At 40.4% G+C, this 72,089-nt stretch overlaps 6 protein-coding genes across 7 annotated transcripts in view; 2 read left to right on the top strand and 4 right to left on the bottom strand.

Annotated features, from left to right (window-relative positions):
* The window catches only part of LOC119736109 (ornithine decarboxylase-like), an 18,525-nt gene extending 18,499 nt beyond the window's left edge, over positions 1 to 26 (bottom strand). For both annotated transcript variants that reach the window (XM_038210121.1, XM_038210122.1), the window contains exon 1: positions 1 to 26. This exon is cut by the window's left edge and continues 94 nt beyond it. In XM_038210121.1, coding sequence (XP_038066049.1) covers positions 1 to 18 — 18 coding nt within the window. In that variant the 5' untranslated portion in view covers positions 19 to 26.
* Positions 27 to 21,846: 21,820 nt separating this feature from the next.
* Positions 21,847 to 32,787, bottom strand: LOC119735512 (ornithine decarboxylase-like). The gene is made up of 11 exons (XM_038209225.1): positions 32,670 to 32,787; positions 32,250 to 32,346; positions 31,603 to 31,679; positions 30,056 to 30,228; positions 29,141 to 29,275; positions 28,125 to 28,290; positions 26,884 to 27,061; positions 25,456 to 25,577; positions 23,620 to 23,746; positions 23,130 to 23,217; positions 21,847 to 22,364 (listed from the first exon to the last, which is right to left on the bottom strand). The coding sequence occupies exons 1-11, from the start codon at positions 32,778 to 32,780 to the stop codon at positions 22,334 to 22,336; spliced, it is 1,305 nt and encodes a 434-aa protein (XP_038065153.1). The 5' UTR covers positions 32,781 to 32,787; the 3' UTR covers positions 21,847 to 22,333.
* Positions 32,788 to 34,849: 2,062 nt separating this feature from the next.
* On the top strand, positions 34,850 to 38,768 carry LOC119735901 (acidic leucine-rich nuclear phosphoprotein 32-related protein 2-like). Its single transcript, XM_038209847.1, has 2 exons — positions 34,850 to 34,862; positions 38,413 to 38,768. Exons 1-2 carry the CDS (start codon positions 34,850 to 34,852, stop codon positions 38,766 to 38,768), a joined length of 369 nt encoding a protein of 122 aa, XP_038065775.1.
* A 6,999-nt stretch (positions 38,769 to 45,767) lies between these two features.
* Positions 45,768 to 49,020, top strand: LOC119736073. Its single transcript, XM_038210084.1, has 4 exons — positions 45,768 to 45,988; positions 46,835 to 47,170; positions 47,451 to 47,606; positions 48,002 to 49,020. Exons 2-4 carry the CDS (start codon positions 46,859 to 46,861, stop codon positions 48,146 to 48,148), a joined length of 615 nt encoding a protein of 204 aa, XP_038066012.1. The 5' UTR covers positions 45,768 to 45,988; positions 46,835 to 46,858; the 3' UTR covers positions 48,149 to 49,020.
* A 906-nt stretch (positions 49,021 to 49,926) lies between these two features.
* Positions 49,927 to 53,915, bottom strand: LOC119736067. The gene is made up of 2 exons (XM_038210077.1): positions 53,495 to 53,915; positions 49,927 to 52,326 (listed from the first exon to the last, which is right to left on the bottom strand). The coding sequence occupies exons 1-2, from the start codon at positions 53,706 to 53,708 to the stop codon at positions 51,224 to 51,226; spliced, it is 1,317 nt and encodes a 438-aa protein (XP_038066005.1). The 5' UTR covers positions 53,709 to 53,915; the 3' UTR covers positions 49,927 to 51,223.
* Positions 53,916 to 68,253: 14,338 nt separating this feature from the next.
* The window catches only part of LOC119735900 (ornithine decarboxylase-like), a 13,380-nt gene continuing 9,544 nt past the window's right edge, over positions 68,254 to 72,089 (bottom strand). The window contains exons 9-10 of the mRNA XM_038209846.1: positions 70,811 to 70,937; positions 68,254 to 68,360 (exon numbers count right to left, since the gene is read on the bottom strand). Of these exons, the coding sequence (XP_038065774.1) occupies positions 68,254 to 68,360; positions 70,811 to 70,937 (234 nt within the window). The remainder of the gene's footprint in view (positions 68,361 to 70,810; positions 70,938 to 72,089) is intronic.

Here is a 72,089-nt window from a genome sequence, read left to right as displayed (position 1 = left end):
AGTTGTGAAAAGGTACATGGAAAATGCGCTTGTTATTCTAAAGCGCGCGAAACAATCCCGCCAAGTGAGGGCGCCCTTGTATCCACTACAATTTCCCAACTTTAAGGCACTTGGCCCCCAAGTGGTCCAAAATCAGTATAAAGACCAAAAACAAAAAGTCATTTCAAATACCATAGCACTTTTAACCATTGTTTGTTTAAGGCTTACAACATAACAGTGTCAATAAGTAATCAACATACATGCAAACAGGGTAATATGGGCTTAATCCATTCCCAAACTTTACATAATGTTACACATCCCCATGCCAACGTAGGTTCAAGGTCAATACCAACCTTATACAATGTATTAACTATCATTTGATACAATGTAACTACACACACATTCTCTGTATTTAGTCTGGAATGTCACTTAAAGTGCATTATACAATGCACACATTACAGTGTAGTTTCCACTGTAGTTATAAAGTTGAATGGAACCCAAGTGTGTAAAATTCCATCGACTTTCTCTACAAACCCTGAATGTCAAGTGTGAGACTTCCTGTACTAGAAGTTCAGAAACCCAAACATGTAAATGTAGCTTCAACATGCTTCATTACACTTTACAGATAGATCCAAAATATACGGCAAAAACCAGTGCTTCTAGGTTATATGCCAGTAAATAAAACACAATATCAATGCCTAAAATACTTCTACTAGGCATATGTGATGAAAACAGATGCAGTCACTTTCTGGCAAAAGTAAACAAGAGGCTGTATAGGTTTAATTATAATGTAATTGGCTAATCATCCAAATTTTACTTTCAGGTGGTACTAAATGTAGCTCTTCTGGCAACCATTAAACACGCACCATAACCATGCTGCATTAACACAATACATACAAAAGCTATAGTTTGCATTTATACACTGCTTCTTTAATTCCCTGGAAGTACTTGACCTTACCACCTGGGTTCAAGTGACAACCATATCCCAGATATTTTGGATAATCAATCCTCCTCTGTACATATATCCCCATTCCAGAATACTCATTTAATTTACTAGTAGGCAACCGATTGAATTTCTCGGCTCTGTGATTGAATGATGTGCCAGAAACCTGCCCAGGGCGGGAAATAACCGTCCTGCGAATTACAGAGAGGAACACAATTTCCTGTGGAGTGACCCCATGTGATTTTAGATGATCTAGAAATTGATCAACATTCTGAAGAACAACTTCTGGCGGGGAATTGGTATCGCACAAATCGTTGGATCCCCAATCCACTACTAAAATATCAATCGTCTTTGACTTAAGCAGTGACAGGCAATGGTATAAGTTGCAAAAAATCCTTGGATAAGTCAATCCAGGATGCCCCTCTACAAAGAGAGTTAACCTCTTGCTCAGCCCAACCAGCGCCCTTGGTTCTACATGTCGTTCCCCGGACTGCCTCAGTAGCCTGGCAGGAAACTATGACGTAGACGTGGGACATAGGAAAGTGAAGTTTTGAAGAACAATTGTTAAAGGTTATTGACTCTCAAAGGTCACCGGAAGTCAAATATGAAATGCCTCTTATAAATAAAAATGTTGTTCAAGGCATGAAGAACCAACATGCGAAGTTTAATTCATAATTTTATCACAGATTGCACAATATTTGGTATTATTGGGGCTATGCTGCTCCACTACAAGTACGTGTGTATGCTGTCAATAGTTAGCAATTAGAAAGTCCAATTCAGGTTGTTGATATGCCTGAGTTTCTTTTTGTTCGTAAGTGGCTCTCCGCATCAACTGCATCACATGGCCAGACAACCCTGGTCCTGTCGTGGGTAGGCTAGATCTATAAATTTAAAGCAGAGTCACAACTTTTGGTGACTCGACTCGACTCAAGTCCCTAAGGGTAAATGACTCGACTCGAGTCACGGCGAGCAAACGACTCGAGTCCTCATCATGATAATTAGGCTCGAGTTCCAAAGATAAAAGCAAAACTTTGCGAAAAAATAATTGCATTAAGGTGAAACATTTATGTTCATGCCGTTTTGCGAATACAGTTACAGCGGCCGCTTGTAGTGTCCACGTGTCACAGACTCCCATAACACATCATCATTCTGGAACGCCCAAAATACTATCCACTGAGGAACCGGCTTTTTAACCGGAACATTGTAATAACTTCCGCCTTATTTCACCTGTATCCGAGTGTACTGTTCCTCAGTTCCAGTACGTCATCTTATTCTCAAATGTACATTGCTTTTCTTTTCATTTATCACTCAGAATTCATCAGGACGAACCAAATACTAAGTTCGACAAAAGCAGCTATACAGCAAGAACTGGAGCACATTTGTTGACTGTTTATAGTCCAACTGCTCAGGACCCCATGGGGACGATTTGTGCACTTTTTGGTATTGTTAACTCTTTAACATTTGAATCAACTTCATACCGTTGTTGCTTTGAGGCAATTTATTTTTAAGTTTCTCTAAAATTACCTTTTTTTTGTCAGAGGGAGAGGTCGTATATTTTTTGGTACAAAACCCATCTCAAAAGGAAGATCTCAATTAATAAGTCGCTGAAATTATTTCTGCTATATGTAAATACTATTGGTGTACAAAGGAAACACATATAGCCTAGTGCATTGAATTGACTCTGAATACCCAAAACATTAATTGTATGGCAAAACTGTTCCTTGTATCCAAAAGATCCCTTATATGCCAGTTGCATATCTTAACTATTTACTTTGATTCAAAATAAGCATTGGCTATGATGCTTTAACATAATTATGCCGTTGTTTCTATGTGATCTTGCGACGTTCGAGTTTGCAGCATGCTATACTGTGATGTTTGTGTCTAATATCAAAAATATCCTAACCTCAGACATTGTTATCAGGTGTGTTTTAGTGAAACAAAATGTTGCATGTTCACGAGTTGTCTTGCCCTGAAAATGTAAGTACATGTATTTGTATTAACTGCACTATGATTTTGTAATTATTTTTTTTATTATGCAACTATGGATTTTGTCAGTGTTATAGTTTCACATAATATTTTCGTTTATATGTTTAAAGTCATTATATTCGTCTTGCCCAACTCAATAAATGTTTCTTAGTATTACACAAGTTAAATAATCGGTGTGTCTTCAGTTTTTATAAGTAAATACAATTAGTAATATATGAATACATGCAAACCGCGCGCTGGCCCGACGTCGGCCCCAGCCGATGGTTGGTTCTCGTCTGGCAATGCTGATCCAACCGTCTGCGAGCCTATGTCTGATATTATTATCCCCTTGACGGCTCTCAGTCGCTCTACCAGTGGTTCTTAAGTTGCAGTCCGCCCGCTCGTTGGTGGTCCGCCGTCGGCAACCTACGGAGGGCCGCTAGAGGGACGCTGGTGGTCCACTGTTGGTCCACCGTCTGAAGTCCATCAGCGGACCGCCAGAGGTCTGCCATCGGCGGACCACTGGTGCAAATGTCCGCCCGCTCGCCAGTGGTCCGCCGTCGGCAACGTACGGAGGGCCGCTGGAGGGACGCTGGCGGTAGGCTGTTGGTCCACTGTCTGTAGTCCAACAGTGGACCGCCAGAGGTCTGCCATCGGCGGACTACTGGTGCAAATGTCCGCCCATCCGCCGGTGGTCCGCCGTCGGCAGCCTACGGAGGGCCGCTGGCGGAACGCTGGCGGTTCACCGTCGGAAGTCTACCAGTGGACCGCCAGAGGCTCTCCGTCGGCTGCGCCGACGGACCGCCGGCGACCGAGCGGACAATTGCACCGGCAGTAGTCGGTGGCTGCCACCGGCGGCCCGCCAGCGGTGCCACCGGCGGGCCGCCGGCGGACCAACCACGGCTTGCGGACTGGGATGCGCCCATCCTTTCAACACTCTGTATTAGCTTGAACGTTTAAGCTAAAGCTATCGTTGCCATGCTGGGATACATAATAGGCCTATTCAACCCAGAGTTGTAATGACTCAAGTCAATGACTCGACTCGAGTCCGACTCGAGTCACATTTTTTGGCGACTCGACTCGACTCGAGTCCCGACGGGTAAATGACTCGACTCGACTCGAGTCACTGCGAGCAAATGACTCGACTCGACTCGAGTCCCTCATCAGAATGACTCGACTCGACTCGAGGAAGGCTAATAAGACTCGAGTCCCAAAATAAAAGCAAAACTTAATTGCCACAAATATTTGCAATGACTTACGCTGCGCCGTTCGCGTTGCCAGTTTTTGTTCACGTCACGTTAATGTTCGTGAATAATGTACGTTTATATACAGCGGCAGTCTGTTTCCTTCCTCCATAATGAAACAACAAACATACACCGTGTCGCGGACTCCCACCTTTTGGTCTATAGCATGTAATGCTAAACCCGGAACCAGACTTAAAACGCATTTCTCAATCCGTGGTTTCATCATTGGTTTCGGGCGATTTTGAAGTTCTTGGTGGAACGCTGGCTAAATTCATGTCCCGATTTTACACAAAAAAATGGATACGAACGGGCCCACCTTTAAATAATCAGAAACAGTTTTGTATAATGCAATTAGGTTTTAACATTGTCAGCGATCAGCGAACAACAAAATCTAGACCCGAAGCCAAACCAGTTATAAGACCGAAGTTTCACATCTTCTTATCTGTGACGTGAGCTAGCAATGGAAACTGTTGGTTGGGTACCATACAGCATACTTTATGTCTTTGGATTTCCGTAATAGACTGGTGCCTTGTATTCTTTCTCTCTTGTGTTTGTTGCTTTTTATTGTAATTTAGTGTTCAAATATTTGTGACTCGAATTGACTCGAGCTAAATATTTGACTCGACTCGACTCGACTCGACCACACTCTGTGACTCGACTCGACTCGACTCGACCTTGTTGACCTAATGACTCGACTCGACTCGAGTCACTTCTTTAAAATGACTCGACTCGACTCGAGTCACAAAAATCAGTGACTCGTTACAACTCTGATTCAACCGCACCCAATACACATGAATTCGCAGTGTACACGTAAACAAGTGGATAAAAGTACTGAATTCTGTATTCAACACATTGGAAATCAAAAAATGCTCTAGTTACAGGACTCTGTCTGCAAAACAGCCATTTTATGATAGTCCTCAGCCCTTAACAGTAAACTGTTTATGACTTTGAATTCGCGGCGTAACACTTGGATTGCGACATGGCATTAGATATTTCACTGGCTCATCCGTAAATTAAGTCGCCTTCCACCACTGTGTCCCGGGCTCGATTCCTGCCCCGTTATGTGGATTGGGTTTTCAGTCCCTACCTGATACCCTAGAATATTCCTCTGGGGTTTTCCTCCCATGCACCTATAAGACTGTCATTTCTTCTCACTGTCTCCTCAGCTCTACATGTTTCTTCAGGCTTTCGCCGAGATACAGTGCCTATGGCTCCTGGGGAATCCTTTTCTTCATTATCTGAAATGAATACTAATAATATAACCGGAAAGTATACCATTTTGGAGACATTCCCAAAGACTTCCGCACAATTTTCCCCGACTTTCCTGGCCCCTTACCCTATGTTACCTGATCCTACCACCACGTATTCTTGTATTTTTGTTAATCGGACTAGGAACAATCGATCTTGCCTATTTGCGGCAATAAAATATATTACATGTAAATATAGGAGCTGAGGTATTAGGAAGACATAGAAATTATGATCTGTTTTACAAATCCAAGTCGGGAAACAATGTCTCATTGGATTTAAAATCAAAATATATCGAGGACCCAGCAATCAACTTAGGAAATCTGGAAATACATAAGGCCTACTATATTGTATGTATAAATCAACGATTTATTTGGCAAATATTATAGAATGGAGCGAGATAAATACCGACGTTTGGGAAATATTTTTTATTTGGACTTTCCGCGTCAAATTGGGATGAGGCCTGTTACTATGCGTCATATTAAAGTCTGCAAATGCCTGCAAAGGACACGTACATGTATACACGTATAAAATACCCATTTAAGCTATAGACACAGTTTCATGCGGTAATTCGCATGCGTCAAGGCTGTTCCATTCAACACTCGCTTTCGACTTGAACCTTTCACCTTGAGCTATTGTATTCATGTAGGGTTAGCCTTTTCACGTGTACAAATACGTCTGGATTCAGTGGTCGTGTTCGTGTGAGTAAAAACCTGCTTTATATCCGTGCGCCATTTTGGAAATCACTTCCTTAATGGTGCTTGGTATGCAGCAACAGTTGACATACTCTTGCACTATTTCGTGTTTGCTACATCTGTACGTCAGTTTATCAGCAAAACATGGGGAATATACCACGTGAGTCAATACTGACATATCTGTTAAAAGAAAAAGATTTGTAAGCAACACTTCTTTCTAGAATGTAGGATTTCAATGGCTGTTTTATATAAGGGAGCGTCTCAAAAGTTGGAACTGCCAGAACGTTCCGCTGGGCACACTTGCCTTTCCGCCGGGTACAACTGCCGTTCCGTTGGACCGTTCCGTTGGACCTTTCCATACTTTTCCTGGCGTATGTGCCCGGCGGAACGTTTCCATCGGTCGCTGCAGTCGCGCGCGAATCTTGCGGTTACTGAAGATGTGTCACAGAAGCAAACTTTTTTCCCTGTTTGGGTCTCATGTTTTATTGAATCGAACCCTACATTACTGTAAACCTTTTTTTCATTGCAAATCCATAACATTAGGCCTAACTTATCTAATTCAACAACTTACCTCATCTTCATCACAAACGAAGGAAAACAGTTTAAGATGGGCGCATGATACCCAATCACGGATATCCCAACTGGACCGTTCGCGTTCCCAGCGGGACGTTCCGCATGGCACATGTGCCCAGCGGAACGGGACGGGCACACAGACCGTTCCAACGGAACGCTGGAACGGTCCGATGGAAGGTCCAGTGGAACGTTCCCGTTCCGACTTTTAAGACGCTCCCTAACGACCATAAGTATGTCATGATAATTCAAAAAATACCACCCTATTTCTTATCGATGGATAATCATTATGCCGGATTTTGCATTTTTTTTTTTTACTAATACCGAAAGTTACTGGTAAATGGTTACCGATATTAAAGTTCCCAAAATGGCCAAAGGTGTCCTCACATAAACCAAACTGATAACATCAGCAGCTTAATATAGAATTTTACCGTTACATCCGCAAAGTGTTCGCCTTTTGCGGACGTATTTTGTGCATTGGTGATCGATTAGTCACCGCTTTTCGCGAGCACGGTGCTGTATTCGTACGTTATAATAGACACACTCACACACAAGTAGGCCTACATGTACACTGACTAAGAACAACAAGAAAAACGTATTCGTACTCCGTCGTGTCCGATGTAAACAACCGGTATTTTCGTCTTTCTCGTGAACGGTAAGACATTAGATCGGTTTCCATTCAACCAGATGTTTGATAAGTATGATAAGTAAACAATCCAAAACATGACATTTTGGGGGATTTCAGGACCTAGTACCCATTTAACACAGTCCAAGAATTCCTCATTATTACTTAAAAGACTTTGTACATCTTCATTGTTGGATTTTTTAGAATGGGAAAATACTTTTACGTTATTATGAGTCAAGAACAATGCCGTCACATTTTTGTTATTATTTAGTGAATGAGTTACATGACAAGCATTTAAAAGAACGGCAGCTGTCGAGCTGTCACAGTAGCCTATGGTGGTTAACAAGATGAACTATAGGTTGAAAGGTCCCTGATTCGAATCCTGCCAAGTCCTTTTTTCCAACGACCATTTATTTTTTGTTGAAGGGGAAAAAATGAGAACGAAAATGTAAGTGTCTCGCTGTGATTCTGTGAATTTCATGAATTATATTTAAGATGTTTCACCCACCTACAGGACAAAAAAAAAAAATGTGCGCGCAGCACGCCATTCGTGAGATGCTGAATGGCGCGCTGTGCTTCATTCGTGCAAAATATTGTCGAGAAAAAAAAAATAGTGTGACGTCACAGTAGGGTGTTTGTCGCAACAAGCCTACTATGTCACATGACTTAACACAACGCCACCTCATTTTGTTTACCCTAGAATTTAAAAAAAACAATACGTTTTTTTACAGGTCTTTGCGCCAAGGCCATTGACAGCATGGGTCAATGCGTTACCGACGCTTCGAGTGGGTCTCCTATCTTCGCTGTCCCAGATGACTTAATACAGACGATTTTGCAATATCTGAGTGTGACTGACCTGTGTCACGTGGCATCAGGCAGCCGTTGGCTTCGCGATTTAGCCAATCAGGATTCATTATGGCACCGTCTTTGTCAAAGCAGAGGATGGGAGCACTACGGCACCACCACGGACTTGGCCAAGATAGCCTCCTACGGACATTCCAAGCTTGCAGCCGGTGCTAGTGGAGCAGGGGACGACATCGTTACCTTCCAGGAAGATAGGATCGTGACTGATGACAACACACGGGGCTTAACCAGCACTTGCAGGTGGAAAGGCGTCTACATGAGAGCTTACCATCTGGAAAAAAACTGGGCTACAAAACTGTCTTGTTTCAAAGGGCTTTCCCTTCGACTGCAACGTCCCGAACTTGTTCTTGTCGATGGGGATCTCCTAGCAATTAATTCATTTTGTGAAGCAATCCGTGTCTATGACATTCGGAAGATGACCATTCAGTGTGTTATTCCTTTTATCGAATCGGCGCGCAGATTGCCTTGGGGCGGAATCAAGTTCAGAGATGGCGTCATTGTGGTGACTTGTTATGGTGGGAGGGTCTATGCGTTTGATGCAATGACAGGGAAGCTGCTACAAACGATAGACGGAAACTGGGGCCGTAGCGTTGTGTCACTGTTCTTTGATGGTGAACTGATCATCACCTATGTGCATACTGATGAGAGGGAAGACAGTGAGAAGTTCCGTGACATTTTCGTGTGGTGTGTCACAGACGGCAAACTTCGACGTATCCTAACAGTGGACCCTACAGACGGTGTCTACGTTTGTTATAACGTAGACTATCGGGACAAGATGGTAGCGGCTGTCTACAATGATGACTACATTCGCCTGTGGGATGCTAGGAGCGGAGAGTGTTTGCATAAACTAGAATGTCCAGGGGAGAAGTCAAACGTTAAACTTGGCGATAATATTGTCGTCGGCTTCAGCAAGACAGGCGTTATGTGCGATATTATTATCTGGAGCCAGGGCACGGGAGAGTGTCAAAAGGTGATACGTGAAGTACCATCTGGTTATTGGATGTACCCTAAACCACATGTTGTGAATAATTTAATACTGTTTCATGATATGAGGGATTCTGAATTTGGCGATCCGATTCGTTCCCTGAACGTTTTCAATCTACGTAGAGAATTGTTAACGGAGATGGAGAATCATTACGAAAGTAGGGCGGGAGGAAACGGAAGCAAGCGCGTCTACCTTGTATTAGATGAGCCGGTGCCACTGACAACGAGAACAGGCAAAATGGTCGTCTTCAACGCCACTCCAAATGGCTTGGTACGACTCTTCGATGTAGGTAGTGCCCAAGTCATGTGGCTTGACGACATCAGAATGATCATCTATGACTATAAAGTACAAAGACTTCTTTTCTATCATTTCTGGTTAACCAGTGGTGACACCTAAGATTTCTCATCACCACCCAAGTGTCAATACTAGGCGTCGTCTCAATAACCAGCTTTTATTTGAGCATATCGTGTAGTTGAACCTGTGCCTATAAAGCCTGTTTTGCTACCACACAAACAAAGTAGCCCACGAATGTTATTCTCTTGCACATGATGAAGAAGAACAAACTCAATTGAATAGCTGAATTTGTAAACCTGCGCCTGTACATTAACGAGTTTTAGTATTTCAAATACAAATGGATATTGTAGACCATGTGACTTTTGTTTACAACATTGCCTGTTGTGGTCACGTGATATAAATAGATTTCTTCTGCACTAAATATATGGTTTGAAAGTGTTGACATATACTGTTAACATAATTTTGGCCAACTAGCATGTAAAAGATGCTTAACCGTTTAAATTGCCCATTAAAGGGCACATGGTCTTAACATCGACACGTTCTAAGCATGTATATGCTGTAAATATTGAGTATAATTAAATGAGGATTTTCGCTGTACAGTAATTTTTCTCTGTAACATGCAATAAATCAAATACGTGCACATGAAACCACACACGAATATTAAATAAATTAAATAATAAGTAAGGCAAATTGCATATTTTTTGTCATTAGGGCATAGTTGGTTTTGCTTATTTATCGACAATGGTAGTCTTGGAAATGTTACATAAATTAATAGTGTAACGTTACGGATTTGTAAACTATTATGAAAGGGTGTGGAGTTTAGGCCAGTTCAACAGGCCAGTTCTTTTTTGCAGGCGATATCATGACATTTATATTTTATACCATTTTACTTTGGTGCGAGACCTGCTAACGTAATCTCCAAATCAATTAACGGCATTCAAAACAGACTATTATCTCAAGAGGCACAGAAATCTGGTGAAAGTGGAGCTGTGATTGATTTTGTTTTCAAAATACACAATAGGAAAACTAAAGGACACACGACTTTATTGTAGTCTTTCAAGGCAAGAGCTTTACTGTCGAAAGTTCTGAAGCGGACGGCACTCTGGCGAGCAAAAAAAAAGTAAATGAACTTGACTTTAGTTACTTAATAACAAAAACAAGAACACAGTTGTTGAAATAAAAGTGAAGCATGGAATAAGGTATGGTATGTCTGTAGTGTGCATTTCTTTTTATCAAACTTGGAATGGGCCGGAAAGCGCTGCTACATACAAGCCTGTGTATTCAAAACCAATGAAGCGAGACCTTTGAAATATTCACAGGAACTACAAAATTAAGTGGGCTTTCTAAATATGTAAACTTAATGGATTATAAAACTTGATTTTGGTAATTACTCTGTGGTCTATGAGAGGGACATATTTTTTGGGGACACGCTGTATATCCATTCACGGCGTGAAATCTTCTCGTCAGACAAATATACAGAGTGAGTAAAAAAAAAAGGAAACCCAAATAACACGACCAATTATTTAGTGAAGTTCTGCATGTAGCACTTTCAAAATCTAGGATATGAAAGCCCAATCTATAAGCTTTATTTTAGTACAAGAATCATCTAAATCACTAGTGTACTTTTTAAGTTACGGGATTTAAACACAAACACCAATAACATAGGGCCCTATAGGATGTATGGGAATTGTTTTCGTTTTGCTGAAAGAACACTTAAAGCCGGCCGCAGGTCGACCTTGCGACGACACAGATCAGTCGGTGACTGACTTCGCAGGATCAAGCTGCGCTTGAGCTACGACCGTCGCCGACTCAGTCGCCGATTTTTTTGCGTCCTGAGTGTAACTGCGACCTTAAAAACAAACGATCGGCATCAGCCGGAGATCAAAAAAAAAATCAACAGCCGCAAGAGTAGAACAGTTTCAATTTCTGCGACGTGTTCCACGACCATCACACGAGTTCTCAGTTGTGTGACCTGAGCATTATTTTTGTGCTTGATTCCGACGGTTCCGTCGTGGCGCAAGCAAAGCGCGGGTCGACCTGAGGCCGGCTTAACTTTGTTTGTGATCCGTGGACGTGTTTTTTTAATAATCCGTAACTTGAAAACTATACATGAGTGATTGTAATGATTCTGGTACTAAAATAAAGGGTTTTTTAATTGGGCTTTCATATCCTACATGTTCAAGATGCTAAATGCAGAACTTCATTGAAAGAAACATGGTCATGACATTTGGGTTTCTTTTTTTTTTTACTCTCCCTGTAAAGGTGCTGGAAACCAGTGCAAGCATTCGATTATGAAACTGCCAAAATACTATGAAATCCTGCCTGGTTGTAAGGTAACCATAGGATGAAGCAAGTCTAGTTTGAAATCATTGCACCTGATACGCCGTCATTTCAAAAGAATAATGCCATCATTTTCGTAACAAACCATCGCGAGCAATTGGGTTTTTTTCGGGGGGGGGGGAATACTGCCCGAAATTGACCAAATTCAGTAGCAGTTTTCAATCGGTCACATATCAGTGAACAATATTTTCCCCTGCGGGTAAAAAACTGGGGGTCATAGCACTAGAGGGTGCAAGGCAAAACGAGTAATGAACATTTCGGAAGGGAAGGTTTCCGACGGAACATAAATTTGTGGCCGGGTTTCAAGAAAACAAAGGATGTCTACCAAGCTGAAATTTCTACAAATTAGTTTTTATAATAACCTTCAAATTTATTGTATTGTTGATCCTTGGATCGGTTTTTTTTTTAATAGTGGCAATTACCTTTAAACGGGCCCACAGTGCACTTCCTGTCAAAGTCTGAAATCAGTAACATTTGTCTCCTGACTCTAAATGGGTCATTAAACTCAGAATGGGTCAGTAAACTCAGAATGGGCCCGCCCGCCTACGACGTACTGGCACGTATCAATATCTGAGATTTGAAAACAATTATGATAAAATAATAAAATAATGAAAATAACACGAATAAAGGTTGTAGGTTTTGTAAATAAAGACTTAATTGTACTCTTGCACAAGACATTTTGTTGAACCGTCTTTCCAAAGTCGTTCATATCTGTAATAGAATCGTCCTTCTCATGTTGACAATCGGCTATTGATGTAATTACCGTACCAGCTAATCACGAATCGATCATAGGGTAATTATAAGTTAATCACTGAACATGGCTCGAGTAAAAGGAGGTGAATAGTTTAGGACTAAAGGAACACCTACAAGTACACCATAGGTTCAACCAACTTGTCAAGAGATAGCACAACCCTTGGTTATAAACATTTCTCCATACTCTTTGTAATTGTTAACTTAAGCTGCAGTCGGTCATAGAATTAAAAATTATTTCGTGTAAATTGTTATTTATTTATTTATTTATTTGCAGTCTTATTTAAACAGGGTGGCCTCATCAGTTAAAAAAACTGATTTCCTTGAGGGCCCTGTACAACAATGAAAAAAAACAACCTATAAACAAATTAAGTAATATCTAAAATAAAAAAAATAAAACAATACAGTTATTAAAATATAAACATAAATTTAAGTAAATTGTTTAAGCAAATATATAAAGTAATACAAAGCAATACAAAAGATAACAGCATGTTAAATTAATAACTAATATGCATTAAAACATTTTTAAAAATCCTACAAAATATTACGACAACATGAACATAATTTACATGTAAATGAATAAAATGATAAAACACATTCACTGGAAACAAACTGTCCCACAATTCAAAGAAGTAAATTAAAATTAAAATTGGTTATAGTATTGTAGTGATTAGAAATTATTTATTTGCTTTGCCCATAAGGTCAAATGAGGGCGCTGTTTAAGTTAACTGGTCAAACTTCCGCGAATTTGTTGAGGGGTTATGAGGATATAGAAATAGTACGTTCATCAGCTAAGTAAGGGGATATTTTGACGATAATAGATAACTAAGGTGTTCTATCTCTCATGAAGTGCTGTATTCTCAAAAGAAAATTTCTGTTATTGTAAAATATGTGAATGTAGGATAGAGCAGATGATGTTTTTATCGTGTGCGCCTTAATACTAAACAACTGTTTACGTAAGCGGGTTTGGCGGGCACTGTCTCCGAGGTCTGCGTTTCTGACAGCTGCAGAAAGTTTGCTTTAGCAATATCAGACTAATTTAGCCCGACAGCCGATGGCTGGGATGTACATTTAGACACCAGAGGAAGGAGAGACAGCCCTGGAGCCCGTGCACTGGCTGGTATGGGACAAATTGAATTATTTTCATGTTATTTTTGGGGTTTTACTATCAACGAAAGTGTAACTTCCAAGACGCCGACCGGGTCAGAGGTCACATGTCATACATGTACGTTAATGTGGGAAGGCTGTTGTATTTGCAATGGAGTTCTTTGTATCTGGGTTGGACTAAGTAATTTTCTAGGGTTAATTTATTACTTGTACACACATTTATTGTGATTAATGGGATACGTGCACATGTATGTGAAGTTATGTGAGTTTATATTGATTTATTTTTAATGTATTTGATTACTAGGTTTTTTGTGTGATGAATGGGAGATAGACGACTAATAAATTTGATGTGATTGAATCATCACCCCTGAACCTCGGCTCCACACCGAGTTTCACTACAGTATATAATATAGAAAAAAATGATAATGTATTCATTCACTTCTATTGGTCACTCACATTGTTAATCAAGTTTTTGTTAGTCATCAGTTCAAAATAGTACAGTGTTTGATATATATGCAAATGGACAGCATTGCAATGTATAAGTATCTGTATGTACTATCTCTATGTTTTAAATTTGTAGTGCTGGTGGAAAGGAAATTCCCGCATGCTTATTGTGGACAATAAATTAGCATATCATATCATATCATGTATTATCCAGTAGCAAATGGATGATTCAAAATACATCTTACCATTATGGTATATATTCTGTAATTGCTCACCAAACACATGCTGGTCATTGACGACTCAGTTAAATACATTTATGTATAACTTCCACACCGACGCACTTCGAAAAGATAGGTTTAATAGGCCAAAAAAAAAAGTCTCTGGTTTCTGGTATGCGCGCGCGTCGCCGTAGCCATGCGCGTCGGCAAAATGAAAAAGTTTTTTTTTCAATACAAGATGATGTTTCAAAACCGCCAAACTCACTGGTTTGACTGGAATTCTGCTGCTGCACAATTTTAACGTGTTTTTAGAAGGGGTTTTGATCGAGAATAAGATTTATGTGGCCTCTCTGGACTCCCATATATTTGCACTAAGTTTAGTCGGGCACCATTTGCAGTCATCAGCCGACATTTGAAGCCAAAAAAAAAAGAAAACAAGCCGCGTCGCCGCACCACTTTTGGGGCAACCTCCATACCAGAAACCGGAGACTTTTTTTTTTGGCCTAAGCAAAATGATGACAAACTGACTTCCGGTTGTATCGTTGGAACAGATAGGCTTATTATGACTGAAGAGCACACTAAAAATTCATGGTGCATTGATGTTTGTCAATTGTCAATAAATCATGATTATTCAGCTAGTTCGATGTTTATGCATAAGCTGCCACAAGTGGCCTACATTGGATAATGGAGTGAACTATGGATCGGAAGATCTGTGGTTTGAACCCATGCCCATTTTCATCAAATATTTTGTTGGTTGGGATCGGTTTAATTGAAGGGAAAACACTACAAGAACCTAAGTGTCTTCCATCCACACAGCTTGAGAAGTATTCATATTATCACTGTTGTACGGTGTAAATGTGATTGGTTATAAAAAAAAAAAATGTATGGCGCAACAAAAAAAAATACGCATGCGGGCTATCACTTTCTTTTTACCGTTGAGCCGTAGGTCATTGCAGACGAGACAACATACACATGCAGTTTTGAAAGGAAATATGAGCCCAGAACATAGACTGAATAAGAAAAAAACAATTCCAAATGTTATCTTCTTCTTAAAAAAACACCCTATTTTTTACTTCGCGAAATGAATGATTAGGCTTGAAAATTGAGACGGTGGACCTGTTTTAAACCATGCCAGTCATAATTCAAGATAACACTCTTTATGAGTAAAACTGAAACATAATTATGTATTTAGTCAATTGGGTAGGATACTCATAACTGTGTTCATTTTAATTCTCTTTAAATCGAAGAACGTATTTCCAAAACGCGTTTACATGTACATGTGAATCCATTAGAAAGAAAAAAAAACTTAAAAAACTGCACGGTTATGAAACAATAATTATAAAATTGGTATAGCGGCTGTTTGTTTTTTAACTACAATTTTCACTTTATTGTAACAGCCGTCGGAACTGACTTATGTCAACCAGGATCGGGCCGGATTCAACTAGGTTTCAAATTGGCGTTTGTCGCTTGAATCTGAAGGACATTTTTTTTTTTACCCTTTGTGTTTTTTTGAAATGTACTAAAGCACGCAAACACAACCATTTATTTTGATGTATCCCCAGTTTACATCCTAATCAATTGCGAAATTTTGGGGTGAAAACATGAGTATTATGAGATGATAACATGAGTAGTTTCTATCTATTTTTATTTCGCTAGATTTGTTTGAGGGACAGTCATTCAAAAGTAAAAGGTAAGGTAAGGGTTGGGGTATAGTGTTATGGTTAGGGTATAGGGTATAGGGTTAGGGTAAGGGCCTTTTTGTTTGGATTGGATGTGAATAACAAGCTTCAATTTGATATGGAAGGAAAATACAATTGAAAGTGTACCATTGAAGTTGTCCAGTTGTATACTACTTTACATTTTGTTTGTATTTATAACGTTGAGAAAATTATTGAGTAGTATCATGTTGCCTATTTGGTCCAAGGACAACGAAAAAAAGTATATATTTTTAGTTGATGAAGATAGACAAGCGTACCGTATGCCACTACTAAAACTGGACACATTATTGACATACAAAAAAGTATTAACATGGAAATTGCAGCTTTGTGATACTTATAACCTCTTACCAGATGTATAGTAAAGGTAATTGTGATGGATCACACAAAAAAAAATCATCGCGAGACCATCACAAATCAAGCACAAGTTAACCAGTCCCAAGTCAGCTATTCAAATGATATTTAGTTTTTAATTTTTCATCTCCTGATCTTAGCGATTTGCATTGGGATTTACTTGTGACCAGACGTCTAATGAGAAATAAAGGTTAGATATCATGAGGCTTGTACAATATGTTATTCAATAAGAAGAGTGCATTAAGTATCTTTCGAATTCACTTTTATCGTTCAGCCGTTCCCTTTAAATATAGGTTTTCCCGACCAATTTCCTAAAATGTTCATTCACTTTTGAAAATCGGTCATTTCTTTTCGTCAGAATTTGAATGCACGTCTTTACTCCCATTTCAATTCAACGAAAGTTCAATCGTTTTCATTGTCCGTGCATTCGGTTTAGAGAAACAGACGGCCAATTACCCGAGTATTCATTTTAATACGCAAGCATACCTTTCCTAAATTGATTTCAGGTACAGCTAATTTGATTGACGGTTAATGACAAAGAGACCCCTAATTGTATCTGGTGCCGGTGGCATTAAACTAAAAGTGAAATAAAAATGGTGCATGTTTGAAATCACCCTCTAAAACCGAGAAAGAAGTCTTGTAAACGAATCTGAATAGACATAAACGAAAGGTGCTGCTCAATCACTGAATTGATTGAACTGAAATGGAATCGAATGCTCTGATAGCAACAATGAAACGGGTGTTACAGAGCAATTCTCAAATTCAGGCGAAAATGAATAACCGACTTTCAAAAGTAAAAGAACATTTTGGGAAATTGGCTGGAAAAACCCATACTATTGTTTTTCGTGGTTATTCGGGGAGAAGATCGGAGGCGGAAGGAAGTACGCGGAGAACGCAAAACGCTTATTTGGACACCAGTGAAGCTCACACTGGTCAGTGCCGTCTCGGAAGCAAGCAAACCAGTGATCCGTGCATCCAAAACAACCGCCCTTGTGGTGATCACGTACCAGATATTTTCCCCAGATGTCCCGGTCTCGGTTCAGTGAGCCGTAACTGTAGAAACAATTTAATAATACGAGCCACTGTAATCATCGTTGTAATTTTATTTGTTTTCGAGTGAAATGTCGTCTGTCGCCCGCCTCCAAAGGGGACAGAGCAGCGGCGTAGCCAGGGTTCTCATCCTAGGGGGGAGGGGGGGGGGGAGGGGAGTGGGATGGGGAGGGGAAGGGGGAGGGGAGGGGAGGGGGCTTATCTAGTGGAGGGCGCCCAATTTCATGCATCCGTGCTGAAAGGTGGACACTTTTATTTCGTCGGACAACCGGCCGCAGTAAAATCAAATTGTGTGTGCGTTGAGTTTGTTTCTGCATTCAATAGGGGACGTTGAACAATAGAGGATAATAGGGTCCTCAATTTCCCGAAGGTCCCCAATTTTGCGATGTGTACAAAACATATATGAGGTCTTCCTAAAAAGTACAAACAAAAGAGGGACTATAGGGGGTCCCCGATTGCAGGCAAATACACACTTGTGGGTGCGTGGGTGTGGGGGAGGGGCTGGTCCGGCTGGACACAAATATCCATGGGGGCGTTGTTCAAAACCAACCTCATGGTCATTGTCAGACAATAGGTGGCGATATTCGCTGTCCACGGGGCTTTCAAATAAAAACTCTATCTTGGAAAACAGTTTTTGTGAAAAAAATTAAGAAACAAAAATGTTTAAACTAAAAAATCACTTGCGGTTATACACAATAATCAAGGTCATTTTGAGGACTGTGTTTTTCTCCGGTTGCCAAATTTCGATGTTTTTTTTTTTTTTTTTTCTTTGGGGGAGGCATTTTTTTTTTAAGAAGGGAGCGTGCGTCCAACCCCACGTCCACCCGGTGCTTTGCCGGGGGGGGGGGGGAGGAGAAAAAAAAAGACTGTGATCTTATTAAGAAACCGTTTTGTTTTTCAAAAGAAATCTTTATTCAACAATTGGCTTATGGTAGGTTTTGATCTCCTGCGTTCTTTTATTTTCAAGACATGTTAACTAGGTTTCTCCCAAAACCAGCCAAAGCTCGGTTAAGGAGCAACTTCACTGCGGATTTAGGCAGTAGTACGATATTTTTTTTTCACATAATGTCAACATCCACACATAATGAGTTGCAAACGTAATTGATAACTTCTGTTCTCCATTGTATGCGGGTTGAGTGCTTTCCAATTTAACAGTAAATGAGAGAAAACAATGTTTAAACGAATGGTAAAATCAAATGTATCATTCCCCCCCCGAAAAAAAACAACAACAACAACAACAACAACTGTTCCTCTCCATGTTTTAGTTCAATTATAGAGATTTGCAACTTTTGAAAGTAATAATATCTAACAGGCAAAAAAAATGGCAATCTGACACGTATGGAAAATGTTGACTATAGCCGCCAACGCAACGTTATAGTAAATAGTTGTGTTGTTTGAACAGATAAGCTGATATGGCTGAATTAAGTGCGGAATCGAAATAAACCACTTACGTGTACCTTTTATGCGGGCAATGACAAAGGTTATCAGTACAATTGTAACCTAGCAATGAACCTATTGACCGTCGACATGTAAGTCATTAGGAATATACAGGGTGAGTTAGACGAGACAGGTTTTAGGGTCATTGTTTTTGAATGACGATATTCTTTGAATGGATTAAGCAATTTCAGTATTTTTTTCATCTTAAAGTAGCTTATGATATTGGCTTTTTCCAGTCATTATTAATTTTGGTGCCAACTATTTATTTTTTTTATATCAAATATAATTTTTGGGTTTTTGGTTTCGCTTTTTTTTTTACTCCCCCTGTACCGCTAGATTATTTGCACATCATCTAACAACAGGGGCACTCTTTACGGTGGGTGAGACAGGACACCAGCCGCTGCTGAGAAAAGGTGGTGCTGTTCAATGCCTTTGGACCTAACGGTAAAATATTGGATTCATGTCCGACTTCGCGGAAGTAGGCATGTTCAGTGTTTGACTTGACTACAATCCTGGCCAAATCTCGCTGGGCCCCCAACCCCCCGGCCCCCGCTCAATGTTGTCTCTCATTGCGCGGTGTGTGCTCCATCAGCTGAAGAGAACAGCATTGACCGGGGGAGCGGGGGAGTTGGTGAGCGTGGCAGGCTCAGGAAGTGTCCCAACCATTTTCGCCGGGGTTGTAGGCGCTACACTGCTAATAACATGAATGGGCTTTCATGACACCTTTAAGTAAATTGTTGCTCATTCTTGGATACATAACGTCATCTTGATCTCCATATAGTATATGGAGATCAGTCAGATTACTGACTGCCATTTAGACTGGTTGTAGATTGGTGCTATCATATAGGATTACGCCGTAACGACAATCGATGGGCTCTTCCGGCCCATTGTGTATGCTATGATACCTGAATAATCTTCCAGCGAAAATACTAGAATATGCGCTCTTTGACTAACTTTACTGTTAATTACTTCGACTCCAACTCCGGCATTTTTTGGGGGGTGAAATATACAACCCTGTCTACACGATGCATGCGATGCATGATCGTTAAAAACAAGGTATTGCTGCTACGACGGGGCCGTATCATTAGTCCGACGCCTCATAAGTCCAACATTTCTGACTTATGAGAGGTTGGACTTATGAGGCATAGGCTTATATTTATTCCGCCTCACAGGTCCGACGCCTCATAAGTCCGACGCCTCGTTTGTCCGACTTAGAAAAAAGGAGGCGTCGGACCTATGAGGCGTCGGCGCTATGGACCGTTACCAGAAAAGGTTCATTTGTCCGACAAGGCAAGAACGAAATTTTAAACAATTTTTACGACGTTTTATTTCCACGAGGTTGTCATGAACTAATTGGCCGCAGATCCGTCCACCAGCGCGCAGTGTTTTTTTTTTGCGCAAAGGGTTGATGCTACGGGCATAAATCCAGGAAGGGGAGGGGGTTCTGGTGCATCCCCTAATGTCAACGGGTAATAGCTAACTCTAACAATTAGAAGCGCTAACATTCTGACATTTTAGGCCAACAAAAAAAAATAAGTCGGTCTCTGGTCAGCGCGCGCGTCGATTTTAATCATGCGCGTCGATCTTTTTTTTCCAAAATGTTCCGCGGTAGCTCCAACAGCGCCCTCTATTTCCGCACCTCCGCAATTTTATTTTTACCAAAGAGCACCAAGGAATGGGAAATTGCACCAAGGCAAATGATCGAAAGCACCAAGGCAAATTATGGAGGACACCAATGTACATGAGGACACCAAAAAAGCAAAATAGTACCCACCTCGTCTGTACAATCCAAGCTTAAAGAAAAAAAAAAAAGGCAAAAAAAAAAAAAAAAAAGCCGCGTGGCCGCCTCAATTCAGGAACTTTAGTCTGACCAGAGACCGAATATTTTTTTTTTGGCCTTAGGCAATGTTTGTATTAATTTATAATGGCTGTCGGATAAAACACCTGAGCCAAACGTCTTTTTTTTGGTTATTTGTTTTGTGCCCAACGACGACTTTTGAATAGATGGGGGAAATAATCATAAACGGGACATGAACAAAGACGCTCAAAATTAAATGTATTTATTTCATGTAGGCCTAACAATAATAATAATAAAGCATTCTTTAACTTCAATAAAAAGAGAAAAAAATAAGCTACGTAATTGTAAATTTATGTAGCAGAAAAACACAAACCTCCATCATCAAAAATACCAAAAGAAAATATAAGAATTTAAAATCAAGACAAATTGTCATACATTTTGTTCAAGAGACAACAGTTTTCACTTCCATTTTATTTGAATTTAAAACACCGCTTTGCTGCTCCGTACACCAATAATGAATGGACAGGTGTTAAATCCGCAATGTAGGGTACCTAATATTCCTGACAGCAAAATTGTTAGAGCAAGAAAAACGTAATCATTAAAATAATATCGGATATAGTGACTAGATTCCCTCGAATTCCCTCGAAAAAAAGCTGTTTTAGTGACAGTTTGACTGGCTCCGAGAAGTCCACCGAAATATTATACAATTAGTGTATTTGAAAAGGTTTACTACTTGAAAGACAAGAAATATAGTGCTAATCATACTTTTGGACTGGTAAATACTCCAACGGACTAAAAACAAACAGGCCCGAGGATTTCCCAAAAGCGAAACAAATCACTATTTAAAGGGATCTCCAGACAACAGATAAAATACAAACAGAAAACAAATATACTCACATATACATAAATAGACCCAAAAAAACGTTGACATAGGACAATTTTAAGACAAAAATTTTGTTTCTCTTTTCTTTGTCATAAGCCAGTGCTGGTATATCGGTAGGCTATACCTCCGGCATAGTCTGGTTTGCAGGTCCGCTGCCCTATACGTTCCTTTGTTTAGCGCGCGCTCAAGAAATAGGCTCTATCAAAGAACTGTTTCTGTTATCGTTCTTTTGTTCAGTTACTCAGGAAGGGTTTGGCCAGACGCCGGGGCACGTTATTTGTTATACATTGTGTAAAAGCGCTTGACTCCTTTGTAAGTTGTCTAGCCGGGGGGGGGGGGGGGGGGGGGGGACAAAAGACTGAGTTCAGTGAGTGTGCTTGGAGATAGAAAAGATGCTGACGTTTAATAAATTAGTGTGTTTGATATTGCACAAAATTGAGTGCGTTTGTTTGTTTTCCGTTTGCGTTTGACCGACGGAACAAACAAGGACCTGGCATATAACCGTACACTACAATACGATAAGATTTGATCAATGAAAACACACAAGACCAGCATTCCACCGTACAAGGGTTTTTACCGTTTTTTTGTTTTTGGTGTGTTTTTTTTTGCTCACTGCATAATTATTTAGGTATGTTCTAAGCAGCTGCAGGCAAACAAGATGGATCTTTAATAACCACGCGTTATCAAGTCGGTTCATGCTTCAACAGCTGTCTGGTTCATGCTGCAACATCTACCGCCCAATTTTATGTAAATGTAATTAGGATCAATCGAAGGCACTGAGGCACGCATGCTCCAAGTTGTTCGAATCAGCACTAGGAATTCTCTCGTCTAGGCTGAGAATATCCTCTCTAGAAGTGGTCTGAAGATGAACAAAAATCAGACGGAAAAAGATTTACCAATTGACCAACGATAAAACAAATTCTAAATCTCGTGACGCAAGCCACTAAATTGTTATTATAAATGAGAAGCATTTTCCCTCACAGATTTTTCACTTAAAATTGTTCAAGGTGAAAGGACTAAGAATGCACGTAACACCCTTAAAAAGAAAGGCTAACAAAGTAGCAAGCTTTGACAGATTACAAGGGTGCATACCCATGTTCCCCAATTCCTATGTTCCGTCCCCAATACCTATGTTCCCCGGTACCTATGTTCCACTATACCTAAGTTCCCCAATAGCTATGTTCCACATTACCCTAGCCTTATCCCACTAACCCTTACCCTAACCCTCTGACCCTAACCCTAACCCTAAGGAATGGGGAACATAGGTATTGGGGAAAATAGGTGGGGGGGGGGGGGTCAACCCGATGTTCCCAATACCTATGTCCCCCATTACCGATGTTCCACAAAATCCCTAGGGTTACGGTTGGGGTTAGGGTTGGGGTTGGGGAACATACGTATTGGGGAACTTAGGTATTTGGGAACTTAGGTATTGGGGAACTTAGGTATGCACCCGTATTGGGGAACATTGGGTGTACCACGATTACAACATGCACAACCATAGTAACGACGGTGTTTGTAATCTTGAAGGGTTACTTGTGCATGGCCTTGCCTCGTTTAGCGCAACTGACTGTATTTAATAAAAGTGTAACTATACACCTATACCAAACTCCAAAGGTCCACATACCGGGAGTCCTTAGGTGCAATGTAAGACATTGGTGGGACCTCGTAGCCGTTAAATCCAGACGCACACGAGGTTACGTAACCTCCCATATCTAGGTGTATTGATCAACCGAAAAGGGAAGGAAATTATCCTCAGTCATACACATACATGATACGGGGTAAGATTTCAGTTTTTGTTTCAGACCTACCTCTAGACTCGTCTCTGGCTAACGGTTTTTTTGACGGTTTAGGCTTGAAAAAAGAAACCTGGAATCCTACTTCACATCCATTCCAGCTTGGGCCATTATCTGCGTCGTGGCTCTTAACTGGTTTAAACTTACTTGTTTAAAACCGGCCAAGCACTTATTTATGTATTCCCTTTTTCAATGGCTTCTAAAGTTTTCTTGTCCTGGCAATAAAACGGAAGCCAAATTTTGAAAAATGCCCCTCCCGTCGTCTTTTATTCACTCTACAGAGCGCCCTCTTCCGTTCCAGCAAGGTGTCTGAATACCTACCATGAAACATGACGAAGTCCCCGCTCTCCATCTCTGGCATCATACATTTGTCGAATATGACATCCTTGGGATGACACGTGGGTCCCCAAAGGCAGGAGGGCTTCAACTGTTGCTTTTCACCAGATTCCTGTATTATTTTTTCGGCGAAATGATTATGATGACTTGGTAAAATGTTGTGTTCAAATTAAACAAATAGCGTGTATTTTATTAACAAGCTCGATCGGAAATGTCTTGCAAGCTGCGGGCCAACAAATTCATGTTTATGCTTGAGTCACGTGATTGTGGCATGTAATTTCTGGAAGGAGTAGTGTTTTGAGTTTTGAGTGACCCCGTGATGACCTTTGATTTCAGGATCGAGAAGTGTTTTAAGGAAAAATCCAGTTTTTGACCATACAATTATGATGACCTTTGTTCCCAGTTTGTTTATGTGTCATGATGCTTCTCACAAAGGTTGGTCGAAATCGGTCAAAACATGTAGGAGCAATAGACAATGACAACGTTTCCTACTAACTAACTAACTAACTAACTAACTAACTAACTACTTAACTACTTAACTAACTAACTAACTAACTAACTAACTAACTAACTAACTAACTAACTAACTAACTAACTAACTAACTAACTAACTAACTAACTAACTAACTAACTAACTAACTAACTAACTAACTAACTAACTAACTAACTAACTAACTAACTAACTAACTAACTAACTAACTAACTAACTAACTAACTAACTAACTAACTAACTAACTAACTAACTAACTAACTAACTAACTAACTAACTAACTAACTAACTAACTAACTAACTAACTAACAGACTAACAGAGAGAGAAGATGATTTGTTAAGCTGCTACCCCACACCTGAAAAATAAAACAAATCGACTATTGCCTCCACTTACACGTTTTTAACCTAGCTTTCTTTTGCACAGCAGGTGCATTCAAAATCACGGAATGTTTAAACGTGAAAGTTTGCTAGGCACCAGCGAATGCACCACCACGTGTGGGCCTATGGAATATAAAACCTTAAACATGGCGGCGCCCTCTGCCCCAAGCGTCAGCGTGGACAACAGCACCTCAAACTCCTCAACATATTAACAGTGACTGGAAGTTAAATGTCGATAGTGAAATATAGATTTACGATGAATATAAAAACAACTGGGAGAGCATAAAAAGCTCTGGCCGTGTAAGACACAAACGAGGCTGTTGTTACAAGAAGTCTTGCATAAAAGTCTTGCATGAAATCGATCAAAATGATCCCTGCTAGAGCTTACAAATGCGACGCCGAACGCCGAAGCACATTATGTCACACCATATTTTGGTCAATTTTTTGGAAAGACGGACGAACCGACATCCAATTAACTAATAGAAGCTCCTGCCAGAGCTTAAAAAATGACATCATTGTGTGAGGGTTGTCGGTACTTTCAAAAATGTATAAACCAACGACCAGGAATATGTTTGTATGGGGCTTATTCACGATTCGGCCATCTTAAATTGAAAGCAAGGTAAAATCTTATTTTGTGTAACTTGCGAAGAGACATGAAAGCAATGGCATAAAGTTAATTACAAATTAATTCAAGTCTGCTCAAATGAATAATTGAAATTTGTGATTAACAATGCCCTCATGTTTTAAGCGACCATGAAAAAAATGAAAGTGAGGCTAGAATGAATAAGTAGTCTGGCACCATCCCTTTCAACAGTTCACAATTTATAAATTACATTCGGGGAACACGACCAAAATTGCTTCCTTGTGAATAAGGTGCATTGTTGGCTAACGTACGGTTTGATATATAGTACCACCTCAAAGGAAACAAATCACAAGGAGAACGCTTGTCTCACCTTTGGATGAAGCGGCTCGGGATATTCGAAGAAAGTCGGAACAAACTGTGCCGCCGGGCCGTTGAACGCATTGAAGACTCCCACATTCAAGTAGTACATCGAAATTGCCTTATCGGTGGAATCTGCAAAAACAAGAAAACATTAGATTAAGCACAAGTACCTCTTTTGGGGAGTCAGGTACTTTCCTCGCCTTCCACCGCTGTGACCCGGGTTCGAATCCCGCCCGGGCCAATATGTGGATTGGTTTTTCAGTCCCTACCTGATTCCGTGGGTTTTCCTCAGAATATTCCTCTGGGCTTTTCCTCCCACCTCTAAAACTGTAATTTCTTCTCATTTTCTTCTCTCTACAGGTTTCTTCAGGCTTCCGGGCTACAGTGCATAAGGCACTTTTGAGGGACCCTTGGTTTCATTACCAGAAAGAAATAAAATAAATAAATAAATAAATAAACGTTGGAAGACTTCCCGATGTTCCCCATATGTTCCCCAATACCGATGTTCCCCGAAAACCTTAGAGTTAGGGTTAAGGTTATAGGGTGATGATTTCGGGGAACACTGGTATTGGGGAACATAGGTATGCACCTGTCACCACTCTGGTCGGCGCGCACTTGAAATTGAAAGGATGTATAACGACAATTACTGTTGTTCGATCCAGAAAGAAGGAATTTGAAAACCTTCTGGTAAAATAAGGATTACAGGAGGACTCAATTTCCTGCATTGATCAGAAATGGTCCATTTTCATCGGCTTTGTCCCCTATTCAGAAAAACAAAAAGAAACAAAACTTAACATCTCAAATTGAAGCAATTGTAGCATTGGACCTTGAAATTTGATCGTCTGCTCTTCTCACATTAAAAAGGGGGAAACCGTGGGTACGTCCCATACACTTCCCAATTTGTGTTATAATGTAGGGTAAGTATTCTTCTTTTAGACCAGACGAAAGCCTTTCCTAACAGATACGCTCAATTAAACATTACAACTAACGCTAGCAGGAATAGTACCTCATTAAACGACACAACATATACAACAGAACAAGAAGCCCTAGTCATTCCACTTTCTGAGATGTAGCGCGAGAGCAAACGTTGAATTCGGCATAGTCGGACAAACTTGGTACTTGGTGGTTATCCTCTTTAGAACTTCTCGAGGAAGTCTAACTAAGAGGCTTGGAGAGTGGCATACTCTCAAAAGACGTTACCCGTTCTAAATACAACCTACAAATGTGACCACAATCCCCACCCCTTGAAAAGAGGGGCTATCATACCATTTGCATAGTGGTATGTGTCCTTGTTCCCGCTCGGCTTGAAGATCCTCATTTAAACATGACAAACATCGCTAGCAGGAATCATACCTTATTCATTGATACAACATGTATAGCAGAATTCCTAAGTTTTGAAATTCAGCGCGACACCCCCTTAAAAAAGAGGTTATCTTACCATTTACAGTGTGGTATGTGTCCTTGTTCCCTCTCGACTTGTAGATCCGCTTGGCCATGACGTTGGCCACCAAATACCCAGCCGATCGTGTGTAAAATGCTCCCGGTTCAGCTATGACCCTCACGCCGCTACTTGGAGGGAAGTTCTCCTCCAGGGCCTCGCGGACTGCCTCTGCAAACTGGAAGTAAAACACGGGGTTGTGGTGAATATCCCAAAAGATGGGAAGCTGTCAAGTCTCAATTGCTGTTCTAGAAATCTGAGCTAATTGATGTTCTAGAAATCTGAGCCCTCTATGAGAAAACAAAAACGTCACTAGTAATCTTGAGAGGCTCTAAGCAAAAAAAAAAAAAAAAAAAAAAAAACACCCAAACTTAATGGCTGGTCATAGCTGTTATTCCACTAGTTGCAAGTTTAAAATCTTCCTTTCTACCCACAGTTACATAAATGTGTAACAGTCACTTAAATGTAATGTTGCGGTGTACAGTGAACGTGTACGCAAATTTCGAAATGCATTGGCAATCAATTAGGTGCATGAAGCCTACATCGTAGAAATATATGGACAATTCGTAATATTTGGCATCTTAGAAAAAAAAAATATGAGGGAAATGCATGACTCTCCACTGGGGTACAGCAGAGTCGGCCACCGGTCATGTGTTGTGTCCAAGAGTATGCCACTTTCCCCACAATGCCTCTCTCTAACTGAGAGTGTAGAGTGCATGGTGATGGCATTGTATGAAGCATGGGAGTATCATGCATTTGAATTGCATGCCATACGTGCATGTCATCCATTCATTGGATAGGATGGGTAGCGTAATTTGTATTCCTATGACGAATGGGGCCAGGTCATGAATAATTCAGTAGTTTCGATTGAGCCAGTACGTTTATCCATGAGAACAGAACAATGATATCAAGTTAGAGCATTGTTGTTATTTGGTCAACCAATTAAATTAAAGCATTTTAAAGTACGGTCCACGTCGAGCTATCACACAGTAGCCAAGTGGATAGCAAAATGAGCTATGGGTTCAATAATTTCTATTTACTTCTCTAAATTTAACTATGAGATTAGTTTAATTTAAGGGAAAAAAGAGAACGAGAACCTAAGTGTCTTGCAATTATTCAATTCAAAATTAAATAATGCATGCATTGGCGCCAACTCTCAACAAAATACGCGGACCAGGGTATTTATATATAAACAATCCCTGAAGAACAGCGCCCCCTTGAAATAAAAAGGTCTTCAGTACCTTTTCGAAGGGTTCCTCTGGATACAGTCTGCCGGGGAATCCCCCGCCAATGTCCAGCAGCTTCATGTCCAATCCTAGGCGTCTGCCTTTGTCGATGATTGGCCGGGTGTATCGGATGGCCTCGCGGAAAACTCGAGGGTTGCCGGCCTGGGTGCCAATGTGAAAGCTCAAGTAAAAGAAATAAACAATAAAGATGTTTTTGTCGAAGTGATAATATTGTAAAAATCAAACGTCTCCGACGTATTGGGGCGTTCCTAGATATTTATACGGTTCTCATTTGTGTTTGTTTTGCCTCTGAACAGGCTAGGTCGGTCAAAAAGAAATCTGAAGAAAAATGCACTTGCACCCCTAGATGGTTAAATTATAATGATGTCTATTGCGTATTGTCTCTAGTTTTGATTATTGCAATGAGGTCAAATTTATCTTGAGTTGATATGACTGAATACAATAATAAAGCCAAGATGCAGTTGACGTACATTATATCTGCAACAAGCAGCTCTCCAGCATTATGGCTGTATTGGCAGCCTCTATCAGCTTGTGCATGGGATTGCACTAGCTGCTCCATGCCGTACTTCGCGTTAAAATATGGCATTAATTTTCAAATAACACAGAGCCTGATTTTCGGAATTGAATGTTCAATATATTGGGTTCCAGAAAAAATCGGTGGTAATAATTTGTTCCCCCTTTGGTGGGGACCCCATGATTCAGCAGGAATCGGTCAGGATTGAAAACCAAAGAAACAAAACAAAACAAAAACAAAAAAACCGGATGCCCTTATCTCTTGTAATTATTTTGTTTGTCACCGTTTGTGTCAAAATTACGAATTTAAAATGTATGAAAGGTAAAAGTGCAATGTTTTGCTCAAAACCGAGGGGAAAAAAATGATAAAACGTGCTGTTGGCGGAAGGCATAATGCGCTGTTGACGTGGAGATAAAAATATACCCAGGCTGATTGTGTTGCATAATATAGTAGGTCTTAATTACATTTGAGAGGAGATTGAATTGTGTTTCTTTACCATACACCGTAAATGCAAAGTCCCAGATCCTTGGCAAGCTCCAATAGAGGGCGCACTTCACTTTCGCGACATCCGAACTTGACTCCCAGGTTCATGTAGCAAGAACTATCGTCGAACACAACACGAAGTAGCAGCCTGAGGATGACAATGCAACATTATGTGTGGGAAAACCTTGACTTCAAAGAACTTGATAAAACAAAGACCAGATAACTAATGATACATTTCGTATTGCTTTCGTATGTGCGTTGCAAGAGGTGGGACTAACTCTACCCCCCAGCAGTCATATTGCTGTTAAATTTAATACACAATTAACAACACCCCGCAGGGGTGTCAATGGGGTTGGGGTGGGCAAATGTCCCACCTTCGAAAAAGAATAATACATTGAGAATTATGCAAGACAAAGTACAATGATTTGAGGAAAATATTTGCTTTGCCCCCCTCTAAATAAAAGAATCATGGCGATGCCCATGTGCTCCGGTACTTGGACTATTTTGAAATGGACCACCGTGCGCGGTTGCTTCGCTAGTTACAAATATCCGTTCCCACATTAATACACAACAGGGAGCCAGGACCAAGAAGATTCGTGATGCATTTTGACAATCATTTGAGTACAGGCGTTCGCAATTTGCTATTAATGTGCAGGCTTAAATTACGTCCGGACTCGACCACTAGTCGACTAATTATCCTCACCCAAACTTGCCCTCAGCTTGTCATGCACACATACATCTGATAAACCAGCAAGCCCATACTCTTCGTTCTGGACTAGATCCTATCATTCATTTTTAACGTCAGTATAATGAATTGGCTAATGCGGATTACCTACCTGCCCCAGACTATGAAAAAGGAGAGTACAATTTTTAATAAGATGGCATATGTAACAGTTTCACTCGGAAGGTGACGGACTGTAATATTTACCTGGCCTCAGGATAAACGCGTTTGACCTTGTGCAGCTCTTCTCCTGTGTCAAAGGTCATGAGCCTCACCCCTTTCTCCCTCGCAAAGCGTAGATGTGATTCCTGTTTGAAGGGATGGGCAAAGATGATGCGATCTGGACTCGCTCCTAAATCAAGGACCGTCTCTATTTCTTTCTTCAAGAAGCAACACATTTAAGAAAAGTGAAATAAGGAAAGGTATTACATAATACATAAGTATTGCTAGAAGCACCTTATATATAGGGCCAAATGTTCCCCTTTCAAAGGGACACTTACGTCCGGTGTAGTGAGAAATTTTGACTCCTTGCTTTCGGATAATTGGTTGTACTGTATATGAACAAGTGAAGATATTTATAACTGAGAAAAGTCAAATAATGAGGGATAGAATCTCATGAAATATGTTGGGAAAATCCTCAAAAGTAAAACAAAAACAAACAAATGTTCACAATGATCACTACACCTGGAGAACGTGCCGTTTCTGTGTAATTATCGAAAGAAAGAAATCTAGGTATAACATCTGATTCTCGAAAAGAGGAGCCTTAGTCGCAAATCCAGTCACAGGGGAAATTTAAAAAAAGATTGCTCTTAGATCCCCCATTCATAATTGGTCTTAAATCATAATAATGAGCGCGTGCCCTAGTATTAGTAACAAGATATTTATTTTTGAGACGCATGTCCTATGTACATTCTAATTCTGGTTGTTCATTTTTCTCTCCTAAGTCTCCATAAACGTAATACAAAGTGAATTTTTCGGGTCTCATATATACCTTTAAAATAGTCTGCCGAGACTAACGCCATTTCTCGAAAAAGCATTTAGGCAAAGTGAGAAAAAGCTTTGAGGGCAAAACTAAATCTGATAATGACTTATCAAGGAGTGGGCTAGAATTAAAACATTTGTTTAGCTAGTACAACCTCTGTGCATTGTGTTATTCAAAAAACGTGTAGTTCACTTATATTCCTGTCCCTGTTACATCTGACGTCTATGATTTTGTAATTCCGGATGCCCTCTGTAGTGCACCTGTTATCCAACAGTGATTATGTGAAGCAAACAACTTATTCAACAAATAAAATGTATTTGAAGCCAAACATCAGAGGTAACAGGGACGAGACAAAATGTTGCACTTTGGACCCTACTTTAGGCCAAACAAAAAATAGTTCGGTCTCTGGTCAGCGCGCGCGTCGATTTTAATCATGCGCGTCAATCCTTTTTTCCCCCAAACATTTCCGTAGTAGCTCCAACAGCTCCCCTCTATTGCCGCTTCTCCTATTTTTTTTTTTTTTTTACCAGCACCAAGTGAACTGATTGAGGGCACCAAGGCAATTATGGAGGACACCAATGTACATGAGGACACCCCCAAAAAAAGCAAAATAGTACTCCACCTTGTCTGTACAGTCCAAGCTTGAAAATAAAAAAAAGCCGCGTCGCCGCATCAATTCCGGAACTCCGAGTATTTTTTGTTTGCCTAATATTTGACATTCAGGAGTTCTGAAAGGGAAACACTAAACTTCACACTAGTCTCTCGTTCTTACTCTACTGCCACAATCGAAGCCTCTGTCTAGTCCAATCAGCAGCCGCAGAAACACGGGATCCGGGTTACACTTAACAGCTACAGATAAACAAGAAGAATAGGTTTTGCAAGATAAACTTTATTTCAACGTTTGTATCAAACAAAAGCTGTATCCTGTCTGAGTGATCCTCATTTGTTATTTCCCGGGTTTGCAGCTTTCCTAACTATTGCCAGCATCATCACTTTGGACTAGATCCGCGGCTACATGACATGTACGGGTTTATGGCCTCTGACTAGCGCCCCTCTGAACAAACACATTGGCAAAATGGGGAACTTAAACACAGAACTTGAAAATCCAGTTGGTACAGCACCGGAACGGCAATCCAAAGGTTGCAGGTTCCATTCCCGTTCCACTCAAATTCTTTCTTCAACGTTGAATGAAAAAAATAAGCAGAGGATATTTCCCTGGCTTAAACGAAATTATATTTTGTTTGGTGAAAAAACGTTTAGGTTAAGGTCAAAGAGATAGATACAAACCAGAGGCTTAACACTATACATGAAGTCATGTGATATATTAATGTCATTCACCTGATGCTTACAACAGTTCCTGGAGGGCCGCTGACAAAAAAAACAACATATAACTAATACTACTAAATGATTACGTCTTACCATAGAAGCTCTGAACATGGGGTAGCGACTTCTTCCATTGATTGTCCTTGGACACTACGTCACCCAGGTCATAAATAAAGAATGGATCTTCCAAATCCTTTTGAGAAAAAGACGACGTCACAAAGCGTGTTAGCTTTCTAACATACCTCATATATATTCGGGGTTTTTTTCATAAATTATTTCAAATTTACGATTTGATACTATTTTACGGTTCCCCGACTTTTCGTATCGACTTGTTCGCATAGATTAATAGTTTGCAATAACTAATTGACGATGTTTTGTTAACACTCAGGAAACCAGACCATTCCACACCTGTACTTATAATTGCTGATGACGAACGACTTACGTAAGCGCGTAAATGACGCGATATCTCATGCGTGCGTTCGGTGTTGGGATCCCAAAACTGCGGTTTTGTTTTACCGTACGATTCGGCTCCGTTTTGCTCCTGGTCCTTTCCTGTGCGATTTCCCGAATGGTAGTTCCCTTGTTGTAGAGGCTCAGTCTAACTGTTGGGGTTTCGAACAGCTCCATACCGAGTCCAAACGGTCTTGCCTCGAAGTCTTTTACGAATGAAGACTACACAAGAAGAGGAACACATTTCAATTATTTAAAAAAAATAGCAAAAACAAGTTTGAGTCTGTTTTAATCTTGGAATAAACATCACAAAAAAAAAGTCCCACACATCGGTTGGTCATCATAAGTTTGAATCTGATAGTCTTTATGACGTCATTGATTAAGACTTTTGGGGAATTGTGTAAACTACTGTTTGAAACCCTGTTAGCAGTGGCGTAGCCACTGGGGGCGTGGGGGGGGGCGACCCCGCCCCCCATGAAACCTTGTCGCCCCCCAGTGGCCCCCCCCCTGAGATTTTGAGTTTCTAAAAAAATTATAATTGATCTACATGACGCCCCATCCCCCATTAAATGTTCCAGCCCCCCCCCCCCCAGCGCCCCCCACTGAAAAATGTCTGGCTACGCCACGCCACTGCCTGTTAGCCAACAAAGACTGTAAACCGTTCAAGAATGACAACGGTTTTTGAACAATGATACAGTTTGAAAGATGCGGTGAATATGTGCGCTTGCACAACAGAAGGTAGTTGTTTCGTTGTACTCTCAGGTCTTTTGGATGTCGACTATTTTTGTTTGTATTTTTCAAGCACTAAATACTTGACTACTCAGTGTTACCCGAGGGTTTGTGATAACAAAGCACTGAGCTTTGTCGGGTTGGACTCGAACCCAAGACATACTGCTTACTTGTGCAGACGTCATTACACTGCCATCTAGTCAATTTGAATAATTTACTTTAGTCCTGCACTGTGCCTCACGCCACTAATTTAAAGGGAATATACATCATTTGCTTTTGCTGTAGTTTTCAGAAATGGATGGAATTGGGGGTTGGAAATATATAGCAAATATAGTAACACTGACTTTTTTGAGGTTTTGGGTTCGAAAATGCTATAAAAACCAAGAAAAACAATCATTTTCCTGTAGTCTGGTTCCCTGACTCCATATAAGAAGAAACAGAGCAGTTTACATACATTGGGGAATTGTAAGGTCAGGGAACCAGTCTAGCTGGCTCGTACCCGTTCCTAGGTTTGTAATCGATTGCAAACAAGTGTGATGGTCAATTGGGGCCAGTATTTGAAAAAAAGCCAGTTTTTTCCAACGCTGATCGGCCGATCAGCGTTGGAAATTGATACAAAAATACCACTTTTCTTGAAAATGACAGTATACCAGGTGCCATGATTTTACAGGATGCTTTACACTGTCATTCACTAACAGTCCAGCAAGATATTTCAAAATGATTTGGTAGTTTTATTTTTTGATGTTTGCAAATGTTGTATTTTCCCTTTAAATTAGTCAAATAATTCTCGATCACAAATTAACCTTATTACATCAGTCTTGTGATTAATTTCGATGCTGCATTATACTACTAACCAGTTGGTCATCTGACCTGTTCAGTTAGTCATTGAAATCCTTACCAATCTCATTTGTCAATTTAGACTTGTATGAATTGGTCACATGACTAGTTTACATTGGTCTTGTGACCAAGTTCAATGATGCATCCTACGACTAACTAGTTAGTCATCTGACTTTTACAGTTAGTCATTCAAAATGACTAATGTCACTAGTAACATGACTGTAAGTGACCTGTTCTGTCAAAATCAGACTTTTCTGGGCATAAGGTCGAAAATGGTATTTTTACATATTGTTAACATATGTTCTTTTTTCCTTTTAATAGGTGGTTTAATTTTTGAAACCGGTCATTCCTGTGCAGAGTTATACTATTTTGAAGTTCATTGTGTCGAAAAGTAGAAAACGGAGAAAATGGCCACGAACGTCACAAAACAGTTATTTCTTATAGGATATACCTGATCGAAATTATCCAAAATAGTATTATGTAGAGTTCAAATTAGGGTTTCAAACGTTTATAATATATTTAAGACATGTTCAGGATTACAAATATGCAACAATTTGAAAATCGATACAAATCACCGCCACAGCGTTTTTTGGCCCTATCTCAATTTCAACCTCTGAAAAGGAAACAATACAATCAAGTTATCTTTTCAAACAGAATTATTTCAGTGTGTATTATGAAAAATGTCAACTAAAAGTGAGTATGCTAAAAAAAAACACCTCTACCTCAACGAGGTCTTTATAGAGTTAGAGTAACATTGAATAAGTTATAACTACATGCAGCACATAAAGTGGAGCAGATAACTGATTCTCTAGGGTAAACTTCACAAATCTGCCCGATTGGCCACTTGAATATCCAAGATGGCGGCCATTTGTCAAGATGGCCGCCAAAATGACCCCTTTAAGAACTATTTTCTCATAGAAATGCTTCTATATGGTCGATTTGGATGATCCTGGTATCAATATCTATATTTGTCAGGCATGCTGGATTCATTTTTTGATAGATTCAGCAGCATTATTAAACTCTTAGTGGTGAAAAATAGCCTCTAATTATTGAAATGGTTTAACAACATATTCTTTTCAAATAATGGGTAATATGAACTCATTGAATTTATTGCGCTCTGCAAACACAATACCATAGATGCAACTCGAGATGCATGGACATATTGTACCTAACGCCCGGTATAGCAGTCACACACGATTAGTGCATGTGTGGAAGCAATGTTTTCATAATTGTTGCAGAGGTTAATGGGCACAACAGTTGATTATGTAGCTACACCATTTCCTCCTGGTATTAAAGAATGAGGTTGACCTGGCTTTTTTTCCCTGCGAGTGACAGCCGGGTCCACAAGCTTCCCTGACATGAATATTATAACTATGAAAAATTGCTTCCACACATGCACTAACTGTGTGTGACAGCGACACCGGGCGTTAGGTATAATATGTCCATGTATCTTGAGTTGCATCTGTGGTGTTGTGTTTTTAGAGCGCAGTAGATTCAATGAGATCATATTACCCGCATATTCGAAAAGAATATGCTGTTAAACCTTGTCAATTAACTAGAGGACAGTATGTTAATTAGAGGGTATTCTGTCTACTTTGCACATGGGTCTTGCTACTATGTTAATCTGAATTACAATTTCTTTACCAATCAGAAACAATTGTTTCCGTGCACATTTATATCCTAATTGTGTTTATTCGATGGAAACTGTAATTAAAAGTGTTTTACTGTATTTTGAGTGTTTTTGTTGTTATTTTTAAACACATTTGCTATTTTCCACCACGAAGAGGTTAATAATGCTGCTGAAACTATCAAAAATGAATTCAACATGCTTGAAAACATAGATATTGATACCAGAATCATCTAAATCGACCATATAAAAACATTTCTTTCTATGAGCAAATTGTTCTTTGGAGCTCATTTTGGCGGCCATCTTGACACGTGGCCGCCATCTTATATTTTCAAGTGGCCAATAGGGTAGATTTGTGAAGTATACCCTAGCGAATTTGTGTGCCAAATTTGGTGTTTGTATCACCATTTGCACGATTCCACTGCAAAACTGATGTTATCTGCTCCACTAATATACAACAGTCCAATACTGTGAATATAAAGATGTAACACCTGTTATTGGAAACCTACATGCATGAACTCATTTGGTTTTGAAATGACTGAATATATAATGATGTGTGTTGACACGTAACTTTACCTCAGACATATAGTTTGACACAATTGAGTTGTAAGCAAAGTTGTACATGTACATTTAAAAATGTTATGCACAAAGGCTTTGTGGTTCATTTTGGTTCATTTACCAGAGAAAAGTATCCTCAAATTAAATGGAGAATAACTCGTGATTTGCAAGACAGGACATGGAAATAGTTTGACAAATAAGAGAAACAATTGTAGAAGGCTTTGAGATTGACAAATATTGGTATTACTCCGGTAAACGCGACACATCAATGAAGATTTACTTGCAACGTAGGCCGACTACCCATGACTGCGGAAACTATGCCAAAACGCAGTTGGCAATAGTTAACGAAACGTGCACATGAATTTTGCTCGAAAATAGTTATTTCACTTATCTCGACAGTACAGAATAACCTCAACGACTCAGGCGTTGTCACTGTATATGACGTACTGTATTGAATTAAAATTGGTCGAAGAGAAACTCTGGTTACGTGAACCATCAAGACACCAAGCAACAAATATGGCGGACACAATTATTGAGGTTTGAAATTGTCTGCTCGCCGCAGGGGAGGGGGGGGGGGCATTGCCAACAGTTTTCTCTTGAGTAATGTTGCAGTGGTGGACAGCCGTTGGTGTAAAGTTTACAGAAATTTAACAATATGTGTCATATAATATTAATATAAGTGTGTGTGTTATATGTGTCATAGAAAAATTAATATAAGTGTGTGTGTTATCTTCCGTAATTATTTATACTTTGTTTTACTGTCAATTTTCCCTCACTTCACATTTTAAACGGGTAGACTGTACCTTCGAGTGATAGGATTTTGGTTTCCTGCACGGTCCTGCCTTTTTCACATTATGTGTTTTCTTGTGCTGATTTTTTTGTGTCTTTGTTTTGCTGTGGGTTTGTAATGTTCTAATGATATTGACTGTATCTATATGTATGTGGAGAGAAATACAATAATAATGATGATGATGAGGATGAGGAGAATGAGGAGGAAGAGGAGGATGAGGGGGGTGAGGGGGATGAGGAGGAAGAGGAGGATGAGGGGGTGAGGGGGATGAGGAGGAAGAGGAGGATGAGGGGGGTGAGGGGGGTGAGGGGGATGAGGAGGAAGAGGAGGATGAGGGGGTGAGGGGAGTGAGGGGGATGAGGAGGAAGAGGAGGAAGAGGAGGATGAGGGGGGTGAGGGGGATGAGGAGGAAGAGGAGGATGAGGAGGATGAGGGGGGTGAGGAGGATGAGGGGGTGAGGGGGATGAGGAGGAAGAGGAGGATGAGGAGGATGAGGGGGATGAGGAGGAAGAGGAGGATGAGGGGGGTGAGGGGGATGAGGAGGAAGAGGAGGATGAGGAGGAAGAGGAGGATGAGGGGGTGAGGGGGATGAGGAGGAAGAGGAGGATGAGGAGGATGAGGGGGGTGAGGGGGATGAGGAGGAAGAGGAGGATGAGGGGGTGAGGGGGATGAGGAGGAAGAGGAGGATGAGGGGGGTGAGGGGGTGAGGGGGATGAGGAGGAAGAGGAGGATGAGGGGGTGAGGGGGATGAGGAGGAAGAGGAGGATGAGGAGGATGAGGGGGGTGAGGAGGATGAGGGGGGTGAGGGGGATGAGGAGGAAGAGGAGGATGAGGAGGATGAGGGGGGTGAGGGGGATGAGGGGGATGAGGAGGAAGAGGAGGATGAGGGGGGTGAGGGGGATGAGGAGGATGAGGGGGATGAGGAGGAAGAGGAGGATGAGGAGGATGAGGGGGAAGAGGAGGAAGAGGAGGATGAGGGGAGTGAGGGGGATGAGGAGGAAGAGGAGGATGAGGAGGAAGAGGAGGATGAGGGGGTGAGGGGGATGAGGAGGAAGAGGAGGATGAGGAGGATGAGGAGGATGAGGGGGTGAGGGGGATGAGGAGGAAGAGGAGGATGAGGGGGTGAGGGGGATGAGGAGGAAGAGGAGGATGAGGGGGGTGAGGGGGGTGAGGGGGATGAGGAGGAAGAGGAGGATGAGGGGGTGAGGGGAGTGAGGGGGATGAGGAGGAAGAGGAGGATGAGGGGGGTGAGGGGGATGAGGAGGAAGAGGAGGATGAGGAGGATGAGGGGGGTGAGGAGGATGAAGGGGGTGAGGGGGATGAGGAGGAAGAGGAGGATGAGGAGGATGAGGAGGATGAGGGGGATGAGGGGGATGAGGAGGAAGAGGAGGAAGAGGAGGATGAGGGGGATGAGGAGAATAGGGAGGAAGAGGGGGATGAGGGGGGTGAGGGGGATGAGGAGGAAGAGGAGGATGAGGGGGGTGAGGGGGTGAGGGGGATGAGGGGGGTGAGGGGGATGAGGAGGAAGAGGAGGATGAGGGGGGTGAGGGGTGAGGGGGATGAGGAGGATGAGGGGGATGAGGAGGAAGAGGAGGATGAGGGGGGTGAGGGGGTGAGGGGGTGAGGGGGATGAGGAGGAAGAGGAGGATGAGGGGGGTGAGGGGGGTGAGGGGGTGAGGGGGATGAGGGGGATGAGGAGGAAGAGGATAATGAGGAGGATAAGAATAATAAAAATTATCACCAGGCCTTATGCTGAGAATATCGCAAGAAGTCATTCTGAATAGACACATTTTGTCATTTAGGTTAGACAAATTTCCAAAAAAATTAATAAACAAAAATGGAAACTACTTATCAATGGAATTGAAATTTTGTTTTGAAATGACACAACAATACACATATTGTTATATTTCGTCACCGACACCGCGAAGTAACACTCTACCGTGTTAAACCATTTTTTCTTTCGATTTTAAACATTATTCATCAAGGCCTACTGTCGCACGAAGTTTCAAAGCTTCAAGGGCTTTACTTCAATAATTACGCTAAGTATCCATGGCAACTTTTGCGCAAAAGTGACAATTTTCGTTTTCACGAAGTAACACTCAAGTTCCATTTACCATTGCAATGCATGGCGCGCACTCTGCTCATTAATGAGCAAAAGCGTTTTCACGAAGTAACACTCTTCTTGTAATAAGTTGTATGAGCGCGCGCGCACTGACCTGAAGTTGCACTTTGCTCATGTTGAATATATTGAGGAGTGTTACTTCGTGAAAACGAACATTTACAGTTTCGCAGCCTTTTCGGTTTCACGAACTAACACTCTTTTTTTCTCTTATTTCTTGTTTATTTAATACACAAACGGGTGAAAAACTGCAGATTTAATAAATTCAATTCATCAAGTGTCCACAACGAGAAACCCAACTGAAAATACTCTGTCTTTTTGACGCAAAGTGTTGTTTTAGAAGGCGTTCAACTTTATTTGCCGTTTTCACCGATCATGTTAGGTTTTACTGGTATGAAGATGTGTGTTACTTCGTGGTGTCGGTGACGATTTATCAAAAACAGCTACTACGGAAAACGAAATATTCAAATATACCACTTTTTTCGAAAATGTGACTAATCATACTTAGTCACAATACTCTGACATTTGACTTACTAGGTCACGCACAGTTAAAGTTAAAGGAGCAGTCGTACAAATTTTAAATTCTCGTCTCTCATTGGGCACTGTGCTTTTACACAGAAACCCCTAGCAGCAGAGGCTTCTGTGGGTAAACTCTTGAAACTGATCAAAAGCATCGAGGGCGTGCCAGTAATGATTTACATCCCAGTTAAATAATTGAGGTATAACTTCCACTGACACACTTCGAACTGACAAATATGTTTTTATCAAGCACAAGAATGACGAACTGGGTTACGTATTGAAAATGTTGACGGTAACTTACCTAACCACCAAGGCAACGTTTAGAGTAATGGTTGTGTCGTTGGAACAGACATGCTGATATGACTGAAGTGCGCAATCGAACTACAAGGCTAATTGACTGTATCTAATAATAGTGCGAGCATCGGCAGATGTCATCAACTCGCCGTGAACGTGTTTTTGCACTGGGATGTAGGTCAGGGACATCCGCTGGATCCTTTGCAAGGGCTGTACGTCATCTAGCAACAAGGGGCGCTGTTTACGGCGGGCGAAACTGAGTGGACACCAGCTGATACAAGGTGGCGCTGTTTACGGTGGTTTCTCTTGCAGACAACGATCAAGCCAGATAAAAACAAATCAAAAGATCTCAAATCCCTTGGCACTATCGGCAACATATTGATTGAACGTCATATTTTATTGACTGCAACGTAATATCTTTTGGAACGTCGATCATGCATGCGGGGAAAGTGAGAATTAGGCTATACATGCAAATATATGTGACAAAGGTTTGCGGAATTCGTTAAAAAAAATGTTAAATGGCCCAGGCGAGACAATTGTTGTTATTTGCTGGTAAGGTAACCATGCATGCCACTGGACTACTCATATTCGGAAACAGATCGTAATAAAAGCCCTAGGGATACATGGTTCAGTTTTATTTCCAGTTTGAAATGTCCACCTCTTTGACAGAAAAGTCTCCCAAGGCCTTCTTACGCGGAGATACAATTTGCAACAATAGATCATCATGTTCTGAGTGCTATTAACCCTAAAAAGGCCGGGGAGCGGAATCCGCCCCCCCCCCCTCAACTTTTTTTCCGCGATAACCTTGATTTTATTTTTCCCGCGACCCGAGCTGTTATAACTTTTTAGCCTCGAGCCTTGCGCATCTTTTGATACAAAAACATAAAAATCTGACCACAGGTTGCTGCACAGCGAAAGAGTTTCCGGCGCTATACGCCGTGAAAACTGAATGATCCCATATACGTCGTGTTCACAGTGCAGAATTGCCATTCGTACATATTATGAATAATTAATTAGCCATAATTCCTAAACCCTTTGACCTATAGTCATGAAATTTCTTGGGTATGTTTTTATGAAGAGTTGCTCTATGCATGTACCGAGGTTCAACATTTTTTGTCACTCGGTGGCCGGGATCTTGGGGGGGGGAATCCCCCCGGCTGAGAGATGGTCAAAATAACCCGGCCCTTTAAGGATTAAGCCACACTTTTAAACAAAATAAATTAACTCATTTTCTGGGGTCATTTTGCCGCGGAAGATTGTCAATTTGACCTGGGAAAAGTGTCAGGCCCGATAGAGCTCAAAATTAGAGGTCCAATCTGAACCGCGACGTATTAGAGTGCAGGCCCTGTTTCATAATTTTTATCAACTATGATATAAATGCAGCTTTCTTTCAAATTTGAATCTGGAACAGGCATTCTCTCCAATATTCAACTCTTTCTTTCCCCTCCATTCTGGTGTGTGTTGATCTGTATGCCCACCGATGAAGGCGATACGTAAACACGTTGATAATTAACAATTGTCGACTGCTGTGATGTGGGGTATGACGTTTTGAACACCCCACATCACAGCAGTGAACACTTGTTTTGTAATACCTCTGTCTTAAATTCTTTGGATTTTGATGTAAAAATCACGAAAACAAATAGCAGTAAATACCACAATCATGACAATCAAACGCCAACTCACATGCATGTCGCGTGCTCGAAACAGCTGATCGTCTGCTAGTTCGCTGTTCCCACTCATGGATGAAAACATGGTGAAAATAGTGTGGGTACCAACGTTACCGTACGTACAAAGTCATAGCACACTCCCTGTGATCCCACAGGGAGTGTGCCATGAGTTTTTTTTTATAAACTTAAACGTGATCGTTCTAGGCCAATGAAAATGCACTATTCAAGACGGAGGTATAATAACATAAATTATTCCATAGATGCAATTGTCATCAATACATCCTGCCTTACACGATGCGTGTATTTCATACACAGCTAGCTGCACACTGGGCCGGATTAATGGCTCTTGGCGAAATAAAAACAACGCCGTATTGCTGCATAAGCAAGGTCATATATGTTTATGCTGGGGAAATGAATTCTTAATTATATAATAATCTGCAACGTAAAATTCAATCTTCAGATTAAAAGAAAATTGACCGGTCAATGCATAATGGTTACACATTTCAATTTGTCCCCGTGACTTTCATATTGTTAAATACTATAGCCCAATGAACCTCTTACAGAAATCATAAAAGAACGATATCTTGACGTCGAAAATGCCATGTGTCAATTTAAAAGGACACACGATTTTAACTATTTTCATCTCTTAAAGCCGAGTCCCTCTATTTCTATCTTTTGGACATTTCAATATAAATATTTCTTGAATCCTGTTATAATGTGTTTTTCCTCGTTGCATATTTTGCTTTTAATATTTGCATACTGTAAAACCGGTGAACACATTACGCGTTTATAATCTTAACACTATTGAACATTTAAACACTTGGTTGTTTACGTTATAAACGCAAAGTGTTTATAGGCGTTTGTTTAAACACACAACGCATAAACAGTGTCTAGTAATTAAACACTCTTCTAAACACTTTCTGGCTATAACATTGTAAACATGTTTAAATACTAAACATATAGGCCTATATGTATTTGAAACAAAATCCCTTCATAATTATAAAAAAAACTTCTGCTAAAAAAAATCAGGGGAAAGTGGCCAGGAAACGCCAGAGATTGCTCCACAGAGCATCTACGACCAAAAATTTCTCGGGGCTTTTAAGCGGGCCCCGGACCCCTCGCCGTAAGGGCTTCGCGCTCGCATTAGTCCTCCGGCCAAATTTCCTATATGCTATTATTTCACCCTCGCGGTTCCCCCCACATTTTGTGTACCTTCAGCAGCAAATGGCTGTTCGAGGCTCGGACTACAAGTGGCCTAAATCCCTTTCCAAAATAAAAATTTGTGAAAAAATACGGAGATGGAACATGGTTCTCAACTTTGGGTACATAACAAACTTTATAAAGAACAAAAAAATAACAAATTTAAATGGAATCTTCGATGTTTAAAACGTTTTCTAAACGGTGGAAAGTGGCCAGAAATCGCCTCAGGTTGTACCACAGAGCATCTAAAATCACAATTTTTCCGGGGCCCTTAAGCGCGCCCCGGATCCCACGCCGTAAGGGCTTCGCGCTCCGCGCTCGCAGGTCCTGGACCCTTCATTACAATTATAACCCCCCCCCCCGGCAAATGGCAGTCTGGATCCGCCCCTGAATGTAGGTCTGTTTATTGTCGATCATGGATAACTTTCTCTTCAAACACCAAGTATTGTGACAAACTTTATTCTAGATCAACATGGCATGTTAAAGGCTATACAAGATGTAATATATCACGAGGTTTAGCATGTGTATGCACCTTATGCACATGAAAAATTAGGATGCTTAAAACCTAAACATAGTAATACTTATAAACGCTTATTGTGTTTAAAATATGTGACAGGCTGTAAACACGTAAGTGCAACCATAGGTTAAATACCTAAACACAATTTAAACGCTATTTAAACACTTTTTAGGATGTTAAAAACAGCCCGTAACACTGTATAAACGCTTGGACGCGTTTATAATAACATTGATGTTTAACTACTAAACACTTCCTTTTAATCACCATAACATGTATTTTTTTATAAAAAATATATGTTATGGTGATTTAAAGGAAGTATTAGTACTTTAACATCAATGTTATTATAAACGCGTCCAAGCGTTTATAAAGCGTTACAGGCTGTAAACACGTCCATGTGTTATGATATATACACATTGACGTGTTTAAAGGTACATTGTGTTTAGAAAGTAAACAGTTAATTAAACATGTTGATATTTTGATGTGTAAACACATAGTGTTTAAAGAAATAAACGTTTAGTGTTCAAATATAAACATGAGTGTTCAGTGTTTATTCATAAACGCGTCCAAGTGTTTGTAAAGTGTTACGGACGGTGTTTATATTTGTGTTTAGAAGTTAAACACACGGTTTTACAGTGTACATAAACACCTTTTTATAAATTTCTCACCCTGATCAAAACGTTTGTATTAGGCGTTGCCTCTGCAACCATTTTTGTTTTTTAGCATATCGTGTAGTTGAAGATTCGCCCATTTAGTTGGACATTTGCCCATAAATCTTATTTTGCTACCACAAAAAAAAAGAACTGAGAATGCAGAGTCAAAGAGGCTAAGAAGAATTCATCATTCGATCACATCAGTTTTGGATATAGAGTTTTCGTTTTGATTATGTGCTTTTGTACGCATTCAGTAGCCAATTTCGTGCAAATAGTGCGTTATATAATTGCATTCTCTTGTCAAACTGAACGGATCAATTTCGACTAAATTATTGAATTTATAATTCTGAACCTGTACATCAACGGGTTTAGCATTAATGAATATTATAGAACAAGTGAAATTTGTTTACATAATGTCATGCTGTTGTCACGTGATGCCAACTTTCAGCGAAAGGTGCTTAACTGTTTGGGTTGCCCGCTGGTCTTTGTTGCCCGCAGGGCACATGTCATAATCTTTACGTTCTAATCATGTGTATGTTGTAAATATTGAGTGCAATTGAAAAATAATTTAAAAGGATTGAAATTTTTACTGTACAGCAGTATATCTCTGAAACATGCAATGAATCAAAAACCTGGACATAGAACCACACTTGAATATATTAAATATAAAATTAAGGCAAATTGTTTTTTTTTTCTCAGTAAGGCCTAGCTGAGTTTGTTCATTAATCAGCAACCTAGATAAAACCTACCGTAGTAAATGCAGACAACTCTTCTGGCATTTAACATGCATAATGTACATAGGCAGAAGTATACAAATATTGAGTGGATCAGCGTGGAATGGGAGGAATATTATCGCAAGGTAACTGGACTTTCCATTTCACGAGGCGAAGCCGAGTGAACTGGAAAAGTCCAGATTTTACCGAGCGACAATATTCCTCCCATTTCACAATTTAAAGCCACTCAATATTTGTTTTATATAACTGACATATAGACCCTTGTCATTTGATATATTTGAGCTTTTATTTCGAAACAACATTGGTGAAAAATGTATTTCTCTCTTCCAAACCACCCCTTCACAAAAATGTTTGAACCCAACGCTGTTGCGCTGGCTCTTTGGAGCAATACGCGCTACGCGCAACGCTGAACGCTCACACCAGCATTCATTTGCACACAAATACCGCGTCATGGAACAAGACTGATCCTGACTGTTCAATAGTATTTCCCATTCCCCATGGGCGGATAGTACTTTTTGAGCCTCGGCGTGAATGGCAGTAATAACGACTGACACGTGATGTGAGTTCCACCAATCAAATGACAAGGATCTGTATGTCGGTTATATAATTATAAATAATGAGTTGGCCTTCAAAATATTTAATATATTTCTTCGAGAACGGGCTGGTTGGTATTAAAGATCATTAACCATGATTCATAAATACCTAAGACAGTCTACCCATTCCAATTGAACGGGAGCCCGTCACGTGGCCGGTTTTGAACGGATAATAAAGACATGGCTGTCTGGTCTCAAGCATTTTCCCGTGTCACATGAAATCTGGACTCCTATGAAATCCAGTGCCTTTTACCGTTTTATTGGTTGAACGTTTACAATCCTCACGTAGGCTTTTGCGCGACAGAACTTGGGAGTTGTTTACGTTATAGAGCCGTCTCGCCCCACGTCATGTTACCGCAGCAACGCACAGCGCCCTCCATATTGGATTACAGGGACGTTGACGGCGCGAAGTTTATAACACGTAAATTACAGACGATCCCGAGTACGACTCGACTTGCAAGACAAGTTAGTGTCATGATTCATTGATCTCCAGTGCTGAAGTGCTTGCTGCTACCACTAAATCGACAACTGTAGCGGGGATGTAATTCCAGGTAGGCCTACTAATCATAAGATTTCAGTGTCATGAAATCAAGTCCGAAATAAAAAAAAACGGTGGCGTCCGGAAATTGGGCACAAATTCAGCTGGGTGTTCCGTAAGTAACGAGTAAACGTGCAGACTTGGCGCACTTGAACAAATCTCTGAAAATCCCACATTAACATTTAATAATTTCTTTAAAATTGATAAATTCAGATAAATCATTGTAACCTCCAGTTTGTAAAATCATTTTCATGTTTTGGGGCGCATTTTAAAAGAGTTCATTGTCATTGTGCACTTCGAAAAAAAAATCAGAAAATAACGCCAAAATAAAATTTCATTGGAACTTTGTAAATATGTTTTGTTCATGTATTGTTTGACTCAGGCCTAGCCCTATTCTCGATTTTGATCCTTTGTTTAATGCATTGTTTACTGCAATACACGTCCAAATGTAAACAACGCATTATACAGAGGATCTAAATCGAGACTAGCCTAGCCCTAGCGTTAGTTCAGTATTTGACCATAATGACATTTCTTTTGTACAAAACATGAGACAGGCTGAATATTTAGGTTTTTCCTACTCATAGTGAAATCATCACATTTTTCATTGCTAATTTTTATCCCATCTGAACTGCACTTAGCCTTTGGCCTAAGTTATTGTTTTTATTTAGGGAAAAAATGTAATTGTCAATTAAATCAAGGGCAAACACTGCAAAGGTTGATTTATAATGTCAAGTATTGCCCTGTATGAGCTTGATGAGAGCTGGCGATCACCAGTAATTTGTGTGTGTGTATGTGTTATTACTCTGCAGATTGAGCGCCATTAATTTTGCTTTTTTTGTGTTCTGTTTTTATTTCGCAGTTGACTGTATGTAAACCTGTTATCATGGCAGCAAGATCAACATACTACCAAGCCCTGGATGGCCCTGCAAAAGTCCGATATAACAAGATTCTGCAGTGTATTGATGACATTGATCCATACACAATTAGTTTGCGGTCATGGAAAGAGGATCCACATTCTCTTCCTCAAATATCGTATCCTGACATTGTTAATTTTCTAGTGTATACTCCTAGTCCATACGCTTTGGAGGACTTGAAATGCTATAAAGGCCTGGATGCGTACAACCAATTCGTAAGTGGATGGGTTCGTAATGTCGTTTCTACCGTCATCAACGGCAAGCACGTTGTTACAGCAAAGGTAATAAACTAAGACTTGGTGGAAAAAAAATTATGTGCCCTTAATGTAAACTTTCTGTAATTCACTCCCCATCAGTGCACACCATAAGAAGATGCTACTTTAATACAGTGCAAGTCTTTAATTGTCCTTGTTATGAAATATACAACTTTTTAAGGAAAAAAAATATCAGATCTTTACATTCCATATTTTATACATTGGTCTTGGGCATGTTACTTCGTGTGATATTCTTTCTGTTTGGTTTACTGAAAATGTTTTGTAACTTTTTTCTTAACACTTGCAGGTGATGCATTCACAGAGACTGCGGGAGGCGGCACTCAAGCCATGGTTAATTGCAGAAAAGTGTGGGAAGATCATCGCAACCCACTGCAACTGCATTGCTGGTCTCGGAGAGGCTTGTACTCATGTCAGTGCTTTGATGTTTTACATTGACACAAAGGTGCGTATCAGAGATAGCAAAACAGTAACACAGGAACCAGCTTACTGGAAGATTCCATCTGCTGTAAAGGATGCCCAATACTTACCTGTAGCTCAAATAGACTTCACATCAGCCAAAACCAAAAAGAGGAAGCTTGATATGTTAGTTAATGATGGTTTGATGCCACCTCCACGGAGCAAGGTGCGGAAGATAGTTCCTGGGCCTACTGATGCTGAACTCACAACCCTCTTCTCGCAGATGAATGCAACAGGAACTAAGCCGGCACTCCTCAGCGTTGTACCTGAACACTGCCACCAATTCAAACCATCACATACTGACAACATCCTTCCACCAATTCTAACCGATCTGTATAACCCTCAGTACTCAACTCTCTCATTTCCTGAACTGCTTAACAGATGCAACGAATTTCAGCTGACAATTACCCAAGAGGAGGCAGACAATGTAGAAAAGGCAACAAGAGCACAATCATCCAGCAAGAAATGGTTTCGTTTTCGATCAGGCCGCACCACTGCATCAAAGATGAAGAATGTTTGCAGGACTAATCCAGACCAACCTTCTCAATCACTCATTCAATCTGTGTGCTATCCAGAGTCGTGCAGGTTTTCTACAGCTGCAACCAAGTGGGGATGCTCCCATGAAATAGAGGCACGGCAGGCTTATGTGGAAAGAATGGGAGAAGTGCACCATAATTTTGATGTTAAGGACTCTGGCTTGGTAATTAACACAAGTTGCCCCCACATTGGGGCTTCCCCAGATGGGCGTATTTCCTGTGATTGCTGTGGGGAAGGTGTCCTAGAAATCAAGTGTCCATTTTGTGCTCGTGACACTCAAGTCAATGAATATGCATCCCTACAAAATACATGCCTTGTAGCAAATGATAACGAGGTTTCTCTTGATAGGAAACATGCATACATGTATCAGGTTCAAACACAAATACATACTTGCTCTGTTGACTATGCTGACTTTGTGTTGTGGACAAATACAGATGTCCATATCGAGCGAGTTGAGCCTGATGCAAATATGTGGGATGAAATTCTAGAAAAAAGTCGCGAGTTTTTCTACAAAGCAGTGCTACCAGAATTAATGGGCAAATTTTACACCCGTATCCCATCTGTTCACGATAAGCCACCAGCTACACACTGCTACTGTGGAAAATCGCAACCTGTGGACAAGATGATCTCATGCGCTAATGAAGGCTGCAAAATCACCTGGTTCCACCAAAGTTGCCTCCAGATAAAGAGACTGCCAAAAGGGAAATGGATCTGCCCAGAGTGTCGTAAAATACCACGGAAAAAGGAAGAATGAAATTTTTATTATAACAATAATTGGTTGTGCTTTTTAAGGAAAGTTGCAGAGAGTTTAATCACTTTCTTTTTTCCACCCCAAGGCAAAAAATTCATAACTTTTGGGCTAAAGCCATTCCCTAAAAAAGCTAGTTTTTTTTTTCACTTTGAGAAAAGATAAAGGCTTTTGTGCAAAAACATGATCTTAATTGTCCAATGGGCTCCATCACTGTGGAAAGACTGTACCCTTATCCTTAAAAGAATACATTTAAAAAGGGCTCCTGCATGTACCTTACTTTTCCTAGTTGTATTAATTTCAAATGGGTGCAATCAAATGTACATGTATAGAATTCCCTTGTAACACACACCAGGCTGTAATAAAAACAAAGGACCTCTGATCAAAGTTTTTCTTTCTGTAACAGTAAGCAAGTGTTTTTATTATTGAGTTTACGCTGTGCATACTCATACGACAATGCAGGTGAACACATTTCAGAAAATACTGTAGAAAGTTGCTCTAATGAACATTCTGCATCCGTGAACATGACTCATGGCTCTCAATTTGTAAGTTACAGTGTATCTCTTTGCTTCCTATAGTCTATAGTACATGTATAATGATCACCCACAGTAACAACAACTCTTGATGGATCCCAAGGTTATTCGTTATCTACTGTACTGTAAAATTGACTTCTCTTCAAGGGCGTGCCTTATGTCAGAACCCACAATTGTAATATACAAAAATAAATAACATTCTTGTTATGTATACATGTCCAAAGGATGTGTTTCTCTGGTTCTTCCCCCCCCCCAATAAATATATATATATTTAGTTTAAATAAATATTATATAAATAAATATAATATAAATAATATAATATATATATAATATAATATAGATGTAAAAACAAAAGTAAAACAGTGCTCACCGGTGAGCACTGTTTTACTTTTGTTTTTACATCTACTATGCTTCACAGTGCTACGCAGCATGCCCACATTTTATAATATAATATATATAATATATATAAATAGATATATCCAATGAAAATGGCATCCATCACAATCCAATATATGAATAATATAATATATATAAATAAATATAATAAATAAATGAATGAATAAATAAAAATGTACATATATAAATAAATGAATAAATAAATATAAATACATGATCATAATTAAAATAATACACTGGTTAAGATAAAATGTGTTTGGAAATGGCCACAACAATGAAAACTATATACACCGGTTATAAAAAAGAATCACAACATTTACACTGCCATCCACCACCGCATTAGGCATTTATACAAAATAAGCTTATAACTCATCATGGGCGGGGGCCAGCAGCTTCTAGAGTGGCGTGTTCGATTATAAATCATTAAATGTCCTCTTCAATAAGACAGAGGTTTTAGCCAAAATTCAATACAATAGATATTTCGTCACCACCACGAGTGTTTTGTTTTTCCATGAAAGTCGACTTTCATTCATTTCTAATCTATTTTTATGTGCTCATTTTATTTTTTATTGTTGGACCATATTTCTTGAAATTCAACCCCCCCCCCCAATGTGAATCATATCCATTCACTAATATGAAGAAGTAGACATTCGAATGGATGGAGTTATTGGAGTAAGGGTTGCTATAAATCATATGATCCAACGTTACTTTCTCTCAAATGGTTTGTGACAGATTATTTTGGGAAAAACCACAACAAATAGCATCAATGCTATTATGACAGAGTGTTGTAATGACTTGGACTCGAGACTCGGGACTCCAATCGACTCAAGTATCCAACCTCAAATGACTTGACTTGGATTCGCTTCACTTTTTCAAATGACTTGACTTGGATTCGAATCACTGTCAGAAATTACTCGACTTAACTCTGACTCGAGTCTGCCAAAACAGATTTTTTTTTAAGATAACAATTTAAACTTAGCTTGAACGAAGTTACTGCAGTGACAACTTGACTTGACCCGACTTCACCAACATGCCTGTGTTGATTTGATTTGACTAGGGATTTGAAGGTACATGAACATGTACATGAGTTTGACTTGACTTGGCACTCAGAAGGCAGTTCAACTGGACTTAACTTGAGACTCAAGCAGAGGGAGACTTGTTCTAAAATTGTTATGACATGGAAGAAAAATAGGCAATAAAGATTGAAAAATTGCTTCAATGACACTTGTGTCTGGAAAAGCAAAAATCCATTCAGTCGAAAGGAACAACTGATGGGCACATGTTGGTCAAAGAACAAGATACAACGGTGATTTTGTCCAGAAGTGTAACATTATCATCTCTGGAAATGACAAAATCCATGGGAATTGTGCTGTGGAGGATGGTATATTTCTAGCGCAGATGTCCTATAACTCGCTCCACATGAATTCTGGAGTTTGCTACTCTGCGCGTGTTTTCAACTTGCTCTCCAGATAGTCGTGGCCCATCTCTTCTAAATGCAGGGAGTACAAGCTTAGCACCCATCATTCCAACGCTGTCTGAAACATCAAATCCCCTGTCTGCCATCACAACATCCCCTGGACACAACTTGTGGAGGAAAGATGAATGTTCAACCACGTATTTGTCGCTTGCTCTTCCACCCCAGCCTTGTGATAAATAAGATATGACTCCTTGAGGGGTGATGCCGATTAAGTATTTAACAGTGTTGTTGTGTTTGTACGAAGACCATGTTGACGTTCGTGCTGCAAGATTGGACGGCCTTTCTAAAAATATTTCGAAGCAATCGATAATAACAGTTATCTGTTTGCCAAAGTGTGTCCTGAAACTCATGGGCATAGTTTCCCACAGCTGTTCCCGATCAGGCCAAAATATGAGTGGCATCAGTCTGATATACATGATGTTAATAATGTTCAAAAATGTTTTAGATGCTGTAGACTTATGCACATTAAACCTCTGCCCAAGGTCCACATATGTAGGATTCAGTCGGAGTTTTATGAGGCACAACACTAGCTGCTGAAATTTTGTTAACTTGTTCAAACAGCTGCACACAATGAATGTTTCTAGGTACGTAAACAGAACATCCAAAATGGCAAAGCTTGACAATCCTGTGAAATGCTTCACATTTTCATCATTATCTTGGAAGAACTGCCGATCAAAATTATTGTTACTCTCAGCCAGCTGCTCTTTCAATTTTCGATTTTCCTCTAACAATCGCTGTAATTCCGATTGTGTGGAATTCATGGAGTTGCTATCCAAGTCAGTTTGGCAGGCCTCTTCGGAAGTGGACTGTTGTCGTTTGGGGGTCTTGGGAACTGAATGAAGCTGGAGAAGAGCCTCGGCGGCATCCAATTTGGACTTCTGTCCCTGCCTGTAGCAGCGTCTTTGGTACCTCTCCAAGTCTCGAGTGGCAGTTGCACCATCTATGTTGCTGTGACCAAGCTTGACAGTTGGTGCCCAGTCTGGATTGGTATTATCATACAATGCAGAGGGCTTTCCTACAGGGAATAAAATACAAAATAAGTTAACAAATTGTTCATTCAAATAACATTATAGTGGGTGGACCCCTATTGATCACAAAAAAGGGTTGGTTCCATAATCCTTTGTTTTTTACTCCCAACTGCACATACGTAACAATGCACCTTGTTTTTCTTTCGTGACCTTTGACAATGCATGTGCTATTACGTTCACACAAAGGCTTTTTGTGTGCATCTCATCTAGGCGCTTGCGTCAAGCAGGTCTGATATCGCGCACTCTGCATGTGTCCTGCACTGCTCCCTGTAGGATGCCATCTTGATGTTGATCACCGTTGTCAGGCATTGTGGGTATTGTCAAAGGTCACGACAGAAAAGCAATGTGAGCAGTTAGGGGTTACGTATGCGGTTACAAAAAGGGCTAATGTACAAGAAATTGGCAGAGAAAATGAGCGTTGATTTCCATATAATATCCATTATCCAAGCACTATCTCAGAATCTCAGAATGTTGACTGGACATCGCTGCTAGGCATCATCATCCAACTATGGATTTACAATCTTGTTAAAGTGCAGGCTTGATGAAAAAAAAAAAAATTAGCGAGGAAAAATATTGGAAAGAATTCCATACCCAGCCACTTCCATGCACAAAACCTACACTTACGGGACATGCCAATGTTTCCTAAGAAAATCTGGCAAAAATCTGAGCGCGGTTTGCTCACAGTCACAGGTACACTTAAACTTTAAATTTGTGTCAAAATCCCCATCCTGGGGCATGAAAAACATAACGAAAACCCCAAATAAGGGTCGGGATAGTGCAAAGAGGTGGAGAGGGCCAGGGGAACATTAAGTCCATGGAGTACCACAGAATAAAAGATTTTTCATAAATTTCAAAGAAAAACTTTAAATTTTCTCACTCCTGTAACTGTAGTGTAATATTAATAATATTATTAAAATAATCATTTTTAGGAAAGAATTCCATATACAGACTCCTCCTCAGACCTTCTGCACAAACTGTATGGGCCATGACAGAAAAAAGTCAAGGTGTTTTCTGACAAAAAATCTTGATTCAGTTTTCCCTCCTAAATTTGCGTTTCTTCATCAGATTTACAACTTTGGGTACTTAATTTCAAGTCATATTTAGGAAAAATAAGAGGAGTCCGTATACGGAATTCCTTTTACTCAAATAACTCACCGCTTGTAAAATGGTCCGAGCAGACCCGTACATACGGCAAGTTGCTCTCTTTAATGTCTCGGGCGATTTGCGACAGCCATTTAGCGCGTCTGCTCTGGGAGAGTTCCAGAGTGGCAGCTCCTTCTCGGGTCAAAACGGCGGGCAGCCGAAAAAAAGATTTTTTGTCCCGATCCCCCCTGTTGCTGCAGCCAATAATTGCGCAAAAATTCACCATTTCTATGTCTTACACAGCTTGGAAACATAGAAAATGTCGAAACAGCAACCAACTGACAAAAGTGTGTATGCTGCGCTACGCTACCGTCACGTACGTACATGTACGTGGGTACGGGTACTTATGTGCGTTTTGTTGTTGTTATGTTGTAATCCAACATGGCCGACCAACAAAACAATGACGTCACCCTCGCGCCCTCTATAAAGCTAAAGGAGTATTTCGAAAACTTGAAGTGAAATTGTTGACAAAATCATTGGAAAGTTTTAATTTCTGACTTGTTTTGACTTTTGGACCGAAAAGTTTAGCCTTTTTGACCGAAAGGTTATTCGTGGATAGGAATAAATAACTATGTGCTTGATCGGTTTTAAACACTATGTTTAATACCGCTTCGAATCTGGATGCTGATAATTTACCCAATAGCCATCCACACTCCAATCGATCTCAAACATGGTGTTTAATACCTCCCAAGCACACGTTTGGTCTCTTAATAAAACGTGTGGCTCAGTCGGAGAAGTTTTAGTTTAATTTTCAAAATTCTCAATTGGTATCTTCAAAAAAAATTCGACCGTATACGACTGTGGAATTTGTTAATGAGATAGAAATATGTGGCATTAAGGGTCAGTAATTTTTTCAGGCGTTATTATGTAATGTTTGATTCAGAATATTTTGTTTTCTTTAAATGTGTGCGAGACCTGTTGCGAGGCATTCCAACATTGAAAATCATCTCTATAGACACATACATAAATTAAAGTAGAGCCAAAGTTGTTATAGTTAATTTGACGGACATTTTGGATTTTTTTTTTCGGCATTGCCTACCTGCACAAACACAATAAAGTTTTTCCACAACACTTTCGTTGGCCGGGTTGTCTTTACAGCGTTCAAATGAACACATTTTAAGAGATAGTTTAAACGTTTCACCCTGAAATTCGAGGGCCCGTTTTTTTATCATAATATTCAAATCGCATTTAAATGTTAAAAATATGTGAACATGTTTATTTACTGGAGGAATCCTCGAAGTGTAGCACAGTTGCCTGCGGTAACACTTCAATGCGCATGCGCCCATCCTTTCAACACTCTGTATCAGCTTGAACCCTTATGCTAAAGCTATCGTTGCCATGCTGGGATACATAATATGCCTATTCAACTGCACCCACTACACCTGAACTCGCCGTGTACACGTAAACAAGTGGATAAAAGTACTGAATTCTGTATTCAACACATTGGAAATCAATACTTGCTCTAGTGACAGGACTCTGTCTGCAAAACAGCCATTTTATGATAGTCCTCAGCCCTTAACGGTAAACTGTTTATGACTTTGAATTCGAGGCGTAACACTGGGATTGCGACATGGCATTAGATATTTCACTGGCTCATCCGTAAATTAAGTCAGGTTGGCGTAGCGGTACTTTCCTCGCCTTCCACCACTCTGTCTCGGGCTTGATTCCTGCCCCGTTATGTGGATTGGGTTTTCAGTCCCTACCTGATCCCTTAGAATATTCCTCTGGGGGTTTCATCACATGCACCTATAAGACTGTCATTTCTTCTCATTGTCTCCTCAGCTCTACATGTTTCTTCAGGCTTTCGCCGAGATACAGTGCCTCGGGCTCCTGGGGAATCCTTTTCTTCATTACCTGAAATGAATACTCATAATATAACCGGAAAGTATACCATTTTGGAGACATTCCCATAGACTTCCGCACAATTTTTCCCTGACTTTCCTGGCCACTTACCCTATGTTACCTGATCCTACCACCACGCATTCTTGTATTTTTGTTAATCGGACTAGGAACAATCGATCTTGTACGGAGCTTTTAAAGGGACATAGATGAAAAAAAAAAATGAAAACATCTTCGTTCGAACGAAAAAAATCTGCGTTCGAACGAAAAAAATCTGCGTTCGAACGAAAAAAATCTGCGTTCGAACGAAAAAAATCTGCGTTCGAACGAAACAAATCTGCGTTCGAACGAAAACAATCTGCGTTCGAACGAAACAAATCTGCGTTCGAACGAAAAAAATCTGCGTTCGAACGAAAAAAATCTGCGTTCGAACGAAAAAAAATCTGCGTTCGAACGAAAAAAATCTGCGTTCGAACGAAAAAAAATCTGCGTTCGAACGAAAAACATCTGCGTTCGAACAAAAAACATCTGCGTTCGAACGAAAAAAATCTGCGTTCGAACGAAACAAATCTGCGTTCGAACGAAAACAAATCTGCGTTCCAACGAAAAAAATCTGCGTTCGAACGAAAAAGCTGTTTGCTGTAAGCTGTAAGCTGTTTGCCCTCCCTGTGCTGCCCCACCACTTATGTGGGTGATTTTTGTGGGTCAAAACATTCTTTGCCCTGAAAACTGTTGTACCAAACATGTAAAACGTATCAATCATGATGTGACTCATATCATGCTCTTGTAAGTGCAACAGTTTCTCCACATTTAACTGGTTATCCATGGGCCACCAAAAACATGTCGGGCTAGCCATGGCTATTAGAATAGCCCGACATGTTTGTCAATTGCTATGAGTATGAGTAGGAATCAGCTAATTAGTGCATCCCGTATCTGAAAGTGAGGAAGCAGAAAGTACATGTACATGTACAAGTGTTAGACTAGTAAAATAGGCTTATTGAAAGCCAGAAATGATCAAACAATATATACATGTCAGTCGCTTCTAAAGTTTGGAACTATTACAAGGATTAGGAATGAAAATTTATACTGTAAAGGATTTGTGGATAGACAAATTTCTGAAAATCACAATGACGACCAGTTATATTGTTTTACCTGAAAAATTTGAAAGATAATTATATAGCCTTTTTAATTATTTTTTTTAAACTTGCCTCACTTTATAAAAAGAAACCAAAAAGGCAAATTACTTTTAAAAATGTCTCATAAGTGTGTTGCCTCGGCATAGCATAATGGGTGGGACTGATGGGGTGGGGGGGGGGGGTTGTGTTGTAGCTAGTATTGTAACAGGATAGGGACTCTTAAAAAAAGAAGGACAATTAGCTAGATCTTCATTGCAATGGTTAAACTTCATGACCAACTAACAGCAAGCCCTAGTAAGACCGTTTGAAAGCTCATAGACTGCTTTAAGACCAGTTATTGAAATTCCTGTACTTGGGCCACGGACCTACATTGGGCACATATGTCATGCATGTTGGACCTGAAAAAACATGACCAAATCACCCACATAAGTGGTGGGGCAGCACAGGGAGGGCAAACAGCTTACAGCAAACAGCAAACAGCTTTTTCGTTCGAACGTAGAATTTTTTTCGTTCGAACGCAGATTTTTTTCGTTCGAACGCAGATTTTTTTCGTTCGAACGCAGATTTTTTTCGTTCGAACGCAGATTTTTTTCGTTCGAACGCAGATTTTTTTTCGTTCGAACGCAGATTTGTTTCATTCTTACGATGATTTGTTCAAATTTTTTTTTCACCTATGTCCCTTTAAAAGCTCCGTAATCTTGCCTATTTGCGGCAATAAAATATATTACATGTAAATATAGGAGCTGAGGTATTAGGAAGACATAGAAATTATGATCTGTTTTACAAATCCAAGTCGGGAAACAATGTCTCATTGGATTTAAAATCAAAATATATCGAGGACCCAGCAATCAATTTAGGAAATCTGGAAATACATTAGGCCTACTATATTGTATGTATAAATCAACGATTTTTTTTGGCAAATGTTATGGAATGGAGCGAGATAAATACCGACGTTTGGGAAAGATTTTTTATTTGGACTTTCCGCGTCAAATTCGGATGAGGCCTGTTACTATGGGTCATATTAAAGTCTGCAAATGCCTGCAAAGGAAAAGTACATGTATACACGTATAAAATACCCATTGAAGCTATAGACACAGTTTCATGCGGTAATTCGCATGCGTCAAGGCTGTTCCATTCAACACTCGCTTTCGACTTGAACCTTTCACCTTGAGCTATTGTATTCATGTAGGGTTAGCCTTTTCACGTGTACAAATACGTCTCGATTCAGTGGTCGTGTGCGCGTGAGTAAAAACCTGCTTTATATACGTGCGCCATTTTGGAAATCACTTCCTTAATGGTGCTTGGTTTGCAGCAACAGTTGACATACTCTTGCACTATTTCGTGTTTGCTACATCTGTACGTCAGTTTATCAGCAAAACATGGGGAATATACCACGTGAATCCATACTGACATATCTGTTAAAAGAAAAAGATTTGTAAGCAACACTTCTTTCTAGAATGTAGGATTTCAATGGCTGTTTTATATAAGGGAGCGTCTCAAAAGTTGAAACTGCCGGAACGTTCCGCTGGGCACACTTGCCTTTCTGCCGGGCACAGCTGCCGTTCCGTTGGACCGTTCCGTTGGATTGTTCCGTTGGACCTTTCCATACTTTTCCTGGCGTATGTGCCCGGCGGAACGTTTCCATCGGTCGCTGCAGTCGCGCGCGAATCTTGCGGTTACTGAAGATGTGTCACAGAAGCAAACTTTTTTCCCTGTTTGGGTCTCATGTTTTCTTGAATCGAACCCCGCATTACTGTAAACTTTTTTTCATGGCAAATTTATAACATTAGGCCTAACTTATCTAATTCAACAACTTACCTCATCGTCATCACAAACGAAGGAAAACAGTTCAAGATGGGCGCATGATACCCAATTACGGATATCCCAACTGGACCGTTCGCGTTCCCAGTGGGACGTTCCGACTGGCACATGTGCCCAGCGGAACGGGACGGTCCAACGGAACACTCGCCGTTCCGACGGGCACATAGACCGTTCAAACGGAACGCTGGAACGGTCCGATGGAACGGTCCGGTGGAACAGATTTTGCATTTTTTTTTACTAATACCGAAAGTTACTGGTAGATGGTTACCGATATTAAGGTTCCCAAAATGGCCAAAGGTGTCCTCACATAAACCAAACTGATAACATCAGCAGCTTGATATAGAATTTTACCGTTACATCCGTAAAGTTTTGGCCTTTTGCGGACGTGTAAGAAACCATATTTTGTGCATTGGTGACAAGGGCGGATCCAGAACACAATTTAGGGGGGCCCAAAAAAATTATGGTCCCCCAAAAAAGTGGGTCAAAAAAATTACGGCATGGGGTACGGGGCCCGCATAAGGGCCCGAAAAAAAAAATTGCATTCTAGATGCTCCGTGGTGCGATCTGAGGCAATTTCTGACCACTTTAACCAATATTTTTTTGAGGAAAAGATGGTGGTGTACTCATTGCCTGCCTTTCTTGCCATGTCACATTAAAAAAAACAAAATTGGTCACCGCTTTTCGCGAGCACGGTGCTGTATACGTACGTTATAATAGACACACACACACACAACAAGTACATACACTGACTAAGAACGACAAGAAAAACGTATTCGTACTCCGTCGTGTCCGATGTAAACAAACGGTATTTTCGTCTTTCTCGTGAACTGTAAGACATTAGATTGGTTTCCTTTCAACCAGATGTTTGAAGTATGATAAGTAAACAATCCAAAACATGAAATGTTGGGGGATTTCAAGAACAATGCCGTCACATCTTTGTTATTATTTAGTGAATGAGTTACATGACAAGCATTTAAAAGAACGGCAGCTGTCGAGCTGTCACAGTAGACTATGGCGGTTAACAAGATGAACTATAGGTTGAAAGGTCCCTGATTCGAATCCTGCCAAGTCCTTTTTTCCAACGACCATTTATTTTTTGTTGAAGGGGGAAAAAATGAGAACGAAAATGTAAGTGTCTCGCTGTGATTCTGTGAATTTTATGAATTGTATTTAAGATGTTTCACCCACCTACAGGACAAAAAAAAATAAATGTGCGCGCAGCACGCCATTCGTGAGATGCTGAATGGCGCGCTGTGCTCCATTCGTGCAAAATATTGTCGAGAAGAAAACAAATAGTGTGACGTCACAGTAGGGTGTTTAGTCGCAACAAGCCTACCATGTCACATGACTAAACACAACGCCACCTCATTTTGTTTACCCTAGAATTTAAAAAAATACGTTTTTGACAGGTCTTTGCGCCAAGGCCATTGACGGCATGGGTCAATGTGTTACCGACGCTTCGAGTGGGTCTCCTATCTTTGCTGTCCCAGATGACTTAATACAGACGATTTTTCAACATCTGAGTGTGACTGACCTGTGTCACGTGGCATCAGGCAGTCGTTGGCTTCGCGATTTAGCCAATCAGGATTCATTATGGCACCGTCTTTGTCAAAGCAGAGGTTGGGAGCACTACGGCACCACCACGGACTTGGCCAAGATAGCCTCCTACGGACATTCCGAGCTTGCAGCCGGTGATAGTGGAGCAGGGGACGACATCGTTACCTTCCAGGAAGATAGGATCGTGACTGATGACAACACACGGGGCTTAACCAGCACTTGCAGGTGGAAAGGCGTCTACATGAGAGCTTACCATCTGGAAAAAAAACTGGGCTACAAAACTGTCTTGTTTCAAAGGGCTTCCCCTTCGACTGCAACGTCCCGAACTTGTTCTTGTCGATGGGGATCTCCTAGCAATTAATTCATTTTGTGAAGCAATCCGTGTCTATGACATTCGGAAGATGACCATTCAGTGTGTTATTCCTTTTATCGAATCGGCGCGCAGATTGCCTTGGGGCGGAATCAAGTTCAGAGATGGCGTCATTGTGGTGGCTTGTTATGGTGGGAGGGTCTGTGCGTTTGATGCAATGACAAGGAAGCTGCTACAAACGATAGACGGAAACTGGGGCTTGTGTCACTGTTCTTTGATGGTGAACTGATCATCACCTATGTGCATACTGATGAGAGGGAAGACAGTGAGAAGTTCCGAGACATTTTCGTGTGGTGTGTCACAGACGGCAAACTTCGACGTATCCTAACAGTGGACCCTACAGACGGTGTCTACGTTTGTTATAACGTAGACTATCGGGACAAGATGGTAGCGGCTGTCTACAATGATGACTACATTCGCCTGTGGGATGCTAGGAGCGGAGAGTGTTTGCATAAACTAGAATGTCCAGGGGAGAAGTCAAACGTTAAACTTGGCGATAATATTGTCGTCGGCTTCAGCAAGACAGGCGTTATGTGCGATATTATTATCTGGAGCCAGGGCACGGGAGAGTGTCAAAAGGTGATACGTGAAGTACCATCTGGTTATTGGATGTACCCTAAACCACATGTTGTGAATAATTTAATACTGTTTCATGATATGAGGGATTCTGAATTTGGCGATCCGATTCGTTCCCTGAACGTTTTCAATCTACGTAGAGAATTGTTAGCGGAGATGGAGAATCATTACGAAAGTAGGGCGGGAGGAAACGGAAGCAAGCGCGTCTACCTTGTATTAGATGAGCCGGTGCCACTGACAACGAGAACAGGCAAAATGGTCGTCTTCAACGCCACTCCAAATGGCTTGGTACGACTCTTCGATGTAGGTAGTGCCCAAGTCATGTGGCTTGACGACATCAGAATGATCATCTATGACTATAAAGTACAAAGACTTCTTTTCTATCATTTCTGGTTAACCAGTGGTGACACCTAAGATTTCTCATCACCACCCAAGTGTCAATACTAGGCGTCGTCTCAATAACCAGCTTTTATTTGAGCATATCGTGTAGTTGAACCTGTGCCTATAAAGCCTGTTTTGCTACCACACAAACAAAGTAGCCCACGAATGTTATTCTCTTGCACATTATGAAGAAGAACAAACTCAATTGAATAGCTGAATTTGTAAATCTGCGCCTGTACATTAACGAGTTTTAGTATTTCAAATACAAACAGATATTGTAGATCATGTGATTTTTGTTTACAACATTGCTTGTTGTGGTCACGTGATATAAATAGTTTTCTTCTGCACTAAATGTATGGTTTGAAAGTGTTGACATATACTGTTTAATTTTGGCCAAATAACATGTAAAAGAAGTTGCCCGTTAAAGGGCACATGGTCTTAACATCGACACGTTCTAAGCATGTATATGCTGTAAATATTGAGTATAATTAAATGATGATTTTCGCTGTACAGTAATATTTCTCTGTAACACGCAATAAATCAAATACGTGCACATGGAACCACACACGAATATTAAATAAATAAAATAATAAATTAGGCAAATTGCAATTGTTTTTTCATTAGGGCATAGTTGGTTTTGCTTATTTATCAACAATGGTAGTCTTGGAAATGTTACATAAATTAATAGTGTAACGTTACGGATTTGTTAACTAAGATGAATGTGTGTGGAGTTTAGGCCAGTTCTTTTTTGCAGGCGTTATCATGACATTTATATTTTATACAATTTTAGTTTGGTGCGAGACCTGCTAACGTAAACTCCAAATGAATTAACGACATTCAAAACACAATATTATCTCAAGAGGCACAGAAATCTGGTGAAAGTGGAGCTGTGATTGATTTTGTTTTCAAAATACACAATAGGAAAACTGAAGAACACACGACTTTATTGTAGTCTTTCAAGCCAAGAGCTTTACTGTCGAAAGTTCTGAAGCGGACGGCACTCTGGCGAGCAAAGCCCATGGGTTTTGTTTTTATAACTTTAACAAAGTGGAACATTACAACGGTAGTAACATTTAAAGAATGAAAACAGTATAACAGCTGGGGGGAGGGCAGCCTACGGGCAGCCTACAATGCCCCCCCCCCCCCCCCACTGGCGTAACAATAAAGTCACGCACTGCGTACACCACCATGTTTTCCTCAAAACAATTGGTCAAGGAGGTCCGAAATTGCCTCAGATCGCACCACAGACTATCTATAACTTTTGGCAGCCATGTAGGAGAGAACGGGATTCTGAAAGGGAACAAAATAACGTACATTGTTTTTGGAAATAAACTATTCATACATAGACAATGCTGTTAAAGGCTAAAGAGTATATAATATGCAGATATCCAACAAAGTCACTAACGACATTATTTTTGAAAAGCTTACTTAGTTTAAATCACAAAACTCCTTGCGAAATAGTTATTCCAACATGGTGTCATTGTAAAACAAATAATTTAAGAAGGTCATTGCCATTTTTCCATCTGAAGACGGATGTTTGCAATTTCCGTTAGTGATTCGTTTTTAATTCGGCAAGGCCGTGAATGGGTGCGCGCAAGCGTTGACGCGACTCAGCACGCGTGCAGTTTGCTATAATTAGTGCGCGATATCGCGTAGCTGCAATCGGCTGAATGAGAACCTGTCCCGAGATTTCGGGCGCAATTCAAAACATGATTCGGCAACGTTTGAATTGAAATTGAGAACCGCGAATAGTGTTTCTCAGAATATAATGTATACAGCATTCACTGAGCTAGAACTTCATCTGGTTAGTTGTTAGGCACATTTCTTTACATTTTGAACACTTTTGTTGCTTCAAACGCAGAAAATGAAAAATGCACAAATGACTAATGATATACCCCACATTTTAGGCAAATCTCTGCAGATTGTCGAAACCGCTCTCGTCTTTGAATGAGTAAAAGGATTGAGAATCATGCAAAAGCTTGGTTCCTTCTTTTAGTTTAGACTAAAAAAATATACGCAGGACAATTCTGAAGTGGCAGTGCCATCTACCTCAATTAACGCCTATGAGTACCGATAAGCAGGGCATGAGTGTCTGTCAAATTCCTGCGAAGCGAAAATATGTCGATGTGTAATGGAATCATTGAAGCTTGACACGGTTGCCTTAACGTAATAGACATTTAATCAGGCGGAGGTTTGCCAAACAGAGGCGAACATGAACAAGTAAGTTTCAGGTTGAAATAATTACCACCAAGAAATAATATCGCCTGTCATATATCCATTCACGGGGTGAAATCTTCTTGTCAGACAAATATACAGAGTGAGTAAAAAAAAAGGAAACCCAAATAGCACGACCAATTATTTAGTGAAGTTCTGCATGTAGCACTTTCAAAATCTAGGATATGAAAGCCCAATCTAAAAGCTTTATTTAAGTACACGAATCATTTAAATCACTAGTGTACTTTTCAAGTTACGGGATTTCAAACACAAACACCATTCACATAGGGCCCTATAGGATGTATGTGAATTGTTTTTGTTTTGATGAAAGAACATTTAAAGCCGGCCGCAGGTCGACCTTGCGACGACACAGATCAGTCGGTGACTGACTTCGCAGGATCAAGCTGCGCTTGAGCTACGACCGTCAGGAACAACTCAGTCGCCGATTTTTTGCGTCCTGAGTGTAACTGCGACCTTTAAAAAAAAAACGATCGGCATCAGCCGGAGATCAAAAAAAAAATCAACAGTCGCAAGAGTAGAACAATTTCAATTTCTGCGACGTGTTCCACGACTATCACACGAGTTCACAGTTGTGTGACCTGAGCATTATTTTTGTGCTTGATTCGGACGGTTCCGTCGTGGCGCAAGCGAAGCGCGGGTCGACCTGAGGCCGGCTTAACTTTGTTTGTGATCCGTGGACGTGTTTTTTTAATAACTTGAAAACTATACATGAGTGATGGTAATGATTCTTGTACTAAAAGAAAGGGTTTTTTAATTGGGCTTTCATATCCTACATGTTCAAGATGCTAAATGCAGAACTTCATTGAAAGAAAAATGGTCATGACATTTGGATTTCCTTCAATTTTGCAGCAAACGACTGTGTGTTGCGGGGCCCTGCTGAAGATATCGGTGTGTTATTATTAATACATCGTTCCAAACAATGATATCTGTAGCGTCGTGCAAACTGTACCGCGTATTTGTTCTAGCGCCATCTCGCAAAAACCTCAAGTGGATATATCCGTGATGTAACGGCATGCCTCTCTACAGTGTGTAATTCCGTACAACAGAATCGAACTTTGCTTCTTCTTGATGATCTTGTTATAAAATCTGGGCTTCTTAAGTGTCGGTTAGCTAGGATCATACAATACCCATAAATGGTTATTCTTAATTGTCATATGTTTCTTAGTATTCAGGGAGATAATTTGTAGTAAATTTGGGGTTTTTTCTTAAGCCAATTTAATACAATGTTAGGGCCTTAAACTTTCGTATGTGTACTTTGCACATGACATGAATGTTATTTGGGGGGTATTGCAGTACATGTATAGCCTAATTATCAATCTGAGTTTGTAATGTCACTGTTGTATTGTAGTGAGCCAGTTGCTGTGTTCATATAAAGTACACGTGGAAATTGATGTTAGTTATACACTGCTACGCCACAAAATTAACACTTTTTTTTTCCAAACTTGAATTTTTAGATTCAAATAAAGCTACTAAAACTGTTTTAACAAACGGGATTTTGCAAAATTGGTACCCAGTATAATTATGGCGACAGTACAGCGCCCTCATTTGATAAGAAATTGTGGCAAATATAATCGATCAAAATCAAATCTGCAAATCACTCATGCTGCGGGCTTTAGATGTCAAGTACCGCCAAACACCAGGTAAGCACGACTTTAGGCTGAGAAGATACGCTTCAGAAGCGGTCTGGAAGAAAGAAAAAAAAAACAAAAACAAAATTATCTACACTTGAATGTTCCTAACATCACCATTATTTCGATGACTAATAATGCAATGACATATCATAGGCATATAATTCGTCACCGTTTTCACGAAGGGACGGGCATGTGGATTTTGAAGAACAACCGTTTTCGAGATAATCGCAAAAGAAGTTATCCGATTTTAAAACTGCAAAAACTACGGCTTTGCAACAATTTAATGCAGTAAGAAAACCTTTACATGATTCTATGAGAGTATTTTTTTAGTGAACCCAGTAATTAGAATTAACACAGCGGTTAATCAGTCAAAATTAATTAGTAAATATGCCCGTCCCCCCGTGAAAACGAAAGTCCACGTTTTCCTACATTTACGTCCTTTCTGTTCAATGTGTGTTTTTTTTTTTTTTTTTTTCATAGGGAAGCTGAAAATGTAACAAAAATGCCCGTTTCTTCATGAAAACGAAAGTCTCAGCTGGTTGACCTACTTTTAGGCCTTTCCGTGCAATACGTTTTGTACGCGTTCAAAAGGCAGGCATGTCTGCGTCAACCTCGTTCCCAGTGCTTACTTTATTTCCAACCTCGTTTCCAATAGTAAGCCCTGGATAGGAAACTTTCTTCCTGTATCCTGATTTGGTTAGTAATGGATGTATATCGTGTAGTTGATGTTGTTTTTTCCAACGTGCATTACGTGTTTTCACGATCATTGTAATTATAATGTCCACGCTTTCTCAAAAATACTCCTTTCCTTTCCAATTTGCTCATATTAATATGAAATGTGATATTGCATATCGGCGGGATAAGATTGTAACTCCGAAAACAATCGTGTTTTCGTAACTCACGGCGCGACGAATTGATTGTGTTTTTACCCCAGACACCGCATATAAAAACAGACGCTAATGTAACGTACAGGCAGGCACCAGACTATTCCTCATTTACATACGTGTGCAGAAATTCTGCTCGTGCAAATGATCCAATACCAGGGTAAGAGAGCAGGTAGTGGAGGGCGCGTACTTCTCAACACCCTGGGGACGAGGTTGTGTCAGCGTCTCTTCGTGAAAACGCAAAAAAAAATGCAAGTATCAAAATGCCTGCCCCTGGCATCATTACTGTTATTGAGAAATTAATGATCTTTTGAATACAGAAGCGTGTCAAAATAGTTAAGTACAGTACAATGTTTAAAAGCATAATAATTTCGAAATCGAAAAAAAAAAAAAAGTTATTTTTGACATGCCCGGTCCCTCGTGAAAACGACGACGAGTTATGGCCAAATGCTCTTCTCACCCCGGTCGCCATTTTTTTTTCTCCCAAACGACATTCACAAACATGGTTGTTGAGCGCACTCTACGATTCTTTTATGATACGCACGCAGTTATATATTTATTTGTTTCCGCACATATTGGCGAGCAGTGCGATAGCTCAGTTGATAAAGGGTAGGATTTTGCACCGCGTTTTGCGGGCTCGAATCTCGGTTTTGCACCCGATTTTGTTTTTCCTTTTCTAACCCGAGGATTTGGAGGATTTTTTTTTTAAAGGGAAATAAAGTCCGAATTTCATAACGTTCAAATTCACTTTTTTTTCTAATTTTATATTTTCTTCTCATGTTTTTTATAAAAGTTAAGTCCAAACCGCCATAGCGTACACCCGTATGTGGATGTCGTTTGGGAGAAAAAAATTCGCCCCCCGGTCAATGCTCCGACGCAATTTGCTGATTCAGTGCAGACATTCGCTTGCCCTAGGGTTGGATGATATTGAAAATCTCCCTACGCAAAGCGCACAAGGGACCCATAATGTTGCAGTTCCTCTGCTCAAAATATCCTGCAACTGTACATTAAACCTCATACATTAACTGTATTCATTGCCCTAACGGCCTGTGCTCATTTTGTTAAAGCATGATGAGAGTAAAAAGAGGTACCATGCGCGGAGCACGTACTATCGCCCAACTATTCGGTTATACCAGGGAAAACCACCTGGACTCGTTACTATGATATAGTAGCCTTCACGGAAAGAATGTTGCAACCTGACGCTGCTTCAGCAGTTGTGTACAAAGTCTATGAAGAGTCAAGACAAATTCGTAAGTATTTCCTAACAAAATTGGAAATGTTTCTCAGTCCCAGATTCATGTCTTATCATCACTTTTGCAATGACTGACTTTCATTGAGATAATATATGAAAAATAAAACAGCGTCAGGTTTCAAAATTCTTTCCGCAATCACAAGCCCTGCTGCTGATGGTACCACACTAATACCCGGTGTTGCAGGTGAGTCCATTACAAGTCCTGGCATGAGTCCAGTCACAAGTCACGGGATGAACAATGACACAAATAATAATGTTTTTGTTACAGTTCCTTTGAACAGTTCATTTGAATAGGCTGAAGGACATGTGATGCACTTGAAGGAACTTATGATGTAATCGACTATAACACCGTTAGTTTCTGAGAGAGACTCAGTATCGTATAAGCAATACGCTGGAATTTTTATAGATTATTAAACTCTTTAAATGTTTACGGAGTGTGAAACAAATACATCATCTCTTTCGGGGAAGATGTGGGGAATATTACAAAAGAAGGATGAACAAATAAGAGAACAAAATGGGTTGATGTGATAAAAGAACCCTTGGTGCGATCATTCACTGAACTCTACAGTACATGTTTATAGATTTGTAAGCAATATTATAATATTACTGCACTGACATTGAGGACAACACACACACACACGTTGACGTCGGATCGCGGAACGGCAACCAGATGAGGGCGCCCTATTTAAGCTAAGGCCATTAATATTACGCGTGTGGATTGAATTCTGAAGAAAGCAAAGTACGTACATACGGATTGAACAAAGCAGAGTAAGTCTGACTTGGGTCAAGTCTAATGAGGGCGCTATAAAAACGCAATGTTTATGTGCACAAACACTAGGCGATCTTGTCCAATGAAGCAGTTTAGCACCTTTACTTCAAGTTTAATAATTAAAGCTCGTGCATAGGTACTTGTAGAACTGTAGTAACATGTAAACGTATATTGGATACTCGTCTGTTTATACCCCTCAATGCTGGCGTAATAGCGCACTCTTTCGTTGTAGAATAAGGCGTGTCCACTTTCCCCACAATGCGTTGCGCAGAGAGCCTTGTGGCTGCCTCTAGGTGGCGCACTGTACTGAAAATCATTCATTATTTACGTAATACCACCCGAATGTCCTTGGGAGCGATGTAGCACGTCGGTGGAACCTCGAAGCCATTAAATCCACACCCAGAAGAAGTAATGTAAGCTCCCATATCTGAATGTTTAATAAAACAGATAATGAGTGCCAAAAAAAAGAAGCACGACAGGGGACTGCACTACTGACCTTAGGACGGGGATAAACAAAAAAACATGATCTATGTATTGAAGTTCTCGTTCATATTATCCTTCATATCATGGCCGCTCTTGACCATATATATTCAGCCGCAGGCGATACGTGCGCACAAGATACATACATGTATGTAAACGTTCACTGAAGGCCATTAGCTACCCATAATGCTCTGCGATGCTTTGGGAGGGGGGGGGGTCAGCGAGGCACTCATGATACGAAAACTATTTTGTTATAACCCGTTGATTACACATATTAATTCTGCCACTGAAATTTAGACTATGAAATCCGATGCCTTTTTTTTCCGTTTATTGGTTGAACGTTCACAATCCTCACGTACACATGCGTAATATTGGGCACAAAATTGGCTAAGTGTTCCCTAACGTGGTACCCTTGAACAAATCGCAGAAAATCGCACGGTAACATTTAAGAATTATTTTAAAGTTGAAGAATGTTGATATTAACTTTCACTGACAACTTTGTAATAAGGGTAAAGGTAAACTCAAGATTTATGAACGGAAATGTTTAGAGCCTGATGAGATTTTACTTACCTGTGAAATTTAAAGTAAAACGATTGCTCTGGCAAAACGCTAGAAGCAAAACCTTCAAGTGCACCGCGTTAGTGGCCGAGCCACTTTAGGGGACATCAACAATACCAGTTCATTAAATTAGAGAAAAGCTGTGAACATTGGAAACTTTTACACTGTGAGGTTTTAGGAGTACCTCAAAATTAATGAAGTGATTTGAATACTGTGGTGTCACAGCATGATGAGGGAGTTCGATCCCAAACTAAATCAGGATAAGTGTGTTGGAGGCTGCCCCAGATGGAATCACACGGAATCACCAGTTCAGTTCAATTTCAGCGATTAATGGAGAATTTATTCAATCATCAGCAAATCAGTAGAGTAACAATGAGTTAATCAGTTGCAGTTAATGAACATGATGAACAGATGTTGATCCCAAAACTTCCCCAGTATATGTGCTTTGTGTGTGGATCCCGGTCACGATGCAAAGACAGATCACCAGGCAAAAGATCACGTATAGTAAAGATCCCGTATAGTAAAGATCCCCAGGTGCAATAAATGAAGGTCTCACAGTAGACCGCGCCTACATATTGCCCACGGACAAATAAACAAGACAACACTGCGGTCAAAATACATGGTGAATGTGTACACACAATGGCGGTCAAAGGTCACACACACACAACGCGAGTTCAGACGCTGTGCGCTGTGCATACAAGTACAACGTCAGGTGGGTGTGTGTGGGAATATGCACGACTGTAGCTATGACGACGACGCTGCAAAATTGGAAAGTTAGTGAGTGAAAGTGTCACAAAAACGCAAGTTTCCCGCAAAGTTATGATAAAAAGGACACTCACCACAGGTTCCAGAGGCGCCCACCTTCCCTCTCAGCACATGATTATGCTGGCAAACAGCAAAGGAAAGGTGAATTCTCACCGAGGAAAATCCCGGCTACAAAATAAGTGACTGCCGCCCAAAAGTTGGAAGACAAGCAGTGCCTGTTTCGCGCGCTCCCGCACGATGCGGACACATCACCAAGTGTCTCTAAAATATTATTGCACCCTCAACAAAATGCTGTTACGGATTACTAACACCCGTAAATGACATAATATACTCAAAGGAACTTCCACTCACACATTATTGTCATTCTTATACAATTATAATAAGAAAATGTAGAAGAAACCCTCTAAAACTATGGACCTACTTGTTTCAAGAGTGAATGGACATTGAGTTAACAAGTGCTACATTTGCATAGGTCACGCGTCAACAACAACATAGGTCAATCTAAATATAGCCCTGTATCCGGGCAGCCGGTGTGTGGATGGAGGTTACGTGCCCCCACATTAAATTTCCGATATACATGTATATTAAATGTGACTCTTGACTCGGACTCGAATTCGACCTGCATTACTCGGGACTCGAACTCGGAGTCGGGCAATGTGACTCGTGACTCGGACTCGGATTCGATCTTTGTGACTCGTGACTCGAACTCGGATTCGGCCTGCATAACTCGGGACTCGGGAGATGTGACTCGGACTCGGACTCGGACTCGGATTCGACCTGCATAATTCGGGACTCGGATTCGGAATTGGGAGGTGTGACTTGGACTCGACCTTTGTGACTCGTGTCTCGGACTCGGATTCGACCTGCATAACCCGGGACTCGGATTCGGACTTGGGAGATGTGACTCAGACTCGACCTTGTGACTCGCGTCTCAGACTCGGATTCGACTTGCTAACTCAGGACTCGGATTCGGAATTGGGAGATGTTTGGTGACCCGAATACAAGTCTGCATAAGAGGGACCGGGAACCAGTCTAGGAACTAACATGCTAGCGCCCGCTTACGTATATACGTACCATGGAACATAACGAAGTCCCCACTTTCCATTTCAGGCATCATACACCTGTCAAATATGACATCCTTGCTATAGCACGTGGGTCCCCATAGGCATGACGGTTTGAGGTGCTTCTTTCCGACTGGCCCCTGTAATAGTAAGGATAAAACTTTCAAAATAACCTGGTTTATCATTTGTCCTTTTGATTAATTTGAGGAAAACAAAAACGGCTTCTTTTACTTTGAAAATTCTCCTTTATTGTGACGCCACATGACATATATTATGACGTCATGATGACATCAGTGAGTTTTTCATCTATAACGCATCCATGTATAGGTATATAATCAAGTTACTTCTGAATCGGACCTTTATTTCTCTGGATATAGGCCTCAGAGCAAAGTCCCTTTAATATGACGTCACACGACACATCCCAATATGAGTACATTAAGTTACAACCAAATTGGATCTTGGACATTTGAAAAGGCACGTTTAATGTGACGCCACCTAGCTTGTGATGACGTCGTCATGACGTCACAACAATGTTTACATGTGGCACGTCCCTGTTTAAGTACCCACAAAGTTTCAAGTAAATCAGACTTTTACTTCACTAGATATAGGGCTTTGAAAAAAAAACACATCTTTAATGTGACGTCAAGTGACACCCGTTGACGTCATCGCCAACTTCGGAGCCCATCTGCGGGTAGTAGTCTTTATGTGTACCAACTCTAAAGCGAATCAGATTGATGAAAGTGCCAAAGAGTACTGGTGGAAGAAATACATGTATAGACCGTATGAAAAACAAAATTATGAACCTCTAATGTGACGTAACTTGACACCTGATTACGTCATCGCGAATTCGCATACGTCTTCAGGTAGTGGTAGTGTGTACCAAGTCTGAAATCGATCAGATGTACGAAAGTGCCAAATGGTTTAAGTGTAAGAAAAACGTGTATAAAACATATGGAGAGGAGTCTGAAAAAAGGGGATGGAAACAAATAACGAAAACAAGAGCTGTTTCGGCTGAGTTGCCAAAACAGCTTAAAAAAAAAGATACTCGAAACGTACGCTGACGAAAGTTCTCCCCGTACAAACTATAAATTTAACTGTCCGGCGCCATACCGAATTCGTCGACCGGCTCCAACAATACACTGCGAAAAAAATGAACTTTCCGTGTACAATGTAAACCTCTTGGTGGGGCGCTGTATTAGGAATCGCCCGTATTGGAAAAGTGAAGTGAAGCGAGGGAGAATGTTTGAATGATTGGTAAGGCAAACACAGTACATGTCCACCGGTCTTTTTGA

Source organism: Patiria miniata, unplaced genomic scaffold, assembly GCF_015706575.1.
Source record: "Patiria miniata isolate m_02_andy unplaced genomic scaffold, ASM1570657v1 HiC_scaffold_29, whole genome shotgun sequence".
Lineage (NCBI taxonomy): Eukaryota > Metazoa > Echinodermata > Asteroidea > Valvatida > Asterinidae > Patiria > Patiria miniata.
Note: the sequence above shows the minus strand (reverse complement) of the source record. Positions and strands in the feature narration are given on the sequence as shown.

What these genes read in the sequence shown, in the direction of transcription:
- LOC119735512 (XM_038209225.1), bottom strand. Translation starts at nt 32,780, where the DNA reads ATGGAGCTGTTCGAAACCCCAACAGTTAGACTGAGCCTCTACAACAAG. An exon ending in GCTTCGATTGTGGCAGTAGA is followed by an intron (nt 30,229 to 31,602) that starts GTAAGAACGAGA and finishes TGCTTCTTGAAG; the next exon opens with AAAGAAATAGAGACGGTCCT. An exon ending in CACATACCACACTGTAAATG is followed by an intron (nt 25,578 to 26,883) that starts GTAAGATAACCT and finishes TTGTTTTTGCAG; the next exon opens with ATTCCACCGATAAGGCAATT.
- LOC119736073 (XM_038210084.1), top strand. Translation starts at nt 46,859, where the DNA reads ATGGCAGCAAGATCAACATACTACCAAGCCCTGGATGGCCCTGCAAAA. An exon ending in AGCACGTTGTTACAGCAAAG is followed by an intron (nt 47,171 to 47,450) that starts GTAATAAACTAA and finishes TAACACTTGCAG; the next exon opens with GTGATGCATTCACAGAGACT. An exon ending in TGTTTTACATTGACACAAAG is followed by an intron (nt 47,607 to 48,001) that starts GTGCGTATCAGA and finishes ACTGCTTAACAG; the next exon opens with ATGCAACGAATTTCAGCTGA.
- LOC119736067 (XM_038210077.1), bottom strand. Translation starts at nt 53,708, where the DNA reads ATGGTGAATTTTTGCGCAATTATTGGCTGCAGCAACAGGGGGGATCGG. An exon ending in CTCGGACCATTTTACAAGCG is followed by an intron (nt 52,327 to 53,494) that starts GTGAGTTATTTG and finishes TATTCCCTGTAG; the next exon opens with GAAAGCCCTCTGCATTGTAT.